The 60,948-nt window shown below is 39.5% G+C and overlaps 2 protein-coding genes across 2 annotated transcripts; one reads left to right on the top strand and one right to left on the bottom strand.

Moving 5' to 3' along the window:
- Nucleotides 1-1,903: 1,903 nt before the first annotated feature.
- On the bottom strand, nucleotides 1,904-3,552 carry LOC145067150 (putative glutathione S-transferase). Its single transcript, XM_079014351.1, has 2 exons — nucleotides 3,193-3,552; nucleotides 1,904-2,600 (listed from the first exon to the last, which is right to left on the bottom strand). Exons 1-2 carry the CDS (start codon nucleotides 3,502-3,504, stop codon nucleotides 2,259-2,261), a joined length of 654 nt encoding a protein of 217 aa, XP_078870477.1. The 5' UTR covers nucleotides 3,505-3,552; the 3' UTR covers nucleotides 1,904-2,258.
- Nucleotides 3,553-38,193: 34,641 nt separating this feature from the next.
- Nucleotides 38,194-39,498, top strand: LOC145067384 (uncharacterized). The gene is made up of 2 exons (XM_079014537.1): nucleotides 38,194-38,725; nucleotides 39,374-39,498. Exons 1-2 carry the CDS (start codon nucleotides 38,194-38,196, stop codon nucleotides 39,496-39,498), a joined length of 657 nt encoding a protein of 218 aa, XP_078870663.1.
- The last annotated feature ends 21,450 nt before the right edge of the window (nucleotides 39,499-60,948 follow it).

The following is a 60,948-nucleotide window of genomic DNA, read 5'->3' as shown; positions in this document are numbered from 1 at the left end:
AGAAAATTTGTAATTTGAAAATTTGAAAATATGAACATTTTGGGTATAGTATTTGAAATTTTGAAAATTTAAAAATTTTGGAGTAAAAAAATTGATTTTTTTTTTACTTTTTTTACTTTTGTTGACCGATTAATCCCAGCAAGACCGATTAATCCCACAAAACCCGATTAATCCCTAATTTCCATCAAACACCCCAAATCCTAGTCGGTTGGAGAACGCTAAGTGATTAATTAATGCCGATTTCTGCAACCTTGTTATATATATATATATATATATATATATATATATATATATATATATATATATATATATAGAAGAGTTATATGGAAAATAAATGATTAGGGCAACACATATTTGAACCAATGAAAAAATGACAACACATCACTTCCACAATAACTTCCACAATACATTACTTGTGAAGAAAGAAATGGACACGTGTCATTTGATTATTGGTTCCGGTAGATGTTGCCCTAGTTATTTGTTTTCCATAGAACTTATTCCTATATATATATATATATATATATATATATATATATATATATATATATATATATATATATATATATATATATATATATATATATATATATATAATCTGGTAATTTTAACAACATTTCCAGTCCCATCTTAGTGTTGTCAAACACTTAACATATAATTAGTTCAATCGTGTCTAGTCAAGTCTTGTTCAATGTTGCAAGTTCAACCTAATTCTAATCATGCTATGCATTAAACGCTACCTTAAACTCAATACCAATTAAAACATCTTCGATACGGTAGTTTTAAAAAGATCTATATAAGCATTTGATTTTTTATTAAATGGTTTTAACTTTAAAATTTGCGGGAAATATGGTCGCATTATAGTTTCGAATACTCAAAATATAGTAATATCGAATTTAGGTTCAAAAGTTCCAAATTAAGTAAGTCATTTGAAAGAGAAATAAAATATTAAAATGAATATTATGGCATAGCTTGAGTTTTAACCACACAACCCGTGAAATAAGGCCTCTCTTCCTTTGTTCTGTCAAATAAACCATTAGCCTGCAGTGAAGTTTGGTAAAAACTCTTATGATTTTAAACAACTCCTTTTTGTCATTTTATTCCTTAGCCAGAGTTAAAACTGGTTAACACAAGTTGTTAGAAATCTGGGTTTTTCAATTGCTTAGATTTACTGATAGTCGTAATGCACTTTCAGATTGAAATATTTCGAAGGTATAATCGAAATCTCAACCGGATAAAACTATGTGTTCTAAAACAAAGAATGTGAATGTTATGATCCTCTGTATGTAACCCTTACGAATGACCACAAATGGTATAATAATATCAGCTAGGGTTCTGCCCTTTGGACCCCGTCAGGGGTTGCCATCACTTGGACCCAGCTATCAGGGGCGCTACCCCAGACCCCCGTGGTTTAGGGGCTTCGACCTAAATACCAATGTACTTTCAGATCAAAATAAACTCAAACAATTATTCATTCTGCGTCACCTGTGCTCAAAATTTATTAAGATTATATTGGTTAACAAATTCTTCCTATTACACTTGAATAATGTTGGTGATTTAAATCTCCAACACAAGTATGGCTGATTGACATTTTCAACTCTTTGTTCTACGTTTGTAATATATGATCAAAATGAATTAGCAACATTCATACTCTTATATTTGGAACTAATTAATTATTTTTTAATTTAACTCCCACATTTATTTATTTTATTGTTTGTAAATAGTTTTTTAAAATTTGAAAATATAGACGGTGTTACAATTACCTCTTTTTAGAGTGACTACGTCCTTTAAACCGATGAATCAACAAACAAATACGTGTACTATTTCTTCATTTCCTCCATCTTTGAAGTCATATATGCAACAACCACTTGAAAAGAACTAAGTCTATGAATTTTCTCCGGTAGGATAAAGTCAACCTTGTCATCCAATTACTTCTTTAAATAACATAAATAAAATACATTATGAATTTCATTAAGTTTTCGTGGTAACTCCAATCTATATGTTTGTTTTCCAACCCTCTCCAAAATATGTAAAGGCAGAGCTGGCCTGAGCATGTGCAGAGTGTGCCACTCACAAAGCCAATATTGTTTAAGTGGCCAAGATTTTTAATTTTCCGATCTATAACTTCGATATATAACCACAAAGTGCATCTTCTTGCAACATCGATGGATGTTAATACAGACATAAACTTCAACTTCATAAATACAAACACCCGAAAAAAAAACGACTAGATTTATTATTTATAAATGCCACATATACCATCATGCCTTGGCAAACATTTTCTTGAAAAATGCAAGCAGTTGTTCTCTTGGAGGTAAGACTTGATTGATAACTTCAAGGTTGATAAAGTGATCAGCCCAAACAGTTATTGTTGGAAATTTGTCTTTAGTGACCAACGTTTTTCCGGTTACTTCTTGGATTATTCCAACCCAATAGGCTATGAAGTCAGCCGCAATATCCACCAGGTTAATGCTGTCACCTCCAAAAAATTTGGTACCTTTGACCTTCAGTTCATTTTCTAGTATTTGTAGTTGATCACAAGCTTCTTTATCAGTTTTCTTATTTCCATCGCGGCCAAAAGTCTTGAGTAGCGCAGGAATGCACTGAACAAAAACATATAATGTAAACCAGCTAGATGTCATTGCTAAAGCTCATCAATGATACAAAGGTTTCTTTTGAATAAACATTGTCAGGTAGGACCAAAAGTGTTAAAGATAATGCGTATTATGATTTAAGACAGAATCAAGAGACAGTTTAATTACGTCATTCACACTTAGTTGGAGGTCTAGCAATAGGTTTGTGTAGATTAAAGTGAGAAGCAAGTAAGCATCTTTAGGTTAGTAATTAACACACGTAACCCAAGTTCTTCTTTTGACAAAATCTTTGACATATTGGGCTTATTGGCCATATGTACAGTACTTGCTTTCCCGTTACAAAGTACAAAAATGATTATAGTTGCAAAAGTTTCGTTCAACATGAAAACTTATTACAAATTCTCGTCTTTTCTTTATGTTAAAACTCCTAAAATTATATATTCCACTACCCTTGATGAAATCAACGAAAGGCATGAATCCTTCTCTTAAAATGCTAAGTTGAAATAAAATACGCATTAATTCACTAACAATTAGATAACGATGCAAAATTTAACCAGAAACATTGAAGAGGATTATAAGATCGAGAACTAAATTATATTACCGTATCATCAATGAATTTCGCCCAGAATCGAGCAACAGCCTTCTCATAAGGATCATGTGGCAAAATCGAAACTCCTTTCCAAGCGTCATCAATGTACTCAACGATCACCAGAGACTCTGAGATTGCATTTCCATTATGAACCAACACTGGTACTTTCTTATAAACAGGATTATACTTGAGAAGTTCGGCACTCTTGTTGCTGAGATCTTGTTCCAAGTTTTCGTACTTAATTCCTTTTATATTCAATGCGATTTTCACTCTGAAAACGAATGGACTTACTGCAGCTGCATACAACTTCACTTCATCCGCCATTTTCCGCTGATCTTAATCAATGAGCGACACCTAATTGCTAATTTTGAGGTTAGAGTTCTAAAAGTATGTCGGTGAAGCGACCATATAAATACTACTACGACATTATCACCTATTGCAAGCATTGATAAATATTCTTTGAGTGCTACGAGGTCTACTTTACTTTGAATTTGGCCACATCAAAGCAAGGAGTCTTTACTAGTTGTTTGTACGAAAAATGGGCATGAGGGTATGAGTGGTGCATATATTATTAACTGCTAGGTGTAAGAGTGTAAGAGGTATTATAGGAGTTTATTTTTAAAAAAATTTAAATATAAAATTCTAAATATTTGGAAGTTTGAATTTATAAAAAAAATGTAAAAGATATTGAATTATTAAAATTAAATTGTTTTTTTTATTTAAATTTAAACAAATAATTTAGATAAATAAATAAAGGAAACTAATGTGACTTTAATTTTCATGGGTTTATTTAAAAGAAAAATTAAATATAAAATTGTAAACATTTAGGAAGTTTGAATTTATAAAAAAAATGAAAAAAATATTGAATTATTAAAATTAAATTGTTTTGTTCTTTTTTAAATTTAAACAAATAATTTAGATAAATAAACAAAGGAAACTAATGCAACTTTAATTTATGAATTTTTAAATTAGTAGGAAAATTCATTAATGAAATTAATATGTATTTATTACCAAACGATTTCTAGCCTAGTGGTATTTGGTGTCGTCTTCTCTCCTTGCGGATAAGGGCTCAAGTCCCGTTAGGGACATATGTGGATTTATGAGTGTTTTCGGAGTAGATTAGATTGTGGTTCCAAAATAAATACAATTGGAATTTAATAGAAAAACTGCAAAAATGGTCCCTATGTTATGCATTTTTTCCGAGGTTTAGTCCAAACCTTGACTGTTTTGGTTTCATGGTCCTTTTGACCATGTTTCTTTGTGATTTTGGTCACTTAGAAAACTGAAAAGACTAAAATGCTCTTTTGTTACATTTTTTTTTAAAAATTTTTTCTATTTAATTTAAAGTTTTCATTAATAAAAAATACGGGGCCCACCTCTCTCTCTCTCTCTCTCTGTATATCCACCTGTGGTGACCATGGATTCCCATTTCTCTACTCTTCAATGTTCAAACAAACATACTCGATTCAATACACATACTTGGTTGGGGTTCAATACACACAATGGAAAATTAAAAAACACATAGTGAAGAGCACGAAAAGGGTGTTGAAACTCATTTGAAATCAATTTCCTCAAACTGGATTCTTCTTTTGGTTTTTCATAGTGCGAGTGTGATAAACCCTTCAAATCGTGTCATTTTCTCAACCCACCACGTTCTGCATTATCGTTTATATAAATAAATGTTTGACATTTGGGTCTCTGATGCGTAAATAATTATGCACTAGTTAATCCTACTAATGCAACTAATTATTACTTCCTAAGGCAATGTACCTTGTTGAAAATAGTATAGCACAATAGTGAGGTATCGAACACAGGGAACATAATGATTAGCTAATTCTTATGTACTAACTACCTAAATTACTATTAAATTAAGAAAATGGGTTTTCTCTACTTTTGCAAGACTAGAAACTTAATTAACCAAACTAACTAACTATCACATATTGAATCAAATATTTAAACTAAAAGCAAGAAACACAAAAGACGATTTAAACCAAGGTAATTGAAAGACTTCCGTTTAGCTCATATACTTGCTATTATGGTTGATTTATGAAAGTGCAATGAATTAATGTTTCGTTGGTTACCGATTCCTAAGATAACCAAGTTAATGTTCACTAACTTAATCCTTTAGCAAACAAGTTCATTCATATGATGATCAGGCAGATAAACTAACAAGTTTACTAGTGTTCAGTTTGAGTAAAATTAGACTTATAATATATTGATAAAATTGGTTTATTGAATCAATGCGATATATGATTGGTCGTCATATATTAGCTCCTACAATCACTTACTCAGTTTTCTATTTAACCCAAGGTTCTGGTCAAAAGACTAGTCCTATAATTTTACAATTCCTAAATATCATAAGATTCAAGTAAATCAAGCCATAAAAAGTCAAGTCATCTAAACTAAATGAAACTAAAAGGTTGTATTGTCTAAATTCTCTCGATTCCAATCTATGATCGACTTCTGCAACTTCCAAGCTTCAAAGTGTGTACATGGCCTTCAAAAATTGATAGTAACTTCCAACAAAAGTTCTCTTTTCGAAGGATAATGGCTTCAATTTATAGTTTTCTCAAAAAGAGACCACCACGACGTGGTAAGTCCACCACACCGTAGCCTTCGTGTTTATCCTGTATTCAACAAGTCTTCTAGATCCATGGGGAAATCCAAAACATTGTGGGAAAGTCACCATGACGTGGTGAGTGTATTTTTTTTGTCATTTTTTGTCTTGATCCAAATTCCTAACTTCCAGCTTCCTTTTCGCTCCGACCATGTCTTTTACCACTACAACACAATATAAAATAGATTAAGTGCCTTTTGTTCTATAATGATCATAAAAATAACTAGAAATATTAAGATATGATGTAAAATATATGTATAAATATGCACATGTCAAAATACCCCATACTTATTCTTAGCTTTCCCCCAAGCAAATTTATTTTTTCTTACCAATATTTCATAAAACAATCCATTTCAAACCCGTTCTTTATCTCAAGACCGCAATGCATGTATTTGTGTCTATGATTCCTAAAAAATTCCCATTTCTAAATACGCAAAATCTTTATGAACCTTCACCCATTAGCTTATACGACATTCATTTTTGCAACCCTCCGAATCCATCCCCATAAATCTTTCCTAACCTCAAGGTAGTTTGGTTAAACTACCAAGCATACATAAACTCTAGAAAGAATTACAACTTTGATACCACAATAGAGCACATTGGAATTCATCTCTTCTTTGATATTTGCATTTCATTTTTCTTTGAATTCACCACCTTCTTGTTTGATTTTTGGTATCAACAACTTTTTCGATCTTTAGAATTTTTGATCTTTTAATTTCATAATTTGACAGCTCTAAAATTCTTTCAACGTCTTTCAACTTTTTGGTAATTTCTCTTTTTTTTTTTATCTCACTTTTTTTCCACTCAAATCCTACATGCTTAAGCAAGGAGCTTAACTTCAACCTTTATTGGTTAGAGGCATTAGTCTAAGTGCAATGACTACATAAGCTCTCCTGGATGGATTTCAGGTACACACTGTAAAACTTATTACATCATATAAACTACCATATTATCTTTCATATCTCCTGGTTTTTCACTAATAATGGGAAGCCACAAATATACTATAGCACGTGTTGGCTCGGGTAAACATTTGAGCTCTCATCAGATCATCCCACACAATACTATAATTTCTTTTTTTAATTAGCTAGATTTTCCTAGATTAAACTATTATTTCAAGTTTATATGAATGCATATGTAACATCCCAAGTTCGGAAGAAAGAAGTTGGAGGGTGCTAAATGTAAATTAATAAAGCTACTCGACGAGTAGGTATGCTACTCGTCGAGTCGGAGCGGGATTTGATCACGGGTTAAGTGGCCAACTCGCCGAGTCAGAAGATGTACTCGACGAGTTGGTGCTGTAATTAGAAAACCGTAATCCCGAGGGTTGCACCCTATTTAAAGGACTTTATGTCCTTCTCCCAGCCTCCTATTCCCCCAAAGAGTTCAATAAAACCCTAATTTCGTGTGAGACTTCATTGTTGAGGAGATTGGAGCTTGGAAGAGGAATTTGGTGGAAGGATCTTGAGAAATTAGAGGCTAGCATCAAGGGGCTGTTTGGGCACATCTCAGAGGTAAGGAGCTATTATCTTAAGCTATTTCTATAACAACCAAAAATTTGAGCCAATTTAAAACATTTTATTTCATTCAAAAAACCATTAAGTTCATACATCTTATTTTCAAAATAGTTTAAACATCAGATTATCCCCCAGAACCATATCACATGAATCATAAAACATGAGGAGCGGTACGATCACACCTTCGCCTTGCCATAATCTCCTGAAGTACCTGAAACAATACACCGAACTATAAGCCCGAAAGCTTAGTGAGTTACCCCCAAAATACCAACCACATACAACCATAATCATAACATATTGTATCACAATACAGAACATCCATGCCTCTCAAGTCTGCAGCATGATTGGTCCGCTCTCAACAAGCCTTCAGTTCACCTGGTCCACTCTCTGAGTCTACAGTATGACTGGACCGCCCGCACCGGGCCTTCAGCCTATCTGGATCTATTCGAGCCTTCGGTATGACTGGACCGCCATACGAGCCTACAATCTATCCGGACCGCTCGTAGGGTATGTTGGCCTTCAGCACAAAGCAGGACCGCCTCAACCGAAACATCAAGAAAATAACCATGTGTACATATAACAGGAAATCACATAACAGTCCATTGGCAAACAAATCGATCTAGCAGATCATAAAGCATAGCATCATCCTTACCAGGATATCGACCTAACCGGTCACTAACATAGCATCATCCTATATACCAGGATACCGACCTAAACCAGGTCACTAACATAATACTATCCCAATTACCAGGACACCGATCTAACAGATCAATAAGCACATCAACTGTACAAGTACATATATAAGATATAACTATCTCACAGATCATCGATCATAGCAATCTCTCATGACCAAGGCATCGACCTAACCAGGTCACTAACATACCAATCCTAACAGATCATATAAGCATAACAACATACTGTATATTCTGATACCAATCTAACAGATCATAACCACACGTAGCATACTGTAACCAAGATAACAACTAAAAGGGCCGGCCTTGGTGCCTTAGACCCTATTGATATAGTGAGGATAACTCACCTGAAATTGCTGACTAAAATGATAAGACCAAGCTGCTCCGACCTCCGACACGATCGCCGCCACTGAACACTACCAAAGAACCAATTCCATAAATACCAATATTACCAAAGTACCCTTGGAAGTCAAACTGGTCAACTCTTGGTCAAGGTCAAAGTCCTCAGTCAAATTCAACCTTCTTGATTGACTCTACTCGCCGAGTCATCCCATCGACTCGCCGTGTTCCCTTACCAAGAAAACTCTCATGACACAACTTAACTCGCTGAGTCGCCCCAAGACTCGCCGAGTCCAACGATCTCTGAGTCCCATCCTGTCCAACTCACTGAGTCACCAACTGACTCACTAATCCAAGGCTTTAACCAAAAGAGGTTAGGGTTTTGCGACCTGACTCGCCGAGTCTAAGAACAGACTCGCCGAGTCCAAGGCAATCTTCAACAGACTCGCCGAGTTGTTCTTCCAACTCGTCGAGTCCATACACGTGTTCATACAACTTGTTGAGTACATCCATGTGACTCGCCGAGTCTCTCCAGTTCTCAATCCATTTAGAGGCTTTTCGAGCCATGCTGGGGCTCCAATCCGTAGATCCACCCTTCTACAATCTATCCCTCACATAAAGTTGCAAACTTTACGTGAAACTAAAGAGATATAGGCCAAAAACACACTAGGGCTTGGGTTTTAGACAAAAGGGCTTCACCAACAATTCAATAACTGATGCTTTATGACTTTCTGGACCAATACAAGTCTAGATCTGAAGTAGCAACCTCAGATCTGGACTCCAAACCCAAAGTGGATCTCAATCATACCAAAAATGGCCCCAAATCTCATTCAAGAATAAATCTAGAAGCAACGAAGGAAAGGTAATAGCTCATTACCTCCAAGATGTGCCCAAAACTGCAGTAGATTCTGGATCATTACTTTCTTGATGCAAACCCTTTTGATCTTCAAGTTTCTTCCACTAGAACACCTCTTCAAAGCTTCAATCTCCCTCCAATGGCCTTATACACACGGGCTAGGGTTTACTGGATCTCAAAGGGGGCTAAGGGAGCTAAGGGGAGGACATTAAGTCCTTTAAATAGGGTGCAAACCCTAAGATTAGGGTTTTTTCTCATCCCAGCATCAACTCGTCAAGTCCAGCTTCCGACTCGGCGAGTTGGTCACTTAATTCGCGACCCAAACCCGCTCCGACTCAGCGAGTAAGCGTACCTACTCGTCGATTCCCTTCTTCGAAATTACACTTTAAACTCTTAAATTGTACTTCTGAAATTCAGGATGTTACAATTTCCTTTTTGGGTTCATCCTTGGTGGTTGATTTGGAGTTCCTTAGCTTGTTTGAGATCTATTTCGAGTTTGGAGTTTAGATCTGAGGTTGCTACTCTAGATCTAGACTTGTGATGGCCTAAAATGTCATAAAGCTCCTACCTAAGAGTTGGTGGTGAAGCCCCTTAGTTCTTAACCCTAGCCTTAATGTGTTTTGGGCCTATATCTCATTGGTTTCACATAAAGTTTGCAAATTTATGTGAGGGTTAGACTGTAGAAGAGTGGATCTATGGATTGGAGCCCCTGCATGGCTCGAAAAGCCACTGTATGGATTAAGAACTGGAGAGACTTGACGAGTCACATGGGTGTACTCGACGAGTTGTATGAACATGTGCATGGACTAGGCGAGTTGGAAGAACAACTCGGCGAGTCTGTTGAAGATTGTCTTTGACTCAGCGAGTCTGTTCTTGGACTCGACGAGTCTGGTCGCAAAACCCTAACCTCTTGTGGCTAAACCTCGGATCAATGAGTCGAGGGACGACTCATTGAGTTGGACAGGATGGAATTCCGAGATCGTTGAACTCGACGAGTCTTGGGGCGACTCTGCGAGTTGAGTCGTGTTATGGGAGTTTTCTGAGTATAAGAACTCAACGAGTCGACGGGTTGACTCGGCGAGTAGAGTCAACCAGGAAGGTTGACTTTGACTGAGGACTTTGACTTTAACCAAGAGTTGACCAGTTTGACTTCTAAGGGTATTTTGGTATTTTTGGTATTTATGGAATTGGTTCTTTGGTAGTTTTCTGTGGTGAAGTTCGCGTCGGTGGTCGAAGCAGCTTGGTCTTCTCTCTTCAGTCGGCAATTGCAGGTGAGTTATCGTCACTATATCGAAAGGGTCTACGGCACCAAGGCCGGCCCTTTATCAGATGGAAATACGGGTATTGTTTGTTATGTTATTGCTTTGCTAAATCTGCATCCTGGTATTTAGGACAGTGTTATGTTAGTGAGCTGGTTAAGGTCGGTACCTGGTATATAGGGTAATGTTATGCTAGTGACCGGTTAGGTCAGAATCTTGGTTAGGATGCTGATATGCTATGTGATCTATTAGACTGGTTGTCTGGTTAAGGATTTGTTATGTGATTAATTGTTTTATGTGCACATGGTTGTTTGACGAGGGTTGGTTTGAGGCGGGTCCTGCTTTGTGTTGTAGGCCAACATACCCAGGGTGGACCGGATATTTCGAAGGCCCAACGAGCGGTCCGGATAGGCTGAAGGCCCCAAGAGGGTGGACCAGACGTGCCGAGGCTCAGAGAGTGGACCAGGCCGACTGAAGGCCCGATGTGGGTGGACCAGTCATACTGTAGACTCAGAGAGTGGACCAGATGGATTGAAGGCCCGGTGCGGCGGACCAATCACACTATAGACTCGATGTACATGGCTAAACTCGGAGGGTGGACCAGGTGAACTGAAGGCCCGGTGCAGGCAGACCAGTCACATAGTAGAACCGATGTGCATGGCTGTTCTATTTGTGATATGTTATGAGTATGTTTATGTGTAGTTGGTATTTTGGGGGTAACTCACTAAGCTTTCGGGCTTACAGTTCAATGTATTTTTTCAGGTACTTCTGGAGATCGTGGCAAGGCGAAGGCGTGATCATACCGCTCCTCATGTTTTATGATTTATGTGATACGGTTCTGGGGGATACTATGATGTTTAAACTATTTTGAAAACAAGATGTATGAACTTAATGGTTTTTGAATGAAATAAAATGTTTTAATTTGGCTCAAATTTTCATGGGTGTTACAAGTTGGTATCAGAGCCTTGGTTTGAGTGAATTGGAGGAACATTCATGTGAATCTAGTCTCAAATCAAGGAGAGATTTTCAAAAATAGTTTTTCAAAAGGTTTTCAAAATAAGTAAAGGAGGACGCAGAGGGTACGATCAGACGGAGCCAGTAGGTAGACCCCAAAATACCATGCAAGTTATTTGATTATGTGATATGTTAGAACATCATGCTAGTACTAGGCTAGGGATCTTTAGGAATTGCATGATAGAATTGCCTGATTATATGATACCTGCTAGCCTAGGGTTTCCTTTGTATGAAATTGACATCATTACTGTAGTTATTTAGCGTATGCATCATGGTTATACATAATTAAGATCTTATAGCCTGAGAATGTTTGATTTGGCCTTATGTTCTATTCTTGTATGATTGGGAGCTCAGGGTAGGATTGGATATTCGAAAGTCTATAGGGTCTAACGTTATGTATGAATAACATACACTAATGCTGCAGGGTTGGTGGAAGTTTCATGGATGGGAGGGTTGCGTGAGACCGGTAGGTCGGTTGTGGGATAGTGGTGCTCCTCTAGGAGTGGGGATCGAGTGTTTGTTATGTATATGCTATTGTTAGGGTGTTGTGGTGATACTTGATACAAATATGGTTAGGTGTGGAAGGTAGTATGGGCCCGTACTACTGAAAGCACAGGGCCCATACGCTTATCAAGGAAGTCACAACCCCTAGGGTTTTGTTGGGAGCTAGTTCTTGGGGTTATTATGAGGAATGCCTAATATCTTGTGGCGTATTTTCAGTATGGCGATCACAAGATGTCTCGGGGCAGGATCTGGTTCGGGATCGGAATCAGGAGAGGGTGATCAGGATGGTTCAGTACCACCCGAGGTTATTGGTCAGATGAGTACGTATGAGTTGGATGCCAGGATTCGTGAGATCCTGCATGATGAGGTTGCTGCTATGTTTCGGGCTGAGTTGTCGGAGATGTTTGGGTCGATCAAGACCGCCATGGTTGAGTACTTTGATGAGCACTATGCAGCTCTTACGGAGGTGGCTGCCGCGGCTGTAACAACGGCAGGGGGAGGAACCGGTCGAGGTTTTTCAGTATCAGGACTTCGATAATACGAAGCCCCTACTTTCGATGGAGTTCAGGATCCGATCGTTGCTATGAGATGGTTATCAGACGTGGAGGGATGCTTCTTCATGTGTTCATGCCCTGCTGATCAGAGGGTGAGGTGTGCCCTGAACCTTTTGAGGCTCGGGGAGAAGGATTGGTGGAGGTTGACTACGGGATCTTATTCGGATGCGCTGCGGGCTGCGGTTGCTTGGGATCAGTTTCGGGAGATGTTCAACACTCGTTATGTTCCACAGGTTGAGAGAGAGAGGTGGGCGCAGGAGATCCTAGAGCTGAAGCATGATTCAGAGTCGGCGACGGAGATCACCAGGATGTTCACTGAGAGGGAATTGTTTTGCCCGGAGTTTGCTTCGGAGTAGGCTCCGATGTCCCGATATCTGAGTATGCCCAAGAGGGACATCAGGCAGTTTGTATCCACACAGAGATGTGATACCTTGTTAGAGTTGCAGGAGGCCGCCAGGCGGCGGGAGTTAGAGACGGAGTTGCAGTTGCGAGAGCAGAGGCAGGCCCCGGTGCAATCACAGCCGGCGCCATAATGGTCCAAAACCGTCGACTTTAGGGTTGGAGGTCAGAGCAGCCACACTTGTAAGAAGTGTGGGAAGGGTCATGCCGGAGTTTGTAGGTCCGGTGGTGCGTGTCGCAAGTGTGGGAAAGAGGGGCGTTATGCGAGGGATTGTCGTCAGTCGGTCCCGTCTCAGGATATGAGGATCTGTTATCATTGTCATTAGGTGGGACACTTGAGGGTCAACTGTCCACAACTTGTTGCAAGACTGGTGCAGGCTCCAACACCGGCCACTTTGAGGATTACGGGTGGAGGTTTGGGTGGAGCGGAGCCTCTGAGGGCTCAGGGACGCGCTTTCCAGCTTACAATAGAGGAGGTTAGGGCAGAGCCGGATGCAGCTGCGGGTATGTTTCCATTTTGATATCTTGTTATTTGCTGATTATGTGGTATTGTAAATCTGTTCGCCTTTTTTCACATGATTAATAGTATGAATGGGGTTCTTAGTAGTTAGGAGTTGTAGTTGGTTAGCGTTCATGAGGATTCTTGATCGAAAGATAAGGTATATGATCTCGTTGCTTGGAATAGCAACTGCGTTGTGAGAAGTGTTCAGTTGAGATTTGAACTTCCTTGGAGTTCGGGATGTGCGATGTCGGGAGAGTGACCTGTGGAGGTGTCTCACTCCGGTGGGATTTAGTTCCGGGAAAAGAGGGGGAAACCTTATCAAGTAAGGTGAATCGAGTTATGCCGGTTTGTCAGCGAAAGTTAGGAGAATTGGAAAATTCTCCGAGAAAACAGCAAGTATCTAGGGTTGGTTGGCTACTTAGATTTATCAGTGTTGTTAGCCGAGAGTGTGGCATGATTGGAGAAATTGATAGACAAGTGGGGCAGGGAACAGACCATGGTTTCAGGAAAGGTAGTTGGTCGATGTGAGGCCTGGGTTTAGGCCATGGAAAGGATTCCGGGAACATAACTGGAGTTCGGAACCCCAAGAGGGCTAGAACAGACTGCATGGGAGAGATTCCCAGAAAGGATGGTTCAGGGTGACATACGACAGTTTTGAGCGGTCCAGATAGACTGAAGGCCGGAAGGCGTACCAGTCATACCGAAGGCTCGGGGAATGGTCCAGACAAGCTGAAGGCCCAGGAGGGCGGTCCAGACATGCTGAAGGTTTTAAGAATGGTCCAGAGAGGCTGAAGGCCTGGTAAGGCGGTCCAGTCATGCTAAAGTCGTTGTATGTGTTAGTAGATCTGTATGCAGAGAATGAGTGAATATTTCGCCATGCAATAGTAATCGATATGGTCTGGCCCCAAGTATTGATAATGACGATGGAGTTGGCTGGAGGCCGTGCGTGGGCCTTATTAGCTATGGGATCGGATTCGGAGTATATGGGAGTTCGAGAATAACAGTTGCTCTACATGGATAGTGTAGAGTGGAGTTTAGCTCAGTAGCACTTATAGGTGCGGTAAGGGTTGTTGAGTAGAATTCCTGGAAAGGAAAGGTATGTAGCTCCAGAAGGAGTGTGGGTCCTCTGAAAGGAAGGAAACATAGTAAATGGTTGATCGAAAGTGCTTCAGTTATTGGTAGTAAGCACTGGGATTGTACCAGATATATGGAAGCACATACGGGTTGGATGCCCATTGAGGTTGTAGCAATGTTGGATGATACGCATACATGTTTTCAGTGTCCTTGGAAGAGGAGGAGGATAGTGGTTCCAGATTGGAGATTGGGACATAGGAAGGTCAGACAACAAGTTAACAGACTCGGGAGAAGTCTAGACCGGTGCTGAGGATTGTATAAGGATATTACAGTCGGAGGTCAAGGACCTAGAGATCGTGATAGGGAGGTGTGAGTGGGTTGCACTCCGTTGTGTCGAACCGAAGGGTTCGAGGGTGACGCAAGGACAAGGTCCTTAGTTTCGAGTATGATTGTAGGCTTGAGTTATTTATGTGGAGGTATTCCAATATGGGGTATTCCATCATGTGGAATCGTTCCAGGTCGCAAGTTATCAGGGTTATCCCCAATCTTGGGCGAAGGAAGGTGGATTAGTGTCTTGGCGGAGCTCAGTGGGTGTTTGTGGTATCCAGTTTTCGCAGGTAGCGAATGAATGTGTAAGACGGAAGTAAGGTAGTGTCTTCAGGTGGCACTCAGTTGATGAAGTGTTGTCATCAGAGAAAAGAAGTCGGTGGCCGACTTGAAGCAGTCGATCAGGACCCTGCAAGGGAAGAGATGGATTTTAGGAATTCGATAGCAATGTTTGAGGGAATATGGGTCGGTTTGAGATCAGTGGATGCATTATGGGAATATCATCTGGAAGTATGTATTGCCGCAGGCTTCGAGGAAGAAGCCTAATTTAAGTGGGGGAGAATTGTAACATCCCAAGTTCGGAAGCAAGAAGTTGGAGGGTGCTAAGTGTAAATTAAGAAAGCTACTCGACGAGTAGGTATGCCACTCGTCGAGTCAGAGCGGGATTTGATCGCGGGTTAAGTGGCCAACTCGCCGAGTTGGAAGATGTACTCTACGATTTGGTGCTGGAAAGACAAAACCCTAATCCCGAGGGTTGCACCCTATATAAAGGACTTTATGTCCTTCTCCCAACCTCCTATTCCACCAAAGAGTTCCAGAAAACCCTAATTTCGTGTGAGACTTCATTGTTGAGGAGATTGGAGCTTGGAAGAGGAATTTGGTGGAAGGAGCTTGAGAAATTAGAGGCTGGCGTCAAGGGGCTTATGTGGATCTGGGATCTACATCAGTTTGGGTACATCTCAGAGGTAAGGAGCCATTATCTTAAGCTATTTCCTTTTTGGGTTTATCCTTGGTGGTTGATTTGGAGTTCCTGAGCTTGTTTGAGATCTATTTCGGGTTTGGAGTTTAGATCTGAGGTTGCTACTCCAGAGCTAGACTTGTGATGGCCTATAATGTCATAAAACTCATGTCTAAGAGTTGTTGGTGAAGCCCCCTAGTCCTTAACCCTAGCCCTAATGTGTTTTGGGCCTATATCTCCTTGGTTTCACGTAAAGTTTGCAACTTTATGTGAGGGTTAGATTATAGAAGAGTGGATCTATGGATTTGAGCCCCTACATGGCTCGAAAAGCCACTATATGGATTGAGAACTAGAGAGACTCGGTGAGTCACATGGGTGTACTCGACGAGTTGTATGAACATGTGCATGGACTCGGCGAGTTGGAAGAACAACTCGGCAGCCTGTTGAAGATTGCCTTTGACTCGGCGAGTCTGTTCTTGGACTTGGCGAATTTGGTCGCAAAACCCCAGCCTCTTGTGGTCAAGCCTCGGATCAGTGAGTTGAGGGACGACTCAGTGAGTTGGACAGGATGGAATTTCGAGATCGTTGAACTCGACGAGTCTTCAGGTGACTCTGCGAGTTGAGTCGTGTTATGGGAGTTTTCTGAGTATAAGAACTCGACGAGTCGACGGGTTGACTCGGCGAGTAGAGTCAACCAGGAAGGTTGACTTTGATTGAGGACTTTGACTTTGACCAAGAGTTGACCAGTTTGACTTCCAAGGGTATTTTGGTAATTTTGGTATTTATGGAATTGGTTCTTTGGTAATGTTCTGTGGTGACTTCCAAGGACTTTGACTTTGACCAAGATTTGACTAGTCATACTGTAGACTCAGAGAGTGGACCAGATGGATTGAAGGCCCGATGCGGGCGGACCAATCACACTATAGACTCGATGTACATGGCTAGACTCGGAGGGTGGACCAAGTGGACTGAAGGCCTGGTGCAAGCGGACCAGTCACATAGTAGACCCGATGTGCATGATTGTTCTATTTGAGATATGTTATGAGTATGTATATGTGTAGTAGGTATTTTAGGGGTAACTCACTATGCTTTCGGGCTTACAGTTCAGTGTATTTTTTCAGGTACTTCAGGAGATCGTGGCAAGGCGAAGGCGTGAGCGTACCGCTCCTCATGTTTTATGATTTATGTGATTCGGTTCTGGGGGATACTATGATGTTTAAACTATTTTGAAAACAAGATGTATGAACTTAATGTTTTTTGAATGAAATAAAATGTTTTAATTTGGCTCAAATTTTTATGGGTGTTACAAGTTGGTATCAAAGCCTTGGTTTTAGTGGATTGGAGGAACATTCGTGTGAATCCAGTCTCAAATCAAGGAGAGAATTTCAAAAATAGTTTTTAAAAGATTTTCAAAATAAGTAAAGGAGGACACAGAGGGTACGATCAGCCGGAGCCAGTAAGTAGACCCCAAAATACCATGCAATTTATTTGATTATGTGATATGTTAGAACATCATGCGAGTACTAAGCTAGGGATCTTCAGGAATTGCATGATAGAGTTGCCTGATTATATGATGTATGCTAGCCTAGGGTTTCCATTGTATGAAATTGACATAATTACTGTAGTTATTTAGCGTATGCATCATGGTTATGCATAAAATTTAGGGTATATTTTCCCTTTTTGACTATTTTGACTCCAATACATGCATTAGACATGCATGTCCATAAAGTCTGCAGCTTTGGAACGTTTTTAGAATTAGAACCTCTTCTAGAAAGAAGGGATTCCAGATCCCAAGAGTCTTGAACCACATGGCTAAGCTTTTGAGGTTCCCATCCTTTGTTAAGGGATTTAGAGCATTTGGAGTGGTTGTAGAGGATAAAGTTGGAAGCTTTATCCATTTAGACACCTTTAGGTTTCAGATCTAAGCCCTAGAGTCCCTGTAATCTACGTTTAATCCGAATAAGCAAACATGTGAAAAATCTCGACGAGTTGGATCGGGTTTCCCCGTAATCTGGATATTGAGTGAACTCACCGAGTTGATGAGACAACTCGACAAGTTGGCTAGGGTTTGTCCCAGTTTTCTAGACTCTGAAGGAACTCGATGAGTTGTTAGATGCACTCGATGAGTTGGGGTCAACATGGACTGTTGACCTTGACTGTTGACTTGGAATTTGACCAGGGCTGACCAAGTTTGACGTTGAGGGTATTTTTGGTATTTTGGGATTTTGACAAGACCGGTTACATGATGATTGTAGGCTGCTGAGTAGGAGCTGCGCATTGGGACTTATCTGATCTTATCTCTTCAGTTCAGCATCTTTGAGAGGTGAGTCTCCTCACCATACCAATGGGTCTAAGGCACCAAGACCGACCCATTATTTATTATGTGATATGCTAGTTGGTTATGGGATATGGGGTATGGTAGTGATTTTTGATACTCGCATGAAAGACCTCGTGGGGTTCCCGAGGCACTTGTGTGTAACACCTGAGAGGGTTTCCAAGGCATCCTTAGTAAAGACCTCGGGGGGTTCCTGAGGTATTTGGGTATAAGACCTTGGAGGGTTTCCAGGGCATCCTTGGGATAAGACCTCGGGGGGTTCCCTAGGCTCCCAGAGTAAGACCTTGGAGGGTTTCCAAGGCATCCTTAGGCTATGACCTCGGGGGGGGGGGGGGGGGGGGTCCCGAGGCACCAAGAGTAAGACCCTGGAGGGTTTCCAGGGCATCCCAATATGATGTATGCATGGCTTATGTGGTTTATCTAGCTTTTATAGCTAATATGATTATGTGGTTTGTGTGGGTTATGCTCTGGGGAACTCAGTAAGCATTACCTTACAGTTTGTTGATTTGTTTCAGGTACATCTGAGCCTAAGGTCAAGGGCAAGGCTTGATGGCGCGACATGCACTCTTCGACATTTAACTAGATGTGACACTTTGATATTTGAAATAGAACAATTGTTCTTGAGATTTGTGGTTTTTTGGAAATGTTTTGATTATTTAAAAATGAAAATTTTATTTGAAAATTTGTGTCGTTAAAAGTTGGTATCATAACCTTGGTTTGAAGGATTCGGGCACACTCTCAAGTGTGTTAGGACTCAGACTAAGGAAATGGTAAAATTGTTTTAAAAAATAAACGTCAAAAACCGCTTAAAATTGAAAATAGGAGAGTGCAATGCACGTGATCGGCCGTGCCAAGTAAGTAGTTCCCCAAAATGTTAGCCATGTTATACTGATATTTGAGTTATGATAATTGTATGAATCTTGCTACGTGTATGCTTTCAAAATTGTATACGGTTTGTGTCTTATAGCATCAGAATGATTAATTTGGCCTTATTTCGTGTTCCTTGTCTCGTTGTGGTCTTAGGGTAGAGTATGTTATTCCAAAGTCTATTTGATCATGTTCTGTGTATAATTTTCATTCATAAGGCAACCAGTTATGATTGAGTTCTGGTTTGATATGAATGGAACAAATCTTAGGATAGCCTAGGGTTGAGCTATGTAGTATCTATGAGATATGTTTTGTTTTGGGACGAATTGGATTTATCAGGTAAGGCTTTGGGGAAGGTACAGGTAGGTGTGGAAGGTAGTATTGGGACCGTACTACTGAAACCACAGGACCTGTACCCGAACTAATGTTAGATCTGGGAGCTTTAAGGAGAATCGGTGTGGGAAGATCCCTTTTTTGGACATTTTGATCTCTTTGTCTTGTGGTATTTAAGAATGGTCGTGACACGATTTGGAGCAGAGGGATCAGGATCAGGATCTAGATCTGGGTCGAGTGACACTACTGAGCCCATTGATGAGAGGCTGCACGAGCTCATTACAATAGAGGTTACGAGGGGCATCCTTGACGCTACCCCAACGATTTTTGGGACAACCAAGGAAGGGATGATGGAGATTTTGGAGGATAGGCTCAGGTCATTCTGAGCCGAGATTGTTGCGGGCCAAGTTGGGGCCCAAACTCCTTCATTCCAGTAGTTCAAGGTGTGCAGGGCGCTAATGTTCTTTGGGGTCAAGGACTCCATAGTTAGCCGACATTGGGTGGCAGACATGGAGAACGCCTAGCGCACGAGTTTCTTCCCTGATGCGACAAAGGTAGGGTTTGCTTCGTGTATGCTGAGGGATCGGGCCCGAGACTGGTGGGAAGAGGTGACATGCCAAGTGGGGGCAGCTGGCATAGCTGAGATGACATGGGCCAAGTTTTTCAGACGCTTTGATCTGGAGTTTGCACCACCTATAGAGGTGCAATGGTTAGTGAGGGAGTGTCAGGAGCTCCAGCAGACCACCGAGACTGTGGCGGAGATCACTGCCAAGTTTCGAGAACGAGCACTGTTGATCCCACAGTATGCTATAGATGAGGACATGAGGAAGATGAGGTATCATTCCATGCTTAGGGATGATATCCGTGAGTTCGTAAGCTTTACAGGGTGCAAGACGCTGGATGAGATGGTTGAGAAGGCTCGTGAGCGGAAGATAGAGTTGGAGTTCCGGACCAAGCGTAAACCAGAGCAGGCTCAGATAGTTGTAGGTCAAGTTAAAAATCCTAAGACCTCAGAGTCTTCTGGTAGGGGACAGCAGGGTCATGGCTGTTATGCCAAATGTGGAAGATTGCACGGTGGAGTGTGTCGGGTGATAGGCACAGTATGTTATACATGTGGTCAGCCGGGCCACGTGAGTAGGGACAGCCCCAAGAAGGTCTTGATTTGTTTTCATTGCAACCAAACCGGCCATAAGCAGGTCGGTTGTCCGAGGTTGCAGGGAGGGGGAGGAGTAGTGGCGGCATGTGTGCTCGCCACAATGAGGATCACTGATGGCCGCTCTGCTAAGGTGGATGCTCCTGTGGTGAAGAGTCATGCATTTCAGTTGACCAACGAGGAGGCTCTGGCAGTGCCAAACATTGTGGTTGGTACGTATTTTTATGTTCATGCTCTATACTTATTTGCATTAATTAGGTGTATACTTGTACTCATGTATAAGGACCTATTTGGTCAATGGTATGTCGACTCACATTCTATTCGACTCAGGTGCTACCCGATCGTTTGTGTTTCTTGCACTTAGCAAGAAGTTCCGAGGTGCGCCGGGGACTTTGGATTCCCCATGGAGGTTGAGATTATAGACGACCACACTGTGAGTGTTGCGTGGGTGTATTCGGTCTGTGTTCTGAATGTTGTTGGGAGGAGGTTTCGTGTTGATTTAGTCCCGATACCGTTGCAAAGGCTGAAGGTGATCGTCGGGAAGGACTAGTTGGGGGGCAATGGGGCCATAATAGAATGCGAGCGCCAACTAGTGAGGGTTCGAAACCCAAGTGAGGGAGAACTGGTTATTTATAAGGAGAGGGCCTCTAAGGGGCCAACCCTGTATTCAGTCGTGAGGGCTAGGAGACTTCTTCAGCAGGGTTATTCGGGATTCTTGGCATATATCTCAGATACAAGGGTTGAGACCATGATGGATTTGGGCAGTGTACCGCTTGTACACGAGTTTCAAGATTTCTTTCCCGAGGAGTTACCTGGAGTGACTCCGGAAAGGAAGGTGGAGTTTCGTACTGATTTGGTCCCGGGTGCCGCTCCGATAGCCAAGGCACCATACCGACTAGCTCCACCCGAGATGCATGAGCTATCTATGCAGCTCTCGGAGCTACTAGACCACAGGTTTATTCACCATAGTAGTTCCCTGTGGGGAGCATCCATGCTGTTCGTGAAAAAAATGATGCGTCACACAGGATGTGTATTGATTATCGAGAGCTAAACAAACTAATTGTGAAAAACCGTTATCCGCCCCCAAGGATAGATGATTTGTTCGATCAGCTGCATGGTGCAACTTGGTTTTCTGTGATTGATCTTCAGTTGGGGTACCATCAGATAAGGATTAGGGATGAGGATATACCGAATACAACCTTTAGGACTTAGTACGGGCACTATAAGTTTGTGGTGATGCCATTTGGGCTCACCAATGCCCCAACAACGTTCATGGATCTCATGAACATGGCGTGTAGACCGACGTTGGATCGGTCTGTGATCATTTTTATTGATGATATCCTGGTCTCTAAGACCTAGGAGCAACACAATCAACATCTGAGTGAGGTATTGAAGACACTAAGGACGGAAAGGCTTTACGCCAAGTTTTCGAAGTGTCGCTTATAGTTGCAAGAGGTGCAGTTTTTTGGGGCACATCATCAACCAGGAGGGTATTTCGGTGGATCCAGCCAAGGTTGAGGCAGTGATGCTGTGGGAAGTACCGAAAAACACATCTGAGATTCGTAGCTTCTTGGGTCTAGCGGGGTATTATCGGAGATTCATCCAGGATTTCTCCAAGATTATGGTGCATTTAACCCGCCTGACCAAGAAGAATGTGACATTTCAATGGGGGCACAGATCAACAATTGGCTTTCGATACCTTGAGGCGGAGGTTATGTGAGGCTCCGATTCTCATACTACCAGAGGGGCTAGATGATTTGGTAGTGTACTGTGATGCATCGATCTCAAGATTAGGCGCGGTAGTGATGAAGAGAGGGTACACGATCGTGTACACCTCAAGGCAAGTGAAGCCTCATGAGGCGAACTACCCCACTCACGACCTGGAATTAGGTGTAGTGGTGTTTTCCCTCAAGATATGGAGACACTATTTGCATGGAGTTTGGTGAACCATCTTCACTGACCACAAAATTTTGAAGTATTTGATGGATTAGTAGAACCTCAAAATGCAACTGAGGAGGTGGTTCGATGTGATGAAAGATTATGACTGTTAGATCTTATATCGTCCATGGAAGGACAACGTGGTGACCGATGCTTTGGGTCGCAAGACGGCGGGTTCCCCGATTGGGAATATTTGCTTGAGGATTACAGTGATCTCTCCATTTTTGGATATGATCAACGAGGCTCAGGTGGACGATTTGAAGAAAGAGAACTGGAAGATAGAGCGGATTCGGGGTCAATTTCCCTTGTTTGTTCAGGATAGTTCGAGGTCTTCTGATACAGTGTGGCCGGGTGTGGGTACCGGTGACTGGGGGAGTGAGACAGGAGATATTGGAGGAGACACACAAATCCAAGTTCTCAATTCACCATGGGGCTGCAAAGATGTATAGAGACATAAGACTGAGTTAATGGTGGTCCTGCATGAAGCGGGAGATCACCTGGTTTGTGGAGTGGTGCTTGACTTGCAGGAAGGTCAAGGCCGAACATCAGCGGCCTCATGGCAAGGTTCAGCCGCTATCCATTCCCATGTGGAAATGGGAAGAGATTACCATGGACTTCATTACGAAGTTACCAAGTACGACGAGGGTTGTAGATGCCATATGGGTTATTCTGGATAGATTGACGAAGAGTTCCTAGTTTATTCCAATCTCCGAGAGCATCTCTACGGATAAATTGGCAGATATTTATGTGCGAGAGGTGGTGGTTAGACACGGAGTTCCAGTGTCGGTAGTATCTGACAGATATGTTCGATTTGCATCTATATTCTGGAAGAAGTTCTAGGAAGAACTGGGCACTTAGTTACTTTTCAGCACGGCGTACCACCCCTAGATAGATGGCCAGAGTGAGAGGACGATCCAGACACTCGAGGATCTGCTTCGGGCATGCGTGTTGGATTTTGGAGGGAGTTGGGGTACATGCCTCCCACTAGCAGAGTTTTTATATAACAATAGTTATTATGCTAGTATCTACCGACCTCCGTTTGAGATGTTATATGGTCCGAGGTGTTGGAACCCGATTTGTTGGGGTGAGGTAGGGCACTGAGTCATGGGGAGCACCGGGGTGGTGCTCAAGACTACTGAGTTGATTCAGCTAATGCATGACAGGCTACGAGTTGCACAAAGCCGTCATAAAAGCTATGCTGACCAGCGCCGATCGTATCTTGAGTTCCAAGTGGAGGACTTCGTCTTGCTGAAAGTATCACCATGGAAGAGTGTTATTTGGTTTCGGAAGAGGGGAAAGTTAGGGCCCGGTATATTGGCCCGTTCAGGATTTCGGCCCGGGTGGGCAAGGTGGCTTACCGTTTGGATCTGTCGGACGAGCTTAGCCAAATTCACAACACCTTCCATGTGTCTCAGCTTTGGAAGTATGTGACGGACGAGGCTGCAGTTATATCTTTGGATGACATTCAGGTGGATGAGAGCCTGAACTACATTGAGCAACTTGTAGCGGTTTTGGATAGGAAAGTAAAGGGCCTTCGTAATAAAGAGGTGAAGCTAGTGAAGGTGCAATGGCAGCACCGAAGGGGCTCTGAATGGACATGGGAGCCAGAGGATGAGATGCAGGAGCACAACCCGGATTTGTTCACATCAACAGACTTCAAGGACGAAGTCTAGCTCATGTGGGGGAGATTTGTTATGCTCATTTCAGGTATCAATTCCTTGTTAGAATTTTAGTGTTTTAGACCGGAACTCGATGAGTTTGGGAGCTCCAACTCGTCGAGTAGAGATCAATTATGGGTCGCGGGATGCAGGACCTACTTGACGAGTCGGAAGGCCCAACTTGATGAGTAGGAATTGTAAAGGAGAACCCTCAATTATAGGGTTTGCACCCTATATAAACTCCTTAAAAACTCGAGACTGACCTTCCATCAGCCTCCAACCCTAAGAAAGTCAGCGTTAAACCCTAATCTCCATTTTCTCTCATATTGTGAGCTAGAGTGACTCTTGGAGCTTAAGAAGAAGAAGACAGTGAGAAGAAGGAGAAGATCCAGCAAACAAAGCCCTCACTCTTGAGCTTGACCATCTTATGGACTATTGTAAGCACTCAAGACTCGATTTTTATCCTAGAGTATGACTAGAACTTGAGTTTAGTCTTCGTTTCCTATTATTCTTGTTGATGTCATGTACGTGGCTCATAAAGTTTGCAACTTTATGAATCTCTAATGAAAAATGGTCCTATAGTGGGCTGGATCGACCTTTTGGTCAAGCATGTATGCCATGCATGGAATCTAGGGTATATTTTCCCTTTTTGACTATTTTGACTCCAATACATACATTGGACATGCATGTCCATAAATTCTACAGCTTTGGAACGTTTTGAGGATTAGAACCTCTTCTGGTAAGAAGGGATTGTAGATCCTTGGAGTCTTGAACCACATGGGCAAGCTTTTGAGCTTCCCAACCTTTGTTAAGGGCTTTAGGGCATTTGGAGTGGTTCTATAGTTTAAAGTTGGAAACCTTATCCTTCTAGACACCTTTCGATTTCAAATCTAAGCCCTAGAGTCCCTACAATCGACGTTTAATCTGAATAAGCAAACAGGAGGAAAAACTCGACGAGTTGCCTTGGCAACTCGACGAGTTGCATCAGCTTTCCCCGTATTCTGGATATTGAGTGGACTCGCCGAGTTGATGAGACAACTCGACGAGTTGGCTAGGGTTTGTCCCGGTTTTCTGGACTCTAAATGAACTCGACGAGTTGCTAGATGCACTCGATGAGTTGGGGTCAACATTGACTGTTGACCTTGACTGTTGACTTGGGCTTTGACAAGGGTTGACCAAGTTTGACCTTGAGGGTAGTTTTGGTATTTCATAATTTTGACAAGACCAATTACATGATGATTGTAGGCAACAGATTGGAGATACGCTTTGGGACTTATATGATCTTATCTCATCAGCTCATCATCTTTGAGAGGTGAGTCTCCTAACCATACCAATGGGTTTAAGGCACCAAGACCAGCCCATTATTTGTTATGTGATATGCTAGTTGGTTATGGGATATGTGGTATGCTAGTTATTTGTGATACTTGCATGAAAGACCTCGGGGGGTTCCCTGGGCACTTATGTGTAACACCTCAAAGGGTTTCCAAGGCATCCTTATTAAAGACCTCGGGGGGTTCCTGAGGCGTTTGGATGTAAGACCTTGGAGGCACTACTAGAAAACAGACCTTTAATGACGCACTTTTTATGACGCGCACTGATTAATGATACGCAAAAGGACGTGCCCTTAAAATAGTGTTATCTCTCCAAAAAATTTAAGGATTTACGTCACGCATTATTGCATGCCCTTAATTTAGTGTCTCAAGAAAAAAAAAATAAAAACACGGAGGGCACTTTATCTTAAGCGCGTGTCGTCTGTATCTGTCGCTTTATAATTTGAATGAAACGCGCATTTAGTAGACGAGGGGGAAACGAAATCCCCAAAATTTTGAAAACCCACCTCGTTTTTCCTATCTTCTATCTATCTTTCATCCTTGCAATCCACTCTCCCCTCTCTGATACTCTCTCCTCTAGATCTCCCTTCATTCTCTACCTACCGTCTCTATGTAAACCCTAAGCCATTGACACCTCCCTTCTCTCTAGCACGTGTTAGGGTTTTATTTTCTTTCAAGCTCCCGCTTCTCTCGTTTTCTCTCAACCCAGTACGTGCGAGGGTTCGGAATAACTGAGCGAATTCAAACAATCAATCTTCCATTTCAACTTCTTTCAACTCTGGATCATCGGGTATTTTTCAGATTCCTTTTCCGGTTTTGTTCACTTTCGAAATTGGAAAGGGACCCGTTCTTTTCTACTTCAATACTCTCGATCTCAACCAACTTTTCTTCTTCCACTTTGTCTTCTTCTACTTCTTCTAACAATGGTGGTTCCTGCTCAGGGGTAACCTCGACAATATGCAATTTAAAAGCCCCAAATAAGTCGGATTTTTAGGTATAGGGTTCTTTATCTGGAAGCACAAGGCCATATGCAACCGATTCAGCTAATCTGAGCTCACAGGTATAGGGTTCTCTATGAATCATCTGTCTTTTTTTCCCTTTACATTAATTACTTGAAATTCCACATTTACTAAATTACACGTCAGTTTTTTACAGCGAGTGCAACCTTCTCCGTTCCTAATGACGTATTTCGTCTCCTTAAAATTGAAGTTGCAGGTTTGTGTCTTCTACATCTTGTCTTCACACGATCTGTGAATAGTTTGCCATTGTATTTCATCTTCATCTTCTTTATCATTGCATCATGTCTACTCTGCTTGCAATCCTTATTCTCTTTGATTGGCTAGGGTTACGAGCTCTTGAACTATGGAATTTGGGGTTACCTAATTTCAGCGTAATTGTTTGATATTTTGTATTTTTTATGTAAGGTAAATGGTAACATCATGGGTAGCTTCAAAATTTTGATTGAGAAATAAAGAAATTGAAGAGGAGCGATGGTTGCATCTTATTGTAATTCATTTGCAACTAAGGTATTAGTGGAAGATGAATCGATGGATTACTAAAAAGGTTTCTCAACTTGGAAACAAGACAAAATAATAGGAATATGTTACTGCCTTGGGTTTATCTTGGTATCTTAGTAAGTCTGTGGGCTTATGCTTGTGGTGTTGATTTCTGCGAGTATCTTGTTGCAGGGGCGGTAATGGTCAGTTTTTTCTGTTGCTAGTTTTGCCATTTTTAAGCATATTCCTTCCAGATTCTGCTTGGTGGATGGGGGTTTAATTCTTTTGTTTTCTTTTTGTTTATCCTTGTATTGTCCCTGTATTGCCTTTCACTCTGAGCTCATGGCTAGGGGTATGTTTTTTTAATGAAATTGTTCCCATGTTGCTCAAAAGAAAGTTGGTTTATGCATATTACAGTGTTAAAAATTTAGTCTTTGCAAATGAGTTTTAGGCAATGAACATTTTCAAACTCATGTGCATCTCTTTCTCGTGTCATTTACGTGTATATGAGTAGCGTAACTCCATTTTTTCTTTTCAAACTTTTGACAACTTTCTCATCTATTGTTTGTTCCAAATTAATTGGTACCCTCATCTGATCCATGTTCAGCTGGAAAAAAGATTTTGATTGAGAATAAGATGAGGTCAATAAGAATAACAGGGAACTCGGTGATCTATCTAAATTGAAACAATAAAAAATAATGGATATGGAAAAATTACCTTCAACAACTTTGAACTATAATGGATATGGAAAAATTACCTTCAATCAAACTTCTAGAAGTAAATGCAGGCTGTAGAGAATTCATGTTTCTTTTAAATGCAGGCTGATACACTAGAAGAATTGCATGGTAATATAATTAATGATAGGAGTCTAGTGATATGCAAACTCCAATAAGTTAGGGGAATGCATAGTTGTTCAAGGATTTAACTACTTCTGGTGTTTTTAAAGCTGAATATGCCACATTTTACTTCACAGGTATTTTCTTTCTACAATTTCCTGCTGTAATCCGGGATTATAATGAGCGCATAAATAGATGCAGAAGCTCTTGATTTCTTGTTTCTGTTCCTTTATGCTTTTGAATATTGGCTACGAGAAGAATGCCAATCTGATTTTTAAAATGTGTTGATCAGATGGTGAAGATAGAATGAGATGAAAAGTCTAATGCATAATATCGTTTGAGGTCTGAAAGGGCTGTTGTTCAAAGAGCACAAGCTGATGTACGTGAGCGGGCAGCTATTGATGCAAAGGGAAGGGCAGAACGGGCAGCTGGGGCATGTCAACGATATGAGGTCATTCCTTTGTCTCCAAACAGTGGGTTAATTGAGTGGGTCCCTAATTGTGACAACCTTCACCAACTCATCTGAGAGTACAGGGATACCCTCCACCCTCCACTTCAACGATATGAGGTCATTCCTCTGTAACATTCTAACTCATTTCCTACATTTTTTAATCTTGATTCCATTTTTTTTTAATATAGGTTATTTACATGTGTTTTATTTTTTAAATGAACGACTGATATGCGGTGGAAAAAGTTACTATGGTGCCGTTCTATGTTGTGCCTGGAGGTGATAAAATTACAAAAGTCATTCTTACATAATCTTTTATCAAGTGAAAAAAATCTTGATTTAATTTAATTAATCAGTTCGGATGGGAAATACATTTTGTCTGGTGGAGAAGATGTTCTACATTTCCAGTAGGTAAATCCATAGAATAATGATGTTTAATTAAATTACTCAGGTTTGGCTGCACCTCTCTCCCTTTTGTGAGCATATTGATGACCCCCAAGTGCTTGTGGGCTGTAGAACTTCCTCTTAAAGTTGTCAACAGTGAACATTTCAATCTGTGTTGTGTTGACTTGAAGAGTGATCTGTTAAGAAAACAAACTATTTTTAGGAAGCCTTGAAATGCATTCTGGTTTGGCAAAAGTAGTTGTTGGTAAGTTTACACAATTACACCATTTATAATATTTTTCAATTTTAGTTAACTTCTAAATGAAGACTTTGACACAGGTCAACTATAGGACCTGGTGATCCCAGTTACAAACTTTCAAAAAGAAGACAAAGGATTAATGGTGTTGACATGTGATGTTTTTGATCTTCCCATTCGAAAGGATATTATCCACCGTGTTGTAAGATGGCATCTTGCAAAAAGACAGTAGGTATTTTTTTCATGAATTTAGAAACTTACTTATTCTAGAATTTTATATCTTCCTCATTTGTCTTAACCAAAAAGGTTAGAATCTCTCGTTTGTGAAAAAGACACGAATGCCCTCATCCTCACTGAATTGTTGTAGAAATACTCTTCAGTTTTATATAATATTGAGTTTCTGTTTATGGGCATTTTTGTAATTTGCTTTTTTTTTATTTGATTTCAGCTCCCAAAAGTATTGGGACATAACATAGCAGAGAGGGTTTTGTTGGATGCTCCTTCTAGTGGTATTGGGATAAGCATAAAAGCTTTATATGGTTTTTAGTTTAATAAGAAGATTTTTTTATTTATTTATTTTTAATGATTTTTACAGGTTATATCTAAAGATGAATCTGTCAAAACCTCTAAAACTACTGTTGATGTACAAAACTTCTCACGTCTACAAAAGGTACCCAAACGCTTTCTATCAATTAATTTAATCAGATCACTTATGTATGGTTTTCAGTTTTACACCACTTATGCAATTATTCTTGTAAAATTTTGTTAACTATTTTAAGCAACTTATGTTAAAATTTTAAATTTGTTGATTTGCAGGAATTATTACTTGCAACAATTGACATAGTGGATGCAAATTCAAAAACAGGGGGTTATTTGACGACTGAATATTTATTTTCAAACATCTTTTATCTGAGTCCTTGTGATATTGCAGAATGAAGATGTTATAGACTATGCACTGAAGAAGAGGGATGTGAAACTTGTGCCATGTGGACTAGATTTTGGACGCCCAAGGTATCAATTTATTATTTTTTTTAAAAAAATTTGATGAATATATTTGTGTCTAAAAGAATTTGTATTATTTTTTTGAAGTTTTGTTCGATTTAGAGAACGTACATTTCACCGATCTTTGGAAAAGACAAGACGTTTCTACCCTCATGTCCATAACATGGATGGTTTTTTTGTTGCAAAGGTATCACATTACTTTTATTGATTTTTTTATTATTGCATCATTGAAAGTATGATAAACCCTAATTGGATTATTTTATATTATAGTCGAAGAAAATGAGTAATTCAAAGGGAGTTTCTACAGCTTTTGAATACTAGGATATTTGTGTCTAGGATTGAACTGCACATGCACTCTTCTGGTAGAAGTTACTAGAATTATATGTACAATATATAACAGTCTCCCATTTGGTAATGAATTGTTGCTTCCAAAAAAAAAAACTATCATAACATGTCAAAATCAATTGCTAAAGCAACCATGTGTAAGTTTTACTTGCAAACAAAGTTTATTAGACCACAAGAGTAAGCTTCAAATTGATCATAAAGTTGAGTAATATATAGCAGTCTCCCATTTGACTTTTTTTAGATTCTTTATGATTTGTATTTAGTTTAATCTTCTGTCCAAACCAAATTATACTTGAAAGGAGTTATTAATGATCATCATTTTTGGCGCATCTTGTGAAATTGTTCATAGCTGGGCTGTTAATGTTCCTGTTTGTTTTCATTTATGCATGTAACAATCTTGTTGAAAGGACTTATGAATCAGATGTTAATGGTAACAAGTTTAACACTCGAGTCCATACGATTAGATGTTAATGGTAACAAGTTTAACACATGTGTCTTTGTTATACATACAGATTAAATGCAATGGATTGTACTTTTTGTATATGGTATTTTATTTTATATTATGCATTGGATTGTATTTTTTGTATATGGTATTTTATTTCTATTAGATTAAATGCAAATTTAATTTATAAATTAATAAATATATAAATATATTTAAAAAAAAAATTACGATACGCAAAAATGTGTGTCGTGTTCATTTATGACATGGCCTTTCTTGACTGGGGCTTTCTTGATATGCATTGCGTGTCATAAACACGCGCGTTGTATGGTTACGACACGCAAATGCGTGTCGTCTTCCTTTATGATAGGGCCTTCCTTGATATGCATTGGGTGTCATAACCGCACGTCGTAAGTGCGCGTCATAAATGCGCGTCGTAAATGTGCGTCGTCTCTCTTTATGACAGGGCCTTCCTTGACGCGCATTTGCGCGTCGTCTGAGCGTTTTACGACGCGCAATGAGCGTCGTAAAAGGCCTTTTTTCTAGTAGTGAGGGTTTCCAGGGCATCCTTGGGCTAAGACCTTGGGGGGAGGGGGGCTCCCGAAGCTCCCAGAGTAGGACCTTTGAGGGTTTCGTGGGTATCCTTGGGCTAAGACCTCGGGGGGTTCCCAAGGCACCCGGAGTAAAACCCTGGAGGGTTTCCAGGGCATCCCTATATGTTGTATGCATGAGTTATGTGGTTTATGTAGCTTTTATAGCTAATATGGTTATGTGATTATGTGGATTGTATTGGGGTATGCTGTGGGGAACTCACTAAGCATTAGCTTACAGTTTGTTGATTTGTTTCAGGTACATCTGAGCTTAAGGCCAAGGTCAAGGCTTGATGGTGCGACATGCACTCTTCGGCATTGGACTAGATGGGTCACTCTGATATTTGAAATAAAACGGTTAATGTTATGAATTTGAAAACAATTGCTCTTGAGATTTGTGGTTTATTGGAAATGTTTTGATTATTTAAAAATAAAATTTTTATTGAAAATTTGGGTCGTTACTAACCAACCTATATGGTGTCGTACCAATAGGTGTCTTGAAGTTGGTACGAAATGCCCATAGTGCATCATCAAGCTTTTTTTACCACTCGTTATTTCCAACCGATCGCTCTAGAATTCTTTTTTCAATGCCCAATTTGTTTCTTCGGTTTTACCACTTGTTTGCGGATGGTATGGTGTTGCAAATATGTGGTATACACCATATCTTTATAACACCTTGGCTAATTTCTCATTTTCCAAGTGATTTACCCGATCGCTAATAAGAGCCTTCGAAACACTGAAACGCAAAAACAATTTTTTATGAAACCTAACTACCACCTGAGCATCATTTGTAGGCAATGCTTGTGCTTCCGCCCGTTTGGAGACATTATCGACCGCCACTTATATGTACTTATTCCCTCAAGAAAGCGGAAATGGTCCCATGAAATCGATCCCCCAAACATCAAATACTTCACAAACTTGGAAGCTGTTTTTGGGCATCTCGTTTCGGGATGAAATGTTGCCAGATCTTTGCCACAAATCAAATTCCTTGACAAATTTAGTAGCATCTTTAAAAATTGTAGGCCAATAAAATCCTAAATCGAAGACCTTCTTTTCCGTGTACTGTGGTCTGTGATGTCCTCTGGTGGGCCCATTATGGCAATGCTTCAAGATTTCTAAACTTTCTTTCCCGAATACACATCTTCTTATCATTTCGTCTGTGAAGCTTCTGAAGAGGTATGGTTTATCCCCAAAGTAGTAATTGACTTTTGAAAATAGTTTCTTCTTTTTTTGACAAGTCCGTCTATTTAGAAGATAATAACTAGCCAAACAGTTGGCTATATATGCATACCATGACATCTCTCCTGCAATTACCATCAAATATTCTTCGTGAAAATCGTCTTCAATCTTGTTTTCTTCGAACTCTTCCAATTTGGGGTTTTCTAATATTTATAAGTGATCGGATGCCACATTCTCCATTCCCTTTTTATCCCTTATTTCAATGTCAAATTCTTGCAAAATTAGCACCATTCGAATCAATCTTGGTTTAGCATCCTATTTATCAAAAAGATACTTAAGGGTAGAATGGTCAGTAAGGACATTAGTTTTTTATAAAAGTAAGTAGGGGCGGAATTTGTCAAAAGAATAAACCATAGCTAGGAGTTCCCGGGCGTATTTCCAGATGTGCGCGACTTCCCAGACATATTTCAAGAAGACCTCCAGGGGATACCTCCCAGGAGACAAGTTGAATTTCGAACCGACCTGATCCCTAGAGCCTCACCAATTGCCAAATCACCCTATAGGCTAGCCCCTACAGATATGTAGGAGTTATCAAGACAATTAAGCGAACTCCTTGATGAAGGATTCATCAGACCGAGCTTCTCACCCTGGGGAGTCCGATCTTGTTTGTCAAAAAAAGGATGAATCTTTTAGAATGTGCATCGATTATCGAGGGTTAAACTAGCTCACCATCAAGAACTGATCCTCTTCCTCGGATTGGCGATCTGTTCGTCCAGCTTCAAGGAGCAAGTTACTTTTCAAAAATAGATCTGCGGTCCAGATACCATCAACTACGAGTCCGAGAAGAAGATGTTCCCAAAACTGCATTCCGAACCCGCTACGGACATTTCGAGTTCGTTGCACCAGCATCATTCATGGACCTCACAACGTGGCAAGGCTAACATGGTAGTCAACACATTAAGTAGGAAGGAATACTCGGGCCGCTGAGTAAAATCGATGACAATCACTATTCATTCCCACTTATCTTCGCAGATCAAAGGGGCTCAGCTGGAAGCCTCGAAGCCGGGAAACGCAACAAGTGAAGCCCTCTAAGGAATGGAGAAGAACCTCGAAACCAAAGAAGATAGAATTTATTACTTCATGAATCGAGTCTGGATCCCAAAATATAGAGGGTTCAGAGACGTAATGATGAATGAAGCTCATAAGAAACGATACTCCGTCCATCTAGGATTAGAGAAGATGTACCTGGATATAAAACAATATTATTGGTGGCCGAACACGAAAGCTAAGATAGCTAGCTACGTGAGCAAATGCCTGACTTGCATAAAGGTTAACGTAGAATATCAGAAGCCCTCGGGACTATTACAACAGCCGGTATACCCGATTGGAAATGGGAGCAAATAAGAATGGATTTTATAACCAAACTGCTCAAATCGGTTGGCGAACTGGATGCCATTTGGGTGATTGTCGATCGATTGAATAAATCTGACCATTTCCTACCAATGAAAGAAACATACAAAATGGAGAGATTGAATCAGATCTACATCAAGGAGGTGGTGAGACTGGATGGAGTGCCGATATCTATCATCTCTGGCCAAGATAGTAGATTCACCTCCCGATTCAGGCAGTCCCTCCAGAAGACAATGGGAACTCAACTGGATATGACCACTGCCTACCACCCCTAGACCGACGGTCAAAGTGAGCGAACCATTCAAACTTTGGAAGCCATGCTCCAAGCTTGCGTGATTGATTTTGGCAAGGCATGGGATACTCACTTGCCGCTAATCGAATTCTCATACAACAACAACTACCACACAAACATTAAAGTCGCTCCCTTCGAGGCCTTGTATGGTCGGAAATGTAGATCCCCACTTTGTTGGGTTGAAGTGGGAGACACCCAACTAGAAAGAGGCAGACACCAAACAATTCACTCACAAGAACTGAGATTATTCGGAAAAAAATGGAGAAAACCGTTCAAATCAGGGCACGACTCCAAGCATCGTGAGACCGACACTAGAGCTATGCTGACAAGAAGCGAAAGCCTTTGAAGTTTCAAGTAGGAGATCGCGTGCTACTGAAGGTCTCTCCCTGGAAGGGGATGATACTATTTGGGAAGCGGGGAAAACTAAACCCACGATACATCGGTCTATTCGAGATTCTTGCCCGAATTGGCTTGGTGGCCTACAAGTTACAACTACCCTCAGAACATAGCAACGTACACTCCATTAACCATTCCGATTGTGAAGGTTCGATGGAACACTAGGCCTCGACCGAAATTCACTTGGGAACGCGAAGACCAGATGAAGCAGAAGTACCCTTAATTATTCTATCATTCATGATCCTACCTTTCACAATAATTTCAGGACGAAATTCCCTCTAACGGGGGGATGATGTGGCAACCAGCAAGTCTAGGTCAAGCAAAGTCAACAAGTCAACCCAGTTAACTCGACTTATACTAATACATTAAGGTTTAAGACTATGTCTGCTTGTGTATGTTTTACATTATAATACAAAGTATATATAACTCTTTATCCCAAATCTCTCTTTGTATCTCAAATCTCTCCCAAATCTCTCTTTGTATCTCAAATCTCTCCCAAATCTCTCTTTGTATCTCAAAGCTCTCCTAAATCTCTATTTATATCTAAAATCACTCCCAAATCTCTCTATGTATCTCAAATCTCTCCCAAATCTCTCTTTGTATCTCAAATCTCTCCCAAATCTCTCTTTGTATCTCATATCTCTCCTAAATCTCTCTTTGTATCTTAAATCTCTCCCAAATCTCTCTCTATACATATATCAAATCTCTCCCAGATCTCTCTCTATGTATCCCAAATCTCTCTCAAATCCCTCTATGTATCTTCCTTAGTCGAAAACAACTCAAAACGAAATGAGAAAACTCGAAAGAACAAGCCTATTCCGGAATACACTATTCACACTCGGAACCTCTCTTCCTAGTCTGGAACCCTCATGGTTCGGAACACCTCCTACTTCAAAACCTTCTGATTTGGCTTCGGAATTTCCTTCACTCGGACAATCTCACTCCGGACGTCTGTTGATCCATAACTACTGACTTCGGAAAGCCTCTCACCACTCCGGAAGGATCAACTAGCGAGACATCTCACATTAGACTCCTTCGCATCTCGGAAGAGGGCACTCTGGAACCGAACCTGCTCGGAAATACCAATCACTCCGGAAACTACTAAATTGACTCCGGAACTCCATTTTACCCACTTCGGACCCTTGCAGATTCAAGAATCCACTCTGAATTTTTGTCCATTTTGGACCTTTTCTTCATTTTAAGGTATTTTGATGTCAGAAACTCCCCTAAACTAGTATTTTTCATAACCTAGACCCCTTAAACCCCTATTTTTTTTTTGCCAAATTTGAATATTTAAAACATATTTACATAAAATAATATTTAATATTTATAAAAGTATTATATTAAATCATAAAGTGATAAGGGGGTTGACTTTATGATTTGATGTAATCCCCCATTTCCCATGCAAATCACAGTAAAACATATATTAAACATAGATAACAAAGCCTTGTCCACCAGTAATCCAAGCAAGTGTCAAGTCGCTCCCTTATCCTCCTTATTAGAAATGTAAACTACTCTTCACCATATCCCACTTCTCATATCCATATTTTGTGAACTCCTAAGTATGCTCTCAAACTTATTCAAGCTTCAAGTCATATTCCTTCAAAGCAATTCCTAGATTCTTGTAAGTATATCATTTTCTTGACTAGTGATTCTCCACATTATTCTGTAAATTTCATCATATTTACACATAAAAAAATATGTGTACATATTCTCTCTTTTTTTTTTTTTTTTTGGGGGGGGGGGGGGGTGATACAAGTCAAATATTGTTTAAATCCTTGGATAATTGCATGTATTTGTATGTTAGGTGTTTATGTGTGTTGAAATGATATTATTTCATGTTAATACTTTATAAACTCGAGATTTAAAAAACCTCAATATGTTAGAACTAATTTATCCTTGTATAAATGTACCTATTTTATTTTATAAACATAAAACTAAGCTACTAGGTAAATATATGATGACTTACACCAAAATGGTAATTTTTGGTTAAAAACACTTTTACCACTAAAATTTGTGTAAACTTTGAGACATGAGAAATTTCATGGATTATATGAGATTTTGATGAAACTAGTGAAAACATTTTAGTCACCACAAGAAGAAAGCATTTTGGGTGCAATGATCTCCATAAAATTTTGTGTATGTCAAAACACCCTACAAAACATGGTTATTTTTCTAAAATAAATGTTGCTAGTAAATCAATCATGTTTTGTTGCTACTATTTCAAGGGTTTTGAAACTTGAAACATTAGGTCATAATTTACACAAGGAAAACATTATTTGCATTATTTAGTAAACAGAGAAAAACTCGTGTACATTCCATTAAGACTCTTGTGAGATTAGTTTTGTTTTTGCTGTACCTATCTAGGTACATTGTAAGTCTTGTGTTTATAACCAGATTCCCATGGAGGGGGAATGGGATAATTGTGTACAGATCTATACGGGGTTGACACCCCACACCTATCTTGTTCGCTACAACTAGACCTGCCAGTGTAACGTGACAAATATTTGGACTGTATTTGACGCCTGAAAAATGGTGTTCTCATCATATATGTATGGTTATAACAGCTCACATAGAGTAGGGTCCTAGTGACATTGGAATTACATGGAATATACACTCATTAGTTTATAAAATACCAAACCATGTTCCGTATATTTTGTAAACTAAGTTCACAACTTCGGTCTTAGGGTCTTTAAGGCTACAACATCTTTTATTTACAGAAAATATAGGATTTTCTGGGAACACCCTCTATCTAATATCAACAAAGGAAAACTAAGGATCACGCATGCAATTATACATGATTTCGAAACGAGACTCATAAAATACTTTTTATAGAAAATATTTGATTTTATGGAGTTATACAAATTATTATGAACAGAGATAACACGAAGATTTTCTACAACTATGCTTATGAACTCACCAACATTCTATGTTGATGCTTTTCAAAATGACTTGTATTCTCAGGAACTTAGTGAACAGGTACTCGAGCCTCGGATATAGACATGTTACTATTTTTTTTGGGACAACATACTTTTTGGTGAATTTGTGTAATTCAAAGAACAAATACATTTTTGTAAAACAATGAATGTTGTTATATGGTATTTTATGATGTTTGGTTGCTATGTATCATTTATATTCAACTGCGATGATATTACTCAATGATGTCAACCACCCATAGACGTTTCCGCCGTCCTGGTTCGAGGGTGTGACACGTAGATTCGAAGAGCCAGCATGATCATGGAAAACACATAAGAGAAGAAGTTTTAGAAATTTTGAAGAAAGACAAGTTGTACGTGAAGTTCTCCAAGTGTGATTTTTGGATTCAGGAAGTCCAATTCTTAGGTCAGGTGGTTAACCAAGAAGGAATAACAGTTGACCCAACAAAGACTGAAGCTGTAATGAAGTGGGAATGACCAAAAAGTCTCACTGAGATTCATAGCTTTTTAGGATTAGTTGGATATTAGAGAAGGTTTATCCAAGGCTTTTCTTCGATAGCTACTTCATTAACATCTTTGACCCAGAAATGAGCTACATATATGTGGATTGAGAGGAACAAAGAAGCTTTCGAGAAGGTAAACAAGAATTTGTGTGAAGCACCGATTCTTTCTTTACCTGACAGAATTGAAGACTTTGCAGTTTCTAGTGATGCATCTGGAGTTAGGTCAGGTTATGTTCTGACCTAGAGAAATAAAGTAATTGCATATGTATCTCGACAAATGAAGGAGAACGGGATGAACTACCCCACTCATGATGTAGAGTTGGCGGCAGTAGTATTTGCATTAAAGATATGGATGCTTTATCTTTATGGCACGAAGTGTAAGATTTTCATAGATCATAAGAGTCTTTATTATCTCTTTGATCGAAAGGAATTGAATATGAGACAACGATGCTGGTGGGAGTTAGTCAAGGACTATGACTGTGAGATACTTTACCACCCTGGTAAAGCGAAGGTCGTAGCAGATGCTTTGAGTAGGAAGGTAAATTTGGAAAGAAATAAGCCAAGAGTGTTAAGAATAGAGATTGTTTCGAAAATTGTAGAAAGCATGAGGAAAGCTCAAGAGGAAGCTTTGAAAGGAGATAACCAAAAGGAGGAACGTTTAGGCAAAACATTGGAATTCGGTACGAATAGTGAAGGGTTGAAGGTATTCGAAAATACGATTTGGGTGCCTAAGGGAGGAGGAATGAGAGATCTTCTCATGGAAGAAGCCCATAAGACCATGTACTCGATTCATCATGGCAATACAAGATGTATATGGATCTGAAACCTTACTACTAGTGGCCGACCATGAAGCTCGATGTTGTAAAGTATATGGATGATTGTGTGACTTATGCAAGAGTTAAAGCGCAACACCAGAAACCTTATTGGGATTTGGAGCGCTTACCAGTTCCCATGGGTAAATGGGAAGATGTCACCATGTATTTTTTTTACTAAGTTGCCTATGAGGAAGAAAGGCCACAATATGATTTGGGTAATCATAGATCGATTGACAAAGAATGCGCACTTTATAGCAGCCAATTAGAATTTGCCTATGGATAAGCTTGTAAAGGTCTATGTGAAGGAGATAGTAAGACTTCATGGTGTTCCTTTAACACGTGTGTCGGATCGTGAAAGTCGTTTCACTTCTAGGCTCTGATAAAGCCTATAAGAAGAAATGGGTACGAAGTTGTGTTTGAGTACACCCTACCATCCATAGACTGATGGTCAGAGTGAAAGGACGATTCAAACACTAGAAGATATGCTAAGAGCTTGTACCCTAGAATTTCAAGTTAACTGGGATGAACATCTACCTCTACTAGAGTTTTCCTATAACAATAGTTATCATTCATGCATTAAGATGGTCCCTTATAAAGCCTTGTATGGACATAAGTCTCATACGTTGTCTTGTTGGCTTGAAGTTGGAGAAAATCAGTTTATGGGGCCAGAGATAGTCCATCAGACTGCTGAGAAGCAAAAGGTGATTAGAGAAAGGATGTTAGCAGCTCAAGATTGTCAGAAGAGCTATACTGATAAGAAGCAATGACCAATTAAATTTGAAGTTGGACATTTGGTGTTGCTTAAAGTCTTGCTAGTGAAGGGACTTATAAGATTCGGCAAGAGAGGGAATCTAAATCCAAGGTTTATCAGACCATTTAAAGTGCTTCGAAGGGTTGGAAATCAAGCTTACATGTTGGAATTGCCAACAGGAGCTTAATGGAATTCATAACACCTTCATGGGTGTTATATCAGGAAGTTCTCGGGAGAAGTTCCTGATATAATTCCACTCTCGGAGTTAAGGATTGATCAGAGTGAGAGGCTGATTGAAGAACCCGGGGTGATTTTTGAACATAAGACAAAGAAGTTACGATAGAAGATAGTCAAATTAGTGCTAGTACGATGGAAACATTCGAATGGGCCGAATCTTACCTAGGATACAGAAGATGATATGAAGAGTCATTATCCTCATATGTGTGATGATTCTGGGACAATATCATCCTAAGGGGGAGAAACTTGTAACGCCCGCGTTTCCCACTAGACATTAATTAAGATGATGAAGTGGTTATTGTCAATAATTGTAATCTTTTGAGGTTAATAAAATAGGGTTATTTGATTATTACATGCTATTTGTATGTATATATATGTACATATTTTGTGTTTATAGCGACATAATAAAATAAGGATAGAATTCATGTCTAAAAAGATTAAAGATTAGGACAAATAGCCTATAAATGAGACGAAGTAGCGGTAAAAAGGATTTTGGAGGTATAAGGAGTGCTCAAAATGGACTTATAACGGATGAGTTATGACCCATTGAAGTTTCTCATTCAAACCAGTGTAACTATGATATCGTAAATAGCAAATTGGATTTAGGATGATTAATAGCCTTAGTAGTCTAAACGAAATCGTAGTAATCATTAAACCAAGAGTGTATATATAGAGAATGTCCCAATCTGACTTCATAAGAGAAAGTTAGGGTTTTTAGAAGTTTCAGCGTAACAGTATACGACTTAGAAAATGAAGTAAAAATTGGTTGATTGTTAGAAAAAGCAATCTAAACTAGGGTTAAAGATCTCATCCATATGGTTCTGTCGATATAAAGACATTTGAGAACATATATCATATAAGGAAATTATGAATTTTTAACGGACTTTAACAGTCTAAGCCAGTTAAAAATATAGCATTAAAAATAAAATCCAAATTAGCTAATGGATTCTCAACGAAATTTGTAGATCTCGTCGAGAGCTTTCCAGGGATATAAAGACTGTTGAAAACGAAGCTCGTATGAAGAAGATACGATTTTCTGATGTTTTCCGAGAAGCATCACACGCAGGTGGGTTGCATGGCGCACACCTTATAGAAGGTGGGGCGTGTACTGCCGTATTTGCGACACGTAGCAGAAAAATGAGAGGAGAGACATCCCAGGTGTGTGCAATGTGCAATTGTGATATAAATAGACTTCGACTGCTCATTTGCTTCCTCACTCCCCATCTCCCCTCTCTCGAAATTCTATAACGTCTCAAAATTACAACAAATTTAAACTTTTCAAAACAACCCATTTACTAAAAAGAAGTGTTTACAAAACCATTGTTTCCAAAACACTATTTAAAATCAGGATCTTCCAAGATCCAGTGTCATAAAAATAGGCTAGTGAGTTCCCCTAAAGCACCACCACACACCATAACATATACATACAAGCATGATGGGTCCAATCAGTCATCACACTGGAATACCCATGGGTCCACAGCCATCAGGCTAGATTACCCCCGACCCAATCAGTCATCGGACAGGAAGGCCAATATACAACGGGTCCATGTAGTCATCTAATTGGAATACCCTCAGACCTTTAGTACCAATCTGGAATGCCAATCAAGTCCTCAGCTCATATATAATATGCTCCCAAGCCCTCAGTATGAGTCTGGCATGACAATCGAGTCCTCAACTCATATCTGGAATGCTCCCTAGCCCTCAGTATGATTATGGCATGCCAATCAGTCCCTCATCACATATTTGGAATGCTCCCGATTTTGTTGGTGTCACACCCTAAAACCAAGAACGGCGGACACGTTCTGGGGCGGAGGACGTCATGTATAATATCACAACAATGTAAAGTAGTAAACAAGCAACAACATCATCCATTGCATTAATAATATAATTATTATACAAATGTGTTCTGTCAAATTTTGATAAACACTAAAGCATATATCAAAATGAAAGATGAGTCTTGAACAAGCTCCATCTTCCTTTCTCCTTGCATCGGTACCTGTCTATCATGACCTGAGGATACAAGTAATTTTGAAAGCGAGTATCAGCTTTAAAGCTGCTGAGATCATAAGTATTTAGTGTCTTAATTTGTAAGTAAGAAGTTGTTTGTAAATGAACTGTAAGTATGAAAATGTTTGTAAAACAACTGTAAACGTTTGAAAAACTCTAGAATCCCTATGATTCCTACTATTATATAAGGGTGTCTTCTACCAACACCTAACTGTTCTCAATGTTCGTGTCATGTAAAAGTGTGTAATTTTCCCAAGTGTAACTATTATTAACAAAATATAGTTTTTACATTTATAGTTTAAGTGATAAGATCACTAAATATATGTACATGGAAAATTAATGTAGTACTAAAACGTAGCGCTATAAGAACTGCTGCTGTACTAACTACCTTAAACCGGATTTATATTAAGGTATCATGTGATAAATTGCACCATACTATAGACTGGTAACAACGACAACGTATAGTCGAAAAATAAGGTATGACGTTTGGCACCCGCAGACCTGCCGGTCCGGCTGTAGCTAGCAGCAAGGTGTAGGATAGTCAATACAGTATAGATCTATACGCAAACTCACGCTCTACCTTCAAGAGACTCTGGCTACAACTTGGGTCATGACAATTAAGGCATGCTCCCATATAGTGGATCACAATTTTATTAGTGTATTAATGTAAGTGTAATGTAACGAACTGTTCTAGCTGTAATGTACGTGCTCTCTACCTAGCAAGTATAGTAATGTAATCATTCTAGTATAGTTGTATATGTTCTTCTAGTAGTAAGTATTGACTCATGAATGAACTGACTCATAGTATGATATCGCGTTCTAGTAATAGTTCTAGTATCTTCCTAAACTACCCATATGGTAGTTTACTAGTAATCTAACTGGTACGTATGAACATGGATGTATACCCTTGCTACCCAAGGGCATGGGATGAACTGGAAGGACCTTTTATGACTATATATCTACACATGGTATATAACTAATATTTAAACGACTTTCGGACGAGTACCCGATATCCCACCAGACCACATCTCAAGCGCGAAAAGGAAATAGGGTGGATAGCCTTCCTAAGTCTTTTAAACATTTTTTATATAGCTATACATATAGAGGCATGCAATTTATAATATAAAAGCATAAATAAGTTTTGTAAAACATTTGAACATAATTATTATCTTCAGAAAAGATTGACTTGATGTCAATCTATAAAACAGTTTGAAGGCATAGGTTTGATAAAACAGTTTAAGTATAAGGAAACATTTGTTTGAAACACAATTGTAAATAAGTTTGAAATGTGATATATAGAGTAAAATGTACAGTGTAATAAGGAGTTTAAAACATATAAAATGTTTATAAAAATCATTTGAATGAAACTGTTTGGTAAAACGGCTAATGTGTAGTAAATCATATGAATGCTGCATATTAATCACATGTGATTGATATAATAACTAGCATAATTCTACTTATTAATCACATGTGATTGAAATAATAACTAGCATGATTCTACTTGTATCCCCCCATAAAACATTTAAAAATAGTTTAAAACATTATTTAAGGGGTATGAACTCACCTGCAGTAGGTGACTGGAATTGAACGGACTGTTATCGTAAGGAAGGATCGGACAAGTGCTTGGTGTCAAGTGAAGACTTTAGACACACACAATGATCCTAATTACATATGAAGACATATGTATATAAATAATTAGTGATTAAAACAATAATTATACAAGTATAAACATTTTAACGCGAGGAAAACACTTTTGGTCAAGTGCTAGGAGGCTAATGGGTTGCAACAAAGGAGTGTAATACCTCAAATGGGAGTTTAAGGTCTAATGACCATATTCTTTGGAGTTTACGGCCCAGGGGAGTAAACTCCTGGCCGTAAACTCTACATTGGGTCATTAATTGAGGCTTAAAGTTGTTACAACTCAAGTGGTAAATTGTTCCAAGGTTTAAACAAGTGTTTGGGTGTCATATTAACTCCTTTATGGAGTTTACGGCCCTGGGACCATATTCCCTTGAAGTTTACGGCCGTAAACTCCCTTGGGAGGGTGTTTATGTTGTTTTCAAGTCTCTAACATTTCAAGGTTATGATCTATGTTGGGTTCTAGGCATAAGGAAAGAGTTAGGGTGTCATTTGACCCCTTTATAGGGGTTTACGGCCCAAGAACTTGTCTTGGCCGTAAACTCCTTAATACTTGTGATTCCTTATGTTTTCTAGGCTTTATACACTTTAGGGTACTTGTCCTAATTTAAGCCTAAGCCTTAGGAAGTGTTTCAAATCATTTTGGCACTTAAACATGGAGTTCACGGCCCAAGAAGTTCCTTGGCCGTGAACTCACTTTCATCATTGTTTCTAATTGATTTTGGTGTCCTAAATATGTAATGAAGGCTTCTAGTTTGAGTTCTAAGGCTTTGAGGGTCATTGGAACCCTTTAGGACCTTAAAATGGAGTTTACTCCCCAAGTGTTCTTGGGCGGTAAACTCCCAAATCTTGGGTTCTTAATCTGATTTTGATGTTTTCTAGTCATATACACACTAGCATACAAGTCTAAGGTAGTTACAAATCACAGGGAAAGGACTAAGTAGCATTTAAGCCACATATTGGAGTTTACTCCCCAAGAACGTTCTTAGGCGGTAAACTCCCGAGTCTAGTTGTTTTGTTATGAAATTGATGTTTCTAAACACAATCTAAGCTATATAACATAACTAGATCGAAGTACTCACAATTTGGGATAAAAACCCGAAGATCCGTGAGAGAGAATTTTGACTTTTCTCTAAATGGAATTCAACAAATGAACCAATTTGGTTCAGAATTCTATTTATAGTCCTGAGATATTTTTAACAGAAAATATTTTTATTCCTGGAACGAACTCTAATGTCCTAGAGTATTGGAATAACAGTGTTGCACAAAACCATAGTGCATCCACTCTCCTAATATCTCCTTAAGTGTAATATCCTGAAAACTGCCAAACTTATACTCGAAATCTGAGTTTTCACTGTAACTGTTCTACATCTATTGGCTTGATATGGTTTGTTCAGAATAGAAATTTCGGGTTGTCACATCATCCCCCTGTTGAAGGGAATTTCGTCCCGAAATTAGAATTTAGGCAAGGAAGTATGCACGAATGATTGAGTCGTGAGGAGGAAACTTCCTAATCGATTGGTTCTAGCGCACCTAAGTGAAATCGGATTCTCGGTTGGCATTCCAACGAACCTTCACTAACTGGCGACGACGTTTCTTCGTCCGCTTGACCTCTCGGTCGAGGGTCACTACGGTTCTAATACGAAGGAGAGGATCTCGACGAGTGGACTTACAAGAGTCCTGACGGAAAGGTATGGTTTCACGATCAAGACGCGAAAAGTAGAATGTACGTTACTGAGTTCGCGGAGTAGGTCTAGTTTGTGCAAGGCACAGGACCGATTCTGATAAGAATCTCGGAGGTCCTGTCCATATCTTGGATTTAGCTTTCCACGCTTTACGAAGCGTATTAAGCCGTTCCCGAGTGAGACTTCCTAAAGAATTTGGTCAATCACTTGGAATCTCCAAGGTTTCTTTTTCTTGTTTAACCTCCCAGACAAAGGCCACCCCTTGCTGGGTCAAAGTCGTACGGGTTTCTGTAATTTGCGAGGAGTTCTGAATGAACTATGACAGTAGGTCGGTAAGACCTAGAATTTGGCGAAAGACTGTCGGCGTCTCTGAGAAATTGAAAGAGCGCTCATAATTTCCCACATTACTAACAGTGTGTCATAGAAATTTGACTTTTCAATTTCCAAAACTCGTGCCTAGAGAACTTCGCTAAAAGTTCCTCTGTAGGAAATGTTTCCATGGGTTTTCTTCTTACTACGAGGGTAGATAAGTAAGTCATTACATGGAGAAATGACGAACTGATCCAAGTAAGAAAGACGTAACCCTATTCATTTAGCTCATGAAAACTATGGGCGTATTGGTCGTATCCGAAGGGTATCACTACGGACTCGAAGTGTCTGCATCGAGTTCAGGAGATAGTCTTCCGGACAACTTTCCCTAACACTCGAACTGGTGATATTTGGATCTCAGATCCAGTCCTGAAAGTAATTCTTTCCTTGCGTTTGCTCAACCATTTCATCTATGCGAGGCAGAGATAACGATTTCTTTGAAAATCTTGACGGAGTCCTCGATATCCGAGGCACATATGATGCAATCCGTCGATCTCTGGGAGAATATGACCGGGATTTTCTAGGGTGAGAAACCTAGTCTTCTAATTCTATTTCTGTGTAGTTTGCTAAGTTGTCCAGACTGTTTTTGCATCTCCGTAGGTGTTTAAACTATAGGGTGATCTGTTTACGGGAGTCGTACTGGGTTCTAAGTTTGTTCACATGATGATGTGATTACTCGTAGACTTAAGCAGTTCTCCGTCCTGAAGTTCATATTAGAATTCATACATGGTTTCACAATCACAATTTCGGGTATACGAGTCGCATATAATTAAGATTGAAAAGGTAGTCGAATAACTGATTCTTCTTTAAGCACAAATCCCATCGGGGAAAAAGAAGTTAAAGTGGAATCATCAATTCTAAACCTGTAGAAGCTTGATTATATATCACTCTCATGTATACCTTCCTTAGTGATAGATCAATCGCATGAATCCTTGGATTAAACTTGACGCACTGCACGAGTGGTACTTCGGAGATTTCTTCGGAAAGAAAATAACTAAGAGGTACTCCTGGCATGAGTACTTTGGTGTTTTGATATGACGGCTTCGCTGGAAAAGGCGTTTACTGAAAAGGAGACGTGCGCATGAAGCTGTTTTTGTGAGGATCAACTTGAATCGAGTTGTATGATAATGTCGGAATCATACTGAAACTTAAAGATATTAGATTTGAGCATAAGACGTTTTACAGACAAAACACAACCGTACAACCATCAACAGAGTTACAATACTTTAGACTCACAACAAGACAATTGCTGCGAAAATAAGGTATACTACAAAAGACAAGTATACGCAGCACGAGAAATCTCTATACTGACAGGATCTCGCAAAAAGTAAGACTCTAGTTGCACTAGTTCTGGATAGTTTATAAGTCTGTTACAACAACACTCCTAAATTACATTAACGAGGGGTTCCAAAGTAGGCTCTCCTGCAGCTGTGATCCTGAGAATTCTCCCATCTACGCCTGAGTTCTTTGCTATCGGGCAATCTTTCTTGAAGTGCCCTATGTTTAGGCAATTGCAACATTGCATCTCATGGAAAGCCCCATGATGATGGAAACTACACTTATCACACTTTGGGAGTTTTACCTCGTATGGCCTGCTCGGTATGGGAACGGCGGGGGTTTCCACTTGCTGTTGTTGTATAGCCAGCTTTTGGGATCTCTTGCGTTCTTTCCGGGCTTGACGCTTTCGTTTCTTGTTCTCTTGCTTTTCGGCTTTGTGAGCCTGTGACTGTTACTGTTTGGAGACTTTCTGGATGGATACCACGATTGGAAACTTCATTCCCATCAGCAGCATTGATTGTGCTGATAGTGCTACGGTGCACAAGGACGGCGGTTACGGCAGCCACCACGGCAGCTGTAACTGCTGTTTGAAAGGTAGTGGCGTCCATAGGAAAAGCTGAGGTTTCGCTGATCGACTGATTGCTTTCGGATGACGACATGATCTTGTAACACGAAAGATAAGGGTTTTGTGGGTGATTCTGGTTGACCCTTGATGTACTTAGATTGTTCATGTAAAGAGTACGACTATGTTCTCGAAAGTTTGACCTACATCCCTATGATGCAGTCCTAGTACGGAATGGAAGTAGGATCGTGAGGGTTTGACCTACATCCCTATGATGCAGTCCTAGTACGGAATGGAAGTAGGATCGTGAGGGTTTGACCTACATCCCTATGATGCAGTCCTAGTAATGAGTAGAAGTAAGTTCGTAGAATGGTCTCAAGACGTTTGTCGTTCAAGCCGAGGTATCGCGGTTTGGTGAATAACAAGATCCAACCACTGAAAGAGACTTGGAAATGTCTCCGGAGATAAATCGCTATAGTCCAATGACTTGACTAAAGCATGTTTCAGATAGACCCCAATGAGAGTATGATAAGAGTACTTGAATGAAGAATGACACAGAAGTTAGCCGGCTGTCAATATCTTTGATATTCCTGACGTAAAGATTCAGGAAAATGACCTTGTAAAGGTCTTACATCATATCCAAAGAAGATAATTCTTGACAGCATAAGGACCTAACTTAAAGTACTTACGGTACAAGATAATTTCATAGAAAATGCCACATCGGGCATAGACAAAAAAACACGATTCCTTTTTATAAGGAAAATAAAGTAAAGCGTCTACTACCGGCTACGGTCATCCTTCTGGTGAACTCTTCGTTCAGCCAGTTGACATTCCACGTCAAGTAGGTGTCTTTCGTACACCCTCTGGCGTACTCGGAGCTCTATGACATTGGCTCGTGATTCAGCCCGTGCTTGCAGCAGGGTTTCATGGTTTCTCCCTGATCTCTCGCGAGCATCTTCTGGACGAATGGTGCGGAGGGTATGCATTCTAGCATAGGCGACAACTTTGGTAATCTGATGTAGGGTTGTCCTGCCTTGAATCTCATTTTGGGCCACTCTGCGGACCAAGATTGGCAAGATTCTATCTACTGATCCCCCATTGCTCTGGTCGTAAAAGCTTTGGTCGCCATTAAATGGCATGGGCTGATCTTGTCCTTGGCTCCATGTTTCCAAGCATTCCACTCACTCAGGTGTCGGGCCATGAAAAGCCGGACGAGGGTTAGGAATTTGGAAAGGGAGCTGCTCGGGGTAGGTTCTCAACCTCTGGTTCGGAGTTAGCATCATACGAAAGGTCTTCATCACGGTGATCATTCAAGGGGATAGGATGATCATTCTCTGGTTCTTCTTCAAACCATCCAGCAATGACCTTATTCGGAAGGTACTTGTTGCCGAGGGGATGGAGTCCAGCTATGTTTTCTATGCGAGAATTTAGGGTAAGAGAATAATTATTAGACGAACTATCTATATAATTATTTAGAAAACCTTCAATAGTTACATCGCTATTTGTGAAGTGCATACCAGCTATGTGTAATCTAAACAGGATAGACCTTCGAATAAGTGACCTTAATTCCAAATTCACACAGAATAGAGGTAAGGCAAAATTTTCACAGATTCTAAGTCTATAACATCCTAATTACATATAGCCTTAGTGTATCCACTTAGCCACTATCAACTTAGTAATGAAGATCCCGTTTTAGTTCTCAAGTATAAAGTACTTATAGTAACACCAAATATTCCTATAGTATTTTAATTTTAATGTTATGTTCTATTGTTCTCATTGTGGTAGGGTTGGTAAGATTTTAGCATTGTTGCAACCATACAATTAAACTTAGGCACATGCTATTCAACCCTCGGATAATATAGGTGATCAGGCTATATCTTCCTAGTTTTGACCATATGTCTCTAAGCCCACTTGTGTTGCCCAACAATCATAATTCTTTTGTACTGTCCTACTGACACCGATTTTAGTATGAATGCAGCACGTATACTTACTTAAATATTTTATTATTTAAAGTATAAACTCTTGGTCAGAGTATTTTTAATCCCTTATGTATTTATAGTTAGTATATCTTTTATGGGTTGATATACTTAATTCACTATAAACAATGCTCTGATACCAATCTGTCACACCCCAAAACCAAGAACGGTGGAAACGTTCTGGGGCGGAGGACGTCATGTATAATATCACAACAATGTAAAGTAGTAAACAAGCAACAACATCATCCATTGCATTAATAATATAATTATTATACAAATGTGTTCTGTCAAATTTTGATAAACGCTAAAGCATATATCAAAATGAAAGATGAGTCTTGAACAAGCTCCATCTTCCTTTCTCCTTGCATCGGTACCTGTCTATGATGACCTGAGGATACAAGTAATTTTGAAAGCGAGTATCAACTTTAAAGCTGGTGAGATCATAAGTATTTAGTGTCTTAATTTGTAAGTAAGAAGTTGTTTGTAAATGAAATGTAAGTATGAAAATGTTTGTAAATGAACTGTAAGTATGAAAATGTTTGTAAAACAACTGTAAACGTTTGAAAAAATCTAGAATCCCTATGATTCCTACTATTATATAAGGGTGTCTTCTACTAAGACCTAACTGTTCTCAATGTTCGTGTCATGTAAAAGTGTGTAATTTTCCCAAGTGTAGCTATTATTAACAACATATAGTTTTTACATTTATAGTTTAAGTGATAAGATCACTAAATATATGTACAAGGAAAATTAATGTAGTACTAAAACGTAGCGCTATAAGAACTGCTGCTGTACTAACTACCTTAAACCGGATTTATATTAAGGTATCATGTGATAAATTGCACCATACTATAGACTGGTAACAACGACAACGTATAGTCGAAAAATAAGGTATGACGTTTGGCACCCGCAGACCTGCCGGTCCGGCTGTAGCTAGCAGCAAGGTGTAGGATAGTCAATCCAGTATAGATCTATACGCAAACTCACGCTCTCCCTTCAAGAGACTCTGGCTACAACTCGGGTCATGACAATTAAGGCATGCTCCCATACAGTGGATCACAATTTTATTAGCATATTAATGTAAGTGTAATGTAACGAACTCTTCTAGCTGTAATGTATGTGCTCTCTACCTAGCAAGTATAGTAATGTAATCATTCTAGTATAGTTGTATATGTTCTTCTAATAGTAAGTATTGACTCATGAATGAACTGACTCATAGTATGATATCGCGTTCTAATAATAGTTCTAGTATCTTCCTAAACTACCCATATGGTAGTTTACTAGTAATCTAACTGGTACGTATGAACATGGATGTATACCCTTGCTACCCAAGGGCATGGGATGAACTGGAAGGACCTTTTATGACTATATATTTACACATGATATATAGCTAATATTTAAACGACTTTCGGACGAGTACCCGATATCCCACCAGACCACATCTCAAGCGCGAAAAGGAAATAGGGTGGATAGCCTTCCTAAGTCTTTTAAAGATTTCTTATATAACTATACATATAGAGGCATGCAATTTATAATATAAAAGCATAAATAAGTTTTGTAAAACATTTGAACATAATTATTATCTTCAGAAAAGATCGACTTGATGTCAATCTATAAAACAGTTTGAAGGCATAGGTTTGATAAAAACAGTTTAAGTATAAGGAAACATTTGTTTGAAACACAATTATAAATAAGTTTGAAATGTGATATACAAAGTAAAATATATAGTGTAATAAGGAGTTTAAAACATATAAAATGTTTATAAAAATCATTTGAAGGAAACTGTTTGGTAAAACGGCTAATGTGTAGTAAATCATTTGAATGTTCCATATTAATCACATGTGATTGATATAATAACTAGCATAATTCTACTTATTAATCACATGTGATTGAAATAATAACTAGCATGATTCTACTTGTATCCCCCCCATAAAACATTTAAAAATAGTTTAAAACATTATTTAAGGGGTATGAACTCACCTGTAGTAGGTGACTAGAATTGAACGGACTGTTATCGTAAGGAAGGATCGGACAAGTGCTTGGTGTCAAGTGAAGACTTTAGACACACACAATGATCCTAATTACATATGAAGACATATGTATATAAATAATTAGTGATTAAAACACTAATTATACAAGTATAAACATTTTAACGCGAGGAAAACACTTTTGGTCAAGTGCTAGGAGGCTAATGGGTTGCAACAAAGGAGTGTAATACCTCAAATGGGAGTTTAAGGTCTAATGACCATATTCTTTGGAGTTTACGGCCCAGGGGAGTAAACTCCTGGCCGTAAACTCTACATTGGGTCATTAATTGAGGCTTAAAGTTGTTACAACTCAAGTGGTAAATTGTTCCAAGGTTTAAACAAGTGTTTGGGTGTCATATTAACTCCTTTAAGGAGTTTATGGCCCTGGGACCATATTCCCTTGGAGTTTACGGCCGTAAACTCCCTTGGGAGGGTGTTTATGTTGTTTTCAAGTCTCTAACATTTCAAGGTTATGATCTATGTTGGGTTCTAGGCATAAGGAAGGAGTTAGGGTGTCATTTGACCCCTTTATAGGGGTTTACGGCCCAAGAACTTGTATTGGCCGTAAACTCCTTAATAGTTGTGATTCCTTATGTTTTCTAGGCTTTATACACTTTAGGGTACTTGTCCTAATTTAAGCCTAAGCCTTAGGAAGTGTTTCAAAGCATTTTGGCACTTAAACATGGAGTTCACGACCCAAGAAGCTCCTTTGCCGTGAACTCACTTTCATCATTGTTTCTAATTGATTTTGGTGTCCTAAATATGTAATGAAGGCTTTTAGTTTGAGCTCTAAGGCTTTGAGGGTCATTGGAACCCTTTAGGACCTTAAAATGGAGTTTACTCCCCAAGTGTTCTTGGGCGGTAAACTCCCAAATCTTGGGGTCTTAATCCGATTTTGATGTTTTCTAGTCATATACACACTAGCATACAAGTCTAAGGTAGTTACAAATCACGGGGAAACGACTAAGTAGCATTTAAGCCACATATTGGAGTTTACTCCCCAAGAACGTTCTTGGGCGGTATACTCCCGAGTCTAGTTGTTTTGTTATGAAATTGATGTTTCTAAACACAATCTAAGCTATCTAACATAACTAGATCGAAGTACTCACAATTTGGGATAAAAACCCGAAGATCCGTGAGAGAGAATTTTGACTTTTCTCTAAATGGAATTCAACAAATGAACCATTTTGGTTCAGAATTCTATTTATAGTCCTGAGATATTTTTGGCAGAAAATATTTTTATTCCTAGAACGAACTCTAATGTCCTAGAGTATTGGAATAACAGTGTTGCACAAAACCCTAGTGCATCCATTCTCATAATATCTCCTTAAGTGTAATATCCTGAAACTGCCAAACTTATACTCGAAATCTGAGTTTTCACTGTAACTATTCTACATCTATTGGCTTGATATGGTTTGTTCAGAGTAGAAATTTCAGGTTGTCACAGTTGGCTACAACACAAAGCAGTACAACCTCAAACCAACACAATATTTCGACATATATGTATTAGATAAACATATAATAAGTCAACAAGGAAACATGCAGATCTACAGATCACTACCACATAACAACATCCTATAAACTAGGATACAGATCTAACATTTCACTATAGCATAAAAACATATGGTAAACCTTAATATCAGTCCAATAGGCAGGCCTTAGTGCCTTCGACCGAAAGTACAGTAAGGAAAACTCACTTGAAGTGGCTGAATATCCGAAACAAATGCTCGGACCGCCGATCCGGAAAAACCCCCGCGCTAACCAATCAAATACACCCAATTAATAAGTTGAGTCATAACCCAAAATCATGAATCTCATTCAATTATCCAATTCCATGGTAAAAGACCATTTTACTATTTCCTCACTTGTCCTAACAACCAAAGCCCATTCCAATAGCTCTAAGAGCCTAAAATCATAAATGGAATCCATAGCCTATTGGGGGCCCAATCGAAGAAGGCCCAATGCCTTATAATTTCCCAAAATCAAAATACTGTTGGCCTAACAAGGTCCAAACATCAAAAGTCCAAAATATAGCCCAATATGCGAAAGTTAAAAAAAAGTCAACAAAATTCAAACGATCGAGTACGCCCTACCTACTCAGTTTATCCCCAACATACTCACCCATTACAAGTATGTGCAACATAAAAGATGGGTATGCCCAACGTACCCCCAACAACCCATTCTCCTTATTAAGTGCTTTATCTTTGAAGAATTTTTTCTGGAGCTAAGTCTAAATGATTCCCTAAATCATAAAGTTTCCAACTTTATGATATTGCATGGCTAGAAAGGGTCCAAATCCCAAATCCTAACTTATCATTACCTTCTAAACTTCATAATGCATGCATGGAAAGGAGAACAATGCCAAGATCGTATTTTTATAACTTAATATCCTCTTATACACCTAGAAATGCATCTCACAAGACCAGGAACGACCTACAGTCAAATGGACCAAATCATGGGACAAAAGGACATAACTTTAACCATTAAACTAGATCTACTAATGGAGGCATAAAGGTACAAATTTTATACCTTATGGAGATGAATGATGGAGGAGAACCTCCAGATCCAAGGTTGCTTCAAGCTTCTAAGCATAATCCCCACCTTCTTCTTCCTTCAAAGGAACACAAGAGCACCTTCTTTTGCTCATCAACCTCCATCTAGGGTTAGGGTTCAAGAGACAACATTTAAGGGGGTGGAGGCGAAGAATGGAAACAGTTGGAGTGCATTACGGAGCTTAAATAGGGCTCAAAACCCCCAAATTAGGGTTTTTCACCTGAGTACATACGCCACGCGTAATCCTAGTACCCCCAATGTACTATGTTATCCCATGGCGATCATTCCGAGCTAGTATGCCCGGCGTACACCTGTACGCCCTGTGTACTAGGCTTTGCCTGAAAACCTCCTAACTTACAAAGACCATAACTACTCCGTTCAAGCTCCGATATCGACAATCCTTTTATCCTTGGAAAATTATTGAAGAGCTCTACAACATTATGTGATTATCTTGGACTAAAAACTTCTTGAACAAAAATCCATATTTCATGCAAGAAGTTCGAACATTGCTTTCCCTGCTATGCCCCTAATGTTCCAATACACATTAAGGGCTTGGAATGCATAACCATTAATATCAACACCCAAAAGAGCCTAAACCCTATTTCCTTGGAACCAAAGGCCTTCGCTTGATCCATTTATTACCCACAATCCCGAAATTAGAAACTTCTCAAAACATGGTGTTACAAATCTCCCCTATTGAAATTGGATTTTGTCCTTGAAATTCGTCTTGGTTACGATTTCTAACACAACACCAACATATTCCAACACTCCATCTAACCATTTCGAAATTAAGGCGTCTTATTAAAAAACTTGAGAGACCACTCGGAAGACCCAACTGCCAACAAGCAACCCAATAACTTGAAAACTCTTAAACACAACAATTTCCTTCTAGGGAAAGCTACAGAAACAAGGAACTCCCAACACTACAACCGTAACCATCCTCATCACTATTCTTCCCAAAGTCGAGAACCCATTGGTCTATTCTTAGAAACCTTACCCTAAGATTGATAATCATCCATTCATCAAACCTCCCCTAGTCCCTGACTAAGGACATCACCAAAATGTACTGAAAGGATACCCAAAACATTTCGATCGTGAATTCCACCCAAAGACTTTGAATATAGTCTTTGACTTCCTAACAAGTTACCACCAACCCGCTACCCCCTACGGGCATAAGGATGGTCAATCCAAGAATTCACACATTGCATTGAAATTCCTCATCAACTCAGGTGTGCCTCTGCCTAACATATCACTCAAGTTTTTAGAACCAACTGCTCATACTAGAAACCAAACTCCTAATAAATGGCCCGAAAGAAGACAGGGCCCACCATAGCAACCATTTATTAAGTGGCTTTCCATACACACTTAATATACCATTCCAAATAACTTTTCATGTTCATATGATCCAAACCAGCTGGCTACCGAGTCTCCCGACTCCCAAGATCAAAGCACTGCCATCCAACCATGCCAATAAGACTAACGATCCGAGATCTAAGAGTCTCTCCCAAATGACTATTGGGTCTAAAGATACTCAAACATCAATCCACAGTCTTGTAGAAAACCCATTCATAATTCCTTTCGACGCTAGCCAAACACCACCCAGGCCATACCATTTTATCACATGCAATTCCTTTCACCACATAGACTACTACCGATACAAAATTAGACAACAACATAGTCGCACCCAACCAACGAATGGATATAGGTGGTTGTACTATTGCTCCAACTCAAGGGCTACAAACCAATTAGGAATTGTACCAATGAATTTATACCAGGTGTTCTCATGCTATCTTACTCAGCCCAAATATGTCTGCTATTGACCATATTTGATGAGCTACCACAATATACACCCTTAAAAGGAAGCACATAACCCTCTCTAGGTCTATTGTGTTCCTTTTTCTCACAACCTTACCCAAAGGGTGAAGTGTCAGAAGATCTAAGGAAATGACGACCCACAAACCATGTCTCGAACCAACTCAACCAAGCACACACCATACTTGCCTCTAGGACGGTATAACGCACACAAGATGAACTTCCAGATAAAGACCAAGCAAACCCTAAGAGATTTTGAATTTCAGATGAAGACCTGAAAAGCTTTCCAATCATGAACACCTTTAAAATTAAGGATTTCATACGATTGCATAAGCAAAACACCGACTTACTATCTAAAACATACCCTCCTTGCCTGCAATCCCACCCGTCAGTCCGATGCCTGCCCTGCTACCTCCAAGGAAATCAAACCCTTGATCGTATCACTAAGCATCAATATCATATCAATCTTCCCGTGCATTCCCACATTGTCATACTGCTGCCAAAAACCACTAGCCTCCATGTTGGGTTCACATCCCAATGCTGAAAGTCACAAGCCTGCTCACTCTATCTCCGAAAACTAGCAAGACCTAATCCTTGCCATACATAGCGACATTCCAATACATCTATCGAACACCCAACTTCCAGCTGCAATCGTCAAGCTAATCATAACAATAATTTCCTTAATGAGTCTCGCGACTGAAATGCATGACCTCGAGCAAGGCCCTAGAGACCTTAAAACCAACAAACACCTACGTCTGTAACAATCAAAACCATCTAACATCGCCCTTGAGGCCCAATATATTTACCAGACCCATCCTCATTCCTAATCAAACATAACCAAAAGATTGACAAATACGGAACCACTGCTACGAATTGTCACACCCTCGAACTGGGATGGCAGAAATGTTCGGGGGCGGAGGACGTCATGTAGTATCATAACAATTGAATAATAGTAATCAAAGCAACAAAAACTATTATATTAATAGTATAGTGTTTACATGGTATTTGAATCATACACGATTGACTCCAAGAGTAAATAACAAGTAAAGACTCGAAGCTACTATGCTCCATCTTCTTGAACCTAGCGCGTGTACCTGTCTACTAATGTCCTGAGAATACAAGTAGGTTTTGAAAGAGTATCAACATTAAGCTGGTGAGCTCATAAGCGTTTTGTTTTAAAAAAACTATTATGTATTCTTTCAAAAAGTGTGTTGTATCTTCACCAGAAAACCGTATATTTTCTTATGTTAAGTAAAACAAATGATTATTACTAGTTCCTCCTATGAGTACTTAGAGTATACAAATCATATACAATCCAGATCGGACAAACAATCGATTGTATGGTTCTGCCTCAAGCAGACAACCAAACAAGGAACATGAAATGAGGCGGAGTCACACATTCCACTGCAAGTCGGATCTTCAAGTATATAATCTTGAAGTATTCACTAGATAGTTACAGATTTAACTATGTTGGTCCTTTGCTAGCTGTTGATATTGTTCCTCAAGAAGATCCAGTATTTTCTTATGAAAAGCTTGATTGAACCCATTCCTTCTATGACTACTTAGTTCATACTAGTTATGTATAAACCAACATCGAACAGACAGTTAATTGTGTGAATCTTGCCTAAGCCCACAACCAAACAAGGAACAGGGAATCAGGCAGACACCACACATTCCACAGTCTTTTGGACATTCTTCATACGTAACCCATCTGCATAAACTAAGGAATTATAGAATTAATAATGAATATTTGTTACATCAATAATAATCCCATTATTTTTTGAAGTATTGATGTTTATCCTAGAAATTCCTATATTTTCCCTAAGTGTAAATTATTGAATTATCTGCTTCTATTCGAAGTGTACAAGTATCTACAATACTTATGTTGTAAAGCATTGTTCTATTTAAAAACCCTGGCTATCACCAATAATGTATAGTAGTTTAATTACATAAATAAAACTTCTTAAGAATGTATTGTTCTGTATACTGAAAGTGTTGCTAATATCCTCCTGTGATCACTTAGTACAGACGAGTTGTAGAAATCTAGATCGAACCGACAGTCGGTTCTGTGATTCTACCCTAAGCCCACAACCAAACAAGGAACATGAAATGAGGCAGATTTCACACATCCCACTGCATGTCGGATGTTAATTTCATATTACCCTAATGTACATAGTAAATCATCACATAGTTAGTAACCCTGTTGACTGATTGTTAGGTATATTATTACATGAACAAGTCGTTGTTTCCCCAGTGAATTCTTATAACCATATTATGGACGATAAACATGACGACATACTTCAGACGTCGTGAACTGAATGACGTTTTTCACCCCAGTTTGAATGTAGCTAATTGTCACGGTGTGTGTATGTCACTCCTGTATAGATCTATACACAAACTCATGCTCTCCCTCCAGGAGACTCTGGTTACAAGGGGTAGACTTCTCAAAAGACGTGTCTCACATTGTAGTTCTCTTAATGAATTCAAGAATAATACTATGAAAAACCTTTTTGTTATTAACATGAATCCTTATAAAATAGTACCTTTTATTTCATAATTCATAGGTTTGTCTCCTAGTTTGAAAACTGTACTTATAATGTTTGTATCGTAACGTGTTTTGTGAAACTAATTTCATGTCTACTAGTAACATTGTTTATCATGTTTATTAAGTTCTACATTCGATGCGTGCTAATGATAGGAAAATATAATAAACCAAATTATATTTTTAAACACAAGATTACTTGTTCTCTTACTTGTATTCCCCCTGAAAACATTTAAAAAGCTCGGAAAATATAGGGGTATGAACTCACCTGACTGTGAATGACTTGGATGAATGACAAAGATAGGATGCTTGGTATGCTAGTGAAGTCCTGAGCACAATACGGTCCTATTAAGCACATATTAACATGTATAGGCCTAAAATTAGTGTCTAAAACCACTAACAATCGTACGAAACACCTTTAGGATGTAGGAAACACTTGTAATGAAGTGCTAGAACCAAGAATGCGGAATGAATGAATTCACGGCCAAACCACCATGGGTTTACGGCCCAAGATGTGTTCACGGCTCATGAACACATGAAGGGTTTACAGCCCAAGATGTGTTCACGGCCCATGAACAAATGAACATTTGATGGGTTCACGGCCGATCTATGAAGGGTTCACGGCCCTATGAAGGGTTCACGTCCGTGAACTCTTCAACACCATGAAGATGGTGATGAAAATGTGACGAATCGAGGCTAGGATCAACGGGTTTCTAGGTATGAACAATTAAGGAATGAAATACTTGCGTTTTGAGGCCTTTAAGAGTGTTCACAGTTGAAGATAGTTGACAGAGAATGGGGATGTTCACGGCTGGAGCTTGAAGAAATGAGGAGAAAAATGTGTGAATCACACACACACACACACACACACACATATATATATATATATATATATATATATATATATATATATATATAGAGGGTGGTTCACAACCCTATCATGGGTTCACGACCATGAACCTAGTTTGCAGCCATGAACTCCCTTTGATGGTGTTCCAGGTTCGAGTGCAAACTATTAATTCTCAAATAGCGTTTCCTAACATTCAACCCTTGAGTGCACTAGGCTTTAAGACCCTCAAACCGACTCTACACACATAAACAGGTCGCGGAAAAAAGTCTGACTTACAGAGAGAGATTTCGGGTTGTCACATCATCCCCCCGATAGAGGGAATTTCGTCCCGAAATTCGGATTTTGAGTGGTTGGTTAAGGATAAGGAAAAGATACGGGTACTTCGATTCCACTAAATCCTTTCATTCTTTAGTGAATTTGGAGCCTAGTTGGTTGTTTCAGTGGATCTTCATTGTTGTATTTGCTATTCTGGTCTATGAAGGGTGTGTGGGTTTGACTTGCTTGTCTGTGTTCATCAAACTGGTGGGATGTCCATTCGTTGTCCTAAGCATCTTTTGTCCTGAAGTTAATGGTAGGACTCATACCTGGTTCATCTATCATTTCCTTGTGTATACAAGTCGTATATAATTAAGATTGATATGACGGTCAGATGGGTGGTTCTGTCCTAGGTCCACAACCAGACAAGGAACAGGAGATAGGGCGGAAACACACATCCTAAGTCCTTAGAATCTTAATTATACACCACCCTTGCGTGTACATTTTACATTGATAGGCTAACCGTATCTATCATTAGCCTCTATACTTGAACTTGACTTGCTGCGCAATTGGTATCTTCCAAGTGATCTGCTGGAAATACTTAAGGAAGGTTACAGGAGGATACTGTACGCCTTGCATGAGTATTTCAGAGGTTTGAAGTGAGAGAAAATTCCAAGGTTCTCATCTATTTTGTTGTTATGAGTGAAAAGAGTTTTGTTATTCGGTCAGTTCAGGGTAAAGGGTCTCCTCGGTGACACGTGGGTTTGGTATAACGTGGACATGGGCAGACTAAGAGGAATGATATTGTAGGATCGCGTGTTAAGTTAGTTCGGAAGGAGTGTTTTGTTATAACATCAGTGCACCTGTGTGTGTACGTTTCTAGTGCTTTCTATTTTGACCTTGTTATTACTACCGCGAATGTTTTGTACTGTACTAAGTGTGTACTAAAGGGGGAATCGTTCTGGTGAATTTTACTTGATATTATGATCCCTATTCAGTTCGTCTATAATCGCTTGGCGTCTACAAGTCATGTATAATTAAGATTTGATAAGACGGTCGACTGAGTGACTCTGCCGTAAATCCACAACCAGACAAGGAATAGGAAATAAGGCAGAATCACACACTCTAAGTCTATTTGTTCTTAATTATATATGGCCCTAATGTTTACTCCAAGGCATTATAGCTAACCAGAAAGGGTATTAAGTTTCTACATATACTATGTGCTTTGTTTAGACAATGAAGAAGTTATTATAGTTAGGATTTAGTTGGGAAACGTACCGTTGTTCTCAGGTGGTTCCAGAGTAGACTCTACTGCAGCGATCATTAGCACTCCTCCTTCTTCACCAGGGTTAATGGCCAATGGACAATCTCTCCTGCAGTGTCCTGTTTCACCACAATCATAGTAGGCCTGAGTTACTTCCTCAAATGGGACCCGAGAGATTGGCCATGCCGGTGCCCTACAGAAGCGGATGGTGTGTCCCCTTCTGAGGCAGTTCTTGCAATACAGCTTCCGACACCTTCCGGTATGATGGAAGTTACACTTATTACATTTAGGGAGGATTCCAGCATAGCGATTGTCGGGTGCTGAGGTGGTTGGTGTCGTGGAAGCATAGGTTGCACCCGTCTGTTCTCTCTCAGAGGTTTCCTTAGACCTTTGTTTATCATCACCTCCTTT

This window comes from Lactuca serriola, chromosome 8 (assembly GCF_051521515.1).
Source record: "Lactuca serriola cultivar US96UC23 chromosome 8, Lser_US96UC23_V15, whole genome shotgun sequence".
NCBI lineage: Eukaryota > Viridiplantae > Streptophyta > Magnoliopsida > Asterales > Asteraceae > Lactuca > Lactuca serriola.
Note: the sequence above shows the minus strand (reverse complement) of the source record. Positions and strands in the feature narration are given on the sequence as shown.

What these genes read in the sequence shown, in the direction of transcription:
- LOC145067150 (XM_079014351.1), bottom strand. Translation starts at nt 3,504, where the DNA reads ATGGCGGATGAAGTGAAGTTGTATGCAGCTGCAGTAAGTCCATTCGTT. An exon ending in CGAAATTCATTGATGATACG is followed by an intron (nt 2,601 to 3,192) that starts GTAATATAATTT and finishes GTTTTTGTTCAG; the next exon opens with TGCATTCCTGCGCTACTCAA.
- LOC145067384 (XM_079014537.1), top strand. Translation starts at nt 38,194, where the DNA reads ATGAAGGAGAACGGGATGAACTACCCCACTCATGATGTAGAGTTGGCG. An exon ending in TCATCATGGCAATACAAGAT is followed by an intron (nt 38,726 to 39,373) that starts GTATATGGATCT and finishes GTTGGCTTGAAG; the next exon opens with TTGGAGAAAATCAGTTTATG.